Source organism: Mixophyes fleayi, chromosome 1 (genome assembly GCF_038048845.1).
Source record: "Mixophyes fleayi isolate aMixFle1 chromosome 1, aMixFle1.hap1, whole genome shotgun sequence".
In the NCBI taxonomy this organism is placed as follows: domain Eukaryota; kingdom Metazoa; phylum Chordata; class Amphibia; order Anura; family Limnodynastidae; genus Mixophyes; species Mixophyes fleayi.
This window is the reverse complement of record NC_134402.1, coordinates 437,983,800-438,055,888: the sequence shown is the minus strand read 5'-3', so window position 1 is coordinate 438,055,888 and position 72,089 is coordinate 437,983,800. Positions and strand designations below refer to the sequence as shown.

Below are 72,089 nucleotides of genomic sequence, written 5' to 3'. Positions count from 1 at the left end.
ACAGAAAAATGAGGGGGGGGGGCAGAAAGAGAGGGCTGCAGAAAAATGAGGGGGCAGAAACAGAGGGCTACAGAAAAATGAGGGGGCAGAAAGAGAGGGCTACAGAAAAATGAGGGGGTAGAAAGAGAGGACTACAGAAAAATCAGGGGGGCAAAAAGAGAGGGCTACAGAAAAATGAGGGGGCAGAAAGAGAGCGCTACAGAAAAATGAGGGGGCAGAAAGACAGGGCTACAGAAAAATGAGGGGGCAGAATGAGAGGGCTACAGAAAAATGAGGGGGTAGAAAGAGAGGACTACAGAAAAATTAGGGGGTAGAAAGAGAGGCCTACAGAAAAATGAGGGGGCAGAAAGAGAGGCCTATAGAAAAATGAGGGGGCAGAAAGAGAGGGCTACAGAAAAATGAGGGGGCAGAAAGAGAGGGCTACAGAAAAATGAGGGGGCAGAAAGAGAGGGCTACAGAAAAATGAGGGCAGAAAGACAGGGCTACATAAAAATGAGGGGGGCAGAAAGAGAGAGCTATAGAAAAATGAGGGGGCAGAAAGAGAGGGCTACAGAAAAATGAGGGGGCAGAAAGAGAGGCCTACAGAAAAATGAGGGGGCAGAAAGAGAGAGCTATAGAAAAATGAGGGGGGCAGAAAGAGAGGCCTACAGAAAAATGAGGGGGCAGAAAGAGAGGCCTACAGAAAAATGAGGGGGCAGAAAGAGAGGCCTACAGAAAAATGAGGGGGCAGAAAGAGAGGCCTACAGAAAATTGAGGGGGCAGAAAGAGATGAGTTCCGGCACCTTTTGTTTTTACAAAAAATCGCACTGTCCACGACCCTGGTCATTCTGGAGACAGTCACCCCTTCCTCAGCTCCTCTCTAATGGTTAATTCTCCTGCTGCTCCCAGAGAATTTTAGATGATAATTTGTAGAAGATAGACTGTTCTGTGACCGCCTGCTGACCTGGCAGTACCCTGGAATCTCATTTTTGCAATAGGAAGTGAATTCTCACCTAACTTCTCCTATTGTAAGTAGCAGATTTCTGACCCCCAGAGTAGATGCCATTAGGTTATTAAAGGGTTTTTCCTATTTAAATAGTCGCATCGGCACAAAAATAGTCACATGACAAAACAGCATTTGCGCTTTGGGACAAAGTTTTTCAGTTTCATAAATAAGCCTTATTGAGTTTTATATCCACCTACTGAATGCCCTATAAGAATGGAATATAACTACGTATATATAACACCATAAGCAATATAAAGATTAAATAAAAAGCAATGTAATAATAATAAATATCAAATAGTAATAAAAACTTAAAAGGTCATTCTTCTATTCTCTACTTTTTTACACTAAAACCATTTCACCAACACTGTCAATACTTTATCTCCAGATCATCCAAATATCATCTGGTGCTGTCGTCCTCTATGGGGATTTGTGTATGTCAGACATACTTAAATAAAATAACTCTGATATTACACTGACCTTTTAGCTTCTTTTTTTAATAGCAAAAAATCCCATACAGTTTTTAAAGCAATAATTATATTTTAGTACTAAAATCTTCTCAAACATACCTGAAATTTTATTAAATGTAAACTCAATATTGGAAACATTATAACCTTTCTGTCTGTCAACAGAAGATTTCTCCTCATCATTTTATGTGTAATATTAGATACACTATTATTTCTCAATTATGTTCTTCTGTCGTTTACGTCGGAGAAGAGGGTTCTGTTTACTTCTCTGTGTAGATTTCATGTCCATCAATGTTTAAAGATTTGATAAATGGTCCCTGAAGAAACACTGAGCGGGATGGAAGTGCTACAATGTATCATGTAGTTCTCTGATTACTAAATCTGCAAAATCTTCTATATTAAGAATTGGGGAAAGGGTCATTGTGTGACAAAAATGGGCTACTAAGTGGCACAAAAGTCTTTGTTTAATATTTGTTGAGGGTAGCACAGCGGTGAGATGTTAGGCCATAGGACTCCATAGAGCAGGGCAACTTCCAGGGACATCTCAATAGTTAAGTGGCAGGGGCAGGTCTTAGGACGCGATTCACGCATCATCGATTCACGCATCAAATAATGCAATCCGAGCACCGTCCCCACACGCCCACCTCCACCCGAATCTCCCGGAGGCCAACTTGCCAAGTGTCACAGGCCAGGCGATCAGGCCATATACCCGATCCCCGGCATACTTACCCGCTCCTGTCGTCCGCTTAGTCCGGGCTGGGCGCCGCCACTGTTCTGTCAATTCCTGGCTACACACTACAACGCATCTCCTCTGTTTCTCTGTAAACTGCTGAACTCTATACCTGCCGCCTTTCCAGTGGTAATCAGTTGTCCGCAAAGCTGACACTCTACAGCGCGTCTCCTCTGTTACTGCATAACCTGCTGGCTACACGCTACAACGTAACACCTCTGTTCCTGTGTAAACTGCTAACTGCTGAACTCCATACCTGCCACCATTCCAGTGGTAATCAGTCGTTCGCAGAGCTGACACTCTATAGCGCTTCTCATCTGTTCCTGCGTAACATGCTGGCTACACGCTACAACACATCTCCTCTGTTCCTGTGTAAACTGCTGACTGCTGAACTCTATACCTGCCACCATTCCAGTGGTAATCAGTCGTTCGCAGAGCTGACACTCTACAGCACTTCTCCTCTATTCCTGTGTAACCTGCTGAATGCTGAACTCTATACTTGCTGCCATTCCAGGGGTAATCAGTTATTCGCAGAGCTGACACTCTCCTCTTGTTTGCTGACCCATTTGGCTTGCTTCCCTAATATTCTGCCTAGTTTGTTCTAATCGGGCCTGCGACCTGCAAGGAGGTGCAGCTAAGGCCAAACCGCTTTGCGGCTGGTCCCTGGTGAATACCCCCTCCTTGTTAGACTCCGCACCTTACTGGGAACTGTATCTAGACTCCGGCTGGGTTCCGTTCATTTACCATTCCTGCTGCAGATTCGTGACCGAGGACTGTGACACCAAGCTTGGCAAGTATGTGTTAGGCTAGGTACACACTGGAGGTTTTTCAGCCATTCATTGGGCCAATCAGCCAATAACGACAATATGGTCAGAAATCGCGTTACTGTGCATACTTGCGCGATGAACGGCAGTCGTTCCAAAGTGCCGATCATCGTTTCATTTGGTTGGTCGGCATGTTTGATAATCTTGTTCCAATCGCCTTCCAATCCAGCAGGGTGTAAGCACTCACCGTTATCTTTGCAGACAACGTCCTTATTCTGCGCGTTATATTCTTCTTAAAAATCCAATATTAAATCTCATTAACAATAACATTTTCCTATAGTTCATCTATACAGTTCTGTTCTTGGACTATGATTAGTAGCACTTGAATTCATTAAAAGTGTTATAAATATGCAACGAGTTTAATAAACTCTGTTAACTCACATTGGTAAAACAGACACAGGTATATAAAGCCATGGCGACCTTCCATTTTATTTAAAAACAACATCACCATTCAGGAAATACAGATCAACAAACTTTAAGGATATTGAACTTTGGATTTTATTAATATCTCTGTGAATTACTATCTCTGTTTACGATCGGATTCCGTCTCCTGCTTCCACACCATATTGAGATAGTGTCAAGTCTTGTCCTCTAAAACATTTTCTATATTTCAGATGTATATATATAAGGACTATAATTGGCAACACTTTCATTCATTGAAAGTGATGTAAGGACATTGAACTGGATTACATGGTATTCTGCGCTTGTTGTATCCAGTGCTCTCTTTGTAAACAATTAGGTGCCGGAACTCACATCACGTAGTCAATCACTGTACACACACCCACACACGTCAGTTGTGTAACGAAACATAACGCTTGCCGTCTGCAGTAATTACTCAGCGCGCGACCACACGACCAATCACAAGCTGAGCAGTGCCATAAGCCAAGCAGTGCCACCACAACCAGCGCGGACGAAGTACGCATGCACCGGACTGGACACACAAGCAGTACGCATGCACCGTTTTAATGATTTTGCCGCCGAGCTGCTATGCTCGACAGGGCGATTCAAATCCATGTGGACAAACATCAAGGGCCTGATTCATTAAGGAACTTAAACTAAGAAGTTTCTTATTTAAGTCTCCTGGATAAAACCATGTTACAATGCAAGGGGTGAAAACTAGTTTTCTGTTTTGCACATAAGTTAAATACTGTCTGTTTTTTCATGTAGCACACAAATATCAACTTTAAATTTCAGTGTACAAATAAGCTATCAAGTATTTGTGTGCTACATGAAAAAACAGACTTAAATAAGAAATTTCTTAATTTAAGTTCCTTAATGAATCAGGCCCCAAATGTTCAAAAGTTACTTTTAAAACTTGGAAAATCCGTTGAAAAAAAGGTGCCAGAACTCTGTTCCGATGAGTTCTATGACAAAAAAAAGCACTGGTTGCATCTGTATTTTATTGACATTCGTTGTATTCTGCTTATGGTGTATAATAAAGAAGTTGTTTTGGGACTCTTTGGCTGGAAAATAATATCCCCCTTATGTGCTACAGTGTCTTAAATAACTATTGACTTGCTCTATATTGTATTAAAGTATCAGATACTTTAAATTCTATATTTCAAAGTTCGTACAGCTCATATGTTTGGATATAGATGGGCCAGGGGCTAATCAACAAAGAGGACTGAAGCCAGAGCAGATCTCTGGTGAGAACGGACATCTCTCCAGAACGAGAAGCTGCAATGGTTGCATATGAACAGAGAGGCACGGGGTACACACTGAGATATTAGGAATACAGACAATACGGCATTAACCCCGCAAGATACTCTTGCTCAGAATTTGGAACCGCGACTAGTGATCGGCAAAGCACTGTCAAAGGCAACATCCCCGTCACCAGTCCTGCCAGCCACACAGCCGAAGTTTGAATAACCTCCTAGATAAGGAGATCTACTAGACTGGTGTATACAAAATACATATTATAAAATGTCCATTGGAATTATTAGATGGAATTATTAGACTATGGCAATCCAGGCAGTAAAGTGAACAGCAGAATTACACAACAATGTTTTTATTTTACTGTTTTATAACTGGACTACAATATTAATATGATTTTACTTTTACAGGCGGTATTACGCTATTGAACACTCAACATATTTGGTGGCTCTCTTAGGACCATGCAGGGGAGCAATCCTATCGACATATATTTTGTCATTGTAAGTTTCATACTGGTGCACCAGATCACTACAAAATTCCAATGACATCCTGGAAGTTTAAATAATTTCTTACTCAATTTTACCCTGTATTAGGGACAATACACTGGACTGGACTAATTATGAGGAAACAAAGTTATATATATATATATATTATCTATATATAATAGTGCAGCACTATAGAAATAAAGACTAAAAACAAACACATAGAAAGTAATGGAATGGTTTTGGCTGATAAGTATGCAGCTATTGTAAAGATCTGACAAAATGCTCTGTAGTCTGCTATGGATACTGCCGTGAACCTAGAGAACTTAGTTATTTATAAGGGTTAACCCATCACATAATTGTGGGGAATAAGGCCTAAATCATAACTGCAGTGTAAATATGGCATATCAAATGAATCCATTGATAAGTTGAGCTACTAAAGTGTAAAATGTGAAGCCAGAGTCTGTTGTGTGTGTATTCGGTGGCTCTGCACATCCCAGTGTTAGAAGATAGCAGTGTCACCTGTAGCTGCTTCAACCCTGCGGGGAGATATATCCTGGCCTGGGATGGAGATTTGACACCTGAATAGAGTTTTAGGAACCGCTCAGCATGGTGTCCGGCTCAAATGGACCATGTGCTGACTTGGCTATATTTTATATAGACAAGAATAATTCAGTTCTAAAATATGCCACTTAGAATCAATAAAAGTAGTGATCAACCACATATTCCTCAATTGCATGATGAAGGGCAGCTCATATGTCAAATTAAGAATTCTGACACACAGAGAAGTTGAGGAAATAAGTATAAGCTCAAACCAACATTGTGTACCTAGGCTTGTTTGGTATCAATAGATGGGCAAATTCATAGGGGATCTATTAATAATAAAACATGCAAATGGTAATTGAAAAAAGTGTCACAGGGCACAACACCCTGGGAGGGGGAAAGGTGTAAAGGTGTCTTTAAAAAGCTGAGACCAGTTACAACAAACTGTCAGTCTTTTGGGAAAATCAATCCACATTGATAAGTTGTCCATCTTCCAAGCCACTTTCCCATGGCACACATTATACAACTCATGTAAATTATACTCTGAATGTAATCTATTTCATTTTTAAACTGATTTGCTAGTGTATGTTATGTCAATTGTTTATTTTTGTTTATATCTGTATGCCCTGTACCTTTGTATATTAAATCTATAAATTTAGTAAGTGGCGTCCTTGATACTTTAACGAATCCATTAGAATATAGCTTGACCAAGTTAACCCTTTGAATGGCGGTGTGTGATTTGTTAATACATTTGACTAACGAGCCTAGCGTGTGCTTTCATTTACATTTGTGTAACAGTCTGGAGGTGTGAAGAGTAAACCCTTTGATTGCTGAGGTGGGCCCTGCTAACCTGTGGGTAGCCAGAAGCCTTGTGTGCCAGTGTGGGACAGTATATTGGGGTCTGATTGCCCGTATTCAATAGGTGTTGGCAAACCTGAAATGTGTGTGGGGGAGGGAGTTGGGGTGAGAGCACTGTTGTGCGGCGATTCAATAGGTCTTATTAAAGTAATTCTATCATTTTCAAATAAGCATTGCCCAAGCGATTGTGTTGTGTTTCCAAGGCACAAAGTAATTTATTTTAGCAGAAGTAATAATTTAGCAGTTCAATACATAATTATACATACATACCACTGCGCTCGCTTGTGCTAGCTGCGCTCCCACTGGTACCAGCGCACAGTATTTCACTCCAGAATACTGTGGTCAGAGAAATGACTAAGGCCAGTGCCAGTTAGAGCTGTATTATATAGACTCAGTTTTACAGTGAAAACAATGCAGATGGTGTGACTTGCTTCTATTGGTCCAGGTATCAGGAAGGTCCAGAGTGCTGCAGGTCATAGGCCAGTTCAAAACAAAATATCCAAAGGTGGGGGTCATCTCTCCAGGGGTTGTGCTCTGACTTTCCCGCCAAGAATCCAGTTACAACAAGCCTATTAGCATTTTATAGTCAGTATTTCTTTAAACATTTATTCCCTAACATCGCTAACTAGAGTATGCAATGTGCGAACTCTTCGGTGAAGCACCCGGACAACTGCTGATGAATACGGGATTAAAATGATACCAGTTATGACACATTTCCTGTAACCTGAAGCTTAAATAACACTAAAGTGTACATATAATCACAATATATAAACTAATAATAAACTAAATACTATCTGCTCACAAATCACTGTGGAATGGAATCAATATAAATATGAAATATATAAATAACTAAATGTTGTAGTGCGAGTGTGTGTATTTTACCGCGTGACCGCGTCATGCCACGCGTAGCGTGGCATACCGATTGCGATCGCACGGTAAAACAATATTAACCAATATACTTTTGTTCATCCAATTATACGACTTCGACAGTCTATAACCTTATAAAACTAAAAATAGTACATACACTTGCGCTTCCGTTTATGTCTATAGGTATTCACAATCAGAACATCCTATTCATAATGGGATTGTATCTTCTGCATGAAACCGGATGTCACCCTCATATGAAATATGTACATATGTGGAAAAACACAAAAATGAACCACATAGCGTAATATGCATAAACATAAATAAAATGCTTCAAGTCCACCACCACTATAATAGTGTAAAGATAATGTATAGTTTTCTTCAGAGCACCACACCCGTGATTCCTCTTTCTCAAATCCCCTTTCGGGTGTATGCTTACATGTCTAAACTCCCACATGCGCCTTTCAAAATAAATTCTGCTCTCCCTCCTCGTTTAGGAACATCAGGAAATACCTCCAAATACCGGTGAGACACAAGATATGTGGAGAGAAGTAAACGGAACCAACTTCGTGCATTACCTCAATGTATGCATTCAATAACAATAAAATGATAGATAAAAACAAACAATAAAAAATAAAAACATGCACAGAAAGCTCCAATGAAATGACAATATAAAAGCCCCATACCGGATGTCCATATATAAACAGCCTGTAAAGAATCCCAATTTATAGATGGTATCGCTGCAACTTAGGATCCATAACAGGAGAAAATACACTGCTGGTCACTCGGTCTCCGGGAAAATCGTCAATGCGTTTCAACCCTGTTGACTGCGGGTCTTTTTCAAGGAAAAAGACCCGCAGTCAACAGGATGTTTCACCTCCAAACACTGGAGGGGAACTAGGAAGGGATATCTTAGTGCTTTACAGCCCACTGAGTGAGCACTTCCCCATTGTGAAATGACCACGCCCCTATCGTGCCGTGGCAACGCCCCCTGTTCTCGTGCAGGGAACTCACATGTTTGGAGGTATGATATTTAAAGGTGATTTTCAGGGTTAACAAAACATAGTCCAAAGTAAACTTCTGAAGGTCCCCTCCCCATGAAAAACACTTGCCTTCATTGAGGGCCCCAATTCAGCAGAAAACAAAAAAAAACATTACAGTCTTGTAGAAGGGTTATAACACCACATTTTTCTACATCCATCAGTCTTCTCATCAGATGGGACTGTAACTTTCTCATAAACATCGACTTTGTTGGAAGATAAATCCAACAGGTGGTGCATCTACTGAGAAAGATTGATATACCAGTTGAAGCCTGTAAAAGGCTCATCCTTAAGATGTGCCTCTTTCCCCTGTATTTTTAAATATAGGACCTTCCTAGGGGTATATTTACTAAACTGTGGGTTTGAAAAAGTGGAGATGTTGCCTATAGCAACCAATCAGATTCTAGCTTTCATTTTGTAGAATGCACTAAATAAATTATAACTAGGGGCCTGATTCATTAGAAGTCTTAAATGAAGAGGATCCTTATTTCAGTCTCCTGGACAAAACCATGGTACAATGCAAGGGGTGCAAGTGAGTGTTTTGTTTTGCACATAAGTTAAATACTGACTGTTTTTAATGCATCACACAAATACTTGATAGCTTATTTGTACGCTGAAATTTAAAGTTGATATTTGTGTGCTACATGAAAAAACAGTCAGTATTTAACTTATGTGCAAAACAGAATACTAATTTGCACCCCTTGCATTGTAACATGGTTTTGTCCAGGAGACTGAAATAAGAATCCTCTTCATTTAAGATCCTTAATGAATTAGGCCCCAGAATCTGATTGGTTGCTATAGGCAGCATCTCCACTTTTTCAAACCCGCAGATTAGTAAATTTACCCCTGGACTCTATTAATACTGTTGATATATTTGAATGTTTCTATCCTATGACCTCAGCCCCTTCTCTCCTCTATGCTGGTGTTCAGCTCTTGTGTCTTTGCTGATAAGTTTAGCTATGCAGCCCAGGCACCATTTAGTGGCCCTTATCTGATTGTTTTCTATTCCATTAATGTAACCGATGTGTGGTCTTTCCTGCTTCTGGAATAAAGTAGATTTATAATCCTTTACAATACCATGAAGCCTCTTCTTCTGTTGTATGCTCAGCACACTTTTATACATGGGAACAGGTGGGATTTAAAGAGCTCTCTGGGTATTTCAGCTTCAGTAATAGGACTGAATAGGTTTCCTTGATTCAGCCTCAGTTTAGCTACTCACTTCAATGCACAGTGAAAAAGCAATTCTCAAAGAATTTATAAAGTCCTTACAAGAAAGGTTCTATACCATCTCAGACCAGGAACACTCCAGTGGAGACGATCTTGCCATATAACTTGAATTATAAACTAATTTGAATACTTTGCATTATCTTCACTTCACCGGTTTCATGTGAATCTTACATGCTTTTTGTCTGCATATTTCATGCTCAATTTCTACGCTTCCCTGCTTAGTAAGAAACTATTAAGTTGGCAAAGTTACTGCAGCAAATTTGGACTTAAAATGATTATTGATTATTATGATAAATTGATTTCAGAACAAATAACAAATAGATAAAATGACTGCTCTACCTTAACCATAATGCAGTCCACGTGGTAATGGAAAATACATCTAAATTGATATTCTCAAAGTATATCTCAATTATTCAGTGAGTATACACTGATAAACATTAATTCAAATAATCAACACGTTTTTCAATCTACATGTAGTTACTTTACATTTAGTAAGTTTGCTGAAATTAAAAAAAAAAAACTTGTTTAATGTAAATTCCTGATTGATTGACATTGTTATAAATGTGTAATAAATTTATATGCCAGATATAGCAGCCAGCAGCAGAAAGTGTTTAAGACTTAGCCAAATAAATAAAGATATATATAAACACAATCAGCTAATTGGAAGTAACTGTCAGACATTCAGAGTGCAGAATCCAGCTCACGCATCCTGTTGCAGAGGCGAAAATTCCAATAAGATACATACAAGTCATTCACCTTTTCTGACTAATTCTCTGCTATATTTTGACTGGGACTGTAGGTAAGGGTCCGTGGCATGCACATACCCATGGGCAATTGCCAGTGTAGATTCCTAACACTTGTTGAACAAATGTATATGACTACAGGAGACACAGACATTATACTAAAGAACACTAATATAATCAGATGCATTAATAATTGTAATTATTTTTATAAAAGCAATATAGCTTTATAGTTATCATGGCATTTCTTATTGGAAGTATAGATTGCTATTAAAGGTATAGGAATCCTCTGGCCTCATAGTGATATTTATCAAAACGCGACCAGGGGACTTGTCAGAAGCTGCCCCAGAGTATGATGTGAGGGTCATGTCATTGATTCACGTCCTACCCTGGGATGACCTCTTCGGTCACAAGTCCGCAGCCTCATTGTGATAAACATTGAAATGCAGCCTGAAGTTTCCAATCCCTTTAATGCTTATTTGTTGTTATATGTGGACCCGCTGCTCCTGTACACCATTTCTGACTTGAGTCAGCTAAAGTGCTGGGGGAGCAGGTACTGAGCATTGATCCTGGTGCAAAACCTATGGGGATATGTCTGCAGCATTGGTAGGAGTCCACCTAACACATAGTATTGATGGCCTTAGAAGTTAATGTGGATCTGGCCTCAATGTGCATAGATTTCCCGTTTCATATCATCATCATCAGTTATTTATATAGCACCACTAATTCCGCAGCGCTGTACAAAGAACTCATTCACATCAGTCCCTGCCCCATTGGAGCTTACAGTCTAAAGTCCCTAACATATACACACATACACACACACACACACACACACAGACCGAGAGACAATTTGATAGCAGCCAATTAACCTACTAGTATGTTTTTGGAGTGTGGGGGGGGAAACCGGAGCACCTGGAGGAAACCCACGCAAACACGGGGAGAACATACAAACTCCACACGGATAAGGCCATGTTCGGGAATCAAACTCATGACCCCAGTGCTGTGAGGCAGAAGTGCTAACCACTAAGCCACCGTGCTGCCTATGCAGGAGGTACATAGTCGTGTGCCGATCCAGTACATTAGCTAAAGGCTTCTGACACTTGGACATCTCCCCACAACTAATAACACCTACAAAACACATTATAACCACCTTATCTAAGATCTTTCCATGAGCTCTCCAAAATCTGTCCCCTTTGACTCTTGATGGTCTCCTGTTGCCTCTTGAACGCACTTGATTTAGCCTCCTTTAACTTTCCACATTGCATAGAAGGGTCAGCACTTGAACTTAAAGCTTTGTTACGTTGGGCTGGTGCATGTTAGCCCCTCGTCCTTAGACATGGGCAGGTATTAGGCTGTTTATCTTGCGATTGGCTTTGTGAACACTTTAATCTATGTAGTAGTAGTAGTGGCAGTGGTGAGTTGCACAACATTGTAAAATGCGTCAGGCAGGCATACGTTGCTGCTTGCTCCTACTCCCTTGCAGGGATGCTCCTGCATTGGGAAAGCAGATATTTTGCATGATCACCTTGCAGCTACGTCTCAGTTGTGGGATTGTGGGATATAAGCATGTTTTTTTTTTTAACTTTTATGCCAAAGAATTAAAAGCAGGAAGAAAGGAGATGATTCCCCTTGATTTAGGAAAATTGGTAAAAGATGGAAAGTAGGACAGTGTTTATTTTAATAAAAGATTTTATCATGGTATCATCATCATCATCATTGTTTATTTATATCATCACCATTTATTTATATAGCGCCACTAATTCCGCAGCGCTGTACAGAGAACTCATTCACATCAGTCCCTGCCCCATTGGAGCTTACAGTCTAAATTCCCTAACACATACATAGACAGACTAGGGTCAATTTGATAGCAGCCAATTAACCTATCAGTATGTTTTTGGAGTGTGGTAGGAAACCGGAGCACCGGGAGGAAACCCACACAAACACGGGGAGAACATACAAACTCCTCACAGATAAGGTCATGGCCGGGAATTGAACTCATGACCCCAGTGCTGTAAGGCAGAGGTGCTAACCACTTAGCCACCGTATGAGAATTTTTGTTTAACGGTATTTTGTTGCTGGTGAACTACAGGTCCTAGTGGACACTAGACATCAGGGCATGCTGGTACATGTAGTTGATGATGATTAATGGTGCCTCCAGTATGTTGCCACATCAATATATGCTTAAAGTGTACCTCCGTGCAACAAAAAATTACCTAAAATGCCTTAAACACTTTTAAAAAAAGTTTGAAAACCTGAGTAAAAATGCTTTAACTATGTTTAGATTTCCCCATGGAGTTGCAGAATCAAATCTGTTTCAAAATTTGCCTATGATATCCTGAACAAATCCCATTTTTTGTGGTTGGGGATTTTGTATTTTCTTGCACAGTCGCCATCCCAGCCAGCAGGAGACATCATCATCATCATCATCATCACCATTTATTTATATAGCGCCACTAATTCCACAGTACTCATTCATCATCATCATCATCAGGTATTTATATAGCGCCACTGATTCCGCAGCGCTGTACAGAGAACTCATTCACATCTGTCCCTGCCCCATTGGAGCTTACAGTCTAAATTCCCTAATATAGACACACACTCACATACAGACTCATACAGACAGGCAGAGAGGGAGACAGACATGTAGAGACTAGGGTCAATTTTGCTAGCAGCCAATTAACCTACTAGTATGTTTTTGGAGTGTGGGAGGAAACCGGAGCACCTGGAGGAAACCCACGCAAACACGGGGTGAACATACAAACTCCACACAGATAAGGACATGGTTGGGAATTGAACTCATGACCCCAGTGCTGTGAGGCAGAAGTGCTACCACTATGCCACCGTGCTGCCCGTACTCATTCACATCAGTCCCTGCCCCATCGGGGCTTACAGTCTAAATTTCCTAACATACACACTCAGACAGAGACAGAGAGACTAGGGTCAATTTGATAGCAGCCAATTAACCTACCCGTATGTTTTTGGAGTGTGGGAGGAAAACGGAGCACCCGGAGGAAACCCACGCAAACACAGGGATAACATACAAACTCCACACAGGTAAGATCATGGTTGGGAACTGAACTCATGACCCCAGTGCTGTAAGGCAGAAGTGTTAACCACTTCGCCAACCGTGCTGCCCATAATGGTAAGGGTCCACTCTAACCAACAGAAATCAGACTGCGGCAAAGCATGGTGGACTCCCAGTGACAAAACCTGGCAATTACTGATATATAGATAGAAATTAATTTATTATTAATTACTGGAGGAACAAAATTAACATATCACTATAACTTACATAATTTATAACGTAAGTAAAATTTATTCATTAATAAATAAGGATTTCAATCTTTTAAAAATAATATTAGGAATTTTGGGTAATGCAGTGATCATAAAATGACATCATAATTTTCAGCTCAAAAACCACAAGGCTCTAAGTCCTGCATAAGTGTGATGGGAGAATTTGTCCTCGATCAGCAACTGACCTATGTACTGCTGATATGGGGTAGAAAACTTTATTAGTTAGCTACTTATAGTTGATGCCTAAATACACCAATCTGTACACACGTGTATATTATTTAACAGATCGACTAAGCTTTAATCTTGTTTAATATAATGCTAGACAGAGACACTCTACACCACTGTACAGTAATAAACATGTTAGCATATCTCCCACCATTCCTTATTTTTGTACGCTTTAGGCCACACCTCTTGATCTGCATAGCCACACCCTTCCACCACCCATCTCGAGAGGGTCCGATGGGACATTGTGGTGAACTGAATCGGCCCATTGGATTTTAGCCATCAGTACATTTACTGATAATCAGTACTAAGGTAGGGAAAGCGAAAGATAGAGGTAGGTCAAAAAATTGCCATCTTCCGCACATTACTACTCTGCATTTTGAATAACCAAACCAGTGTCTTTGAGAAGCTGTAGCAGGACCAGGCTGGGCTTGGGGGCATCTACCCCCTGGGCCGGTCCCATATTGGGCTCCCTTGTGTTGGGTCACTGGTCCACCTGCATTTTTTTTTTAATTTAAAATGTTCCTAATAGGCTACTGAGTCGAGTCTTGCCCCTCCGGGCTAAAATTTGCCAACCATCCCCTGAGCTGTAGGCTTCTAAACCCCTGTCTTACCTTCTCAAACCCTCCTTCTCTTCCAGATGCTGCCTGTGACTATTTCACTTTCTCAGAAATTCTGGTATAACATAACAACGCGTCAGTAAAAATATTGACAGTCAGTACGTTTTTATAGAACGCCCACAAAGGTTGGCAACCCTGTCCGCAATGCAAATGCTTTACTTGCTCCTTAAGCCACTCTGTTCAGTAAACCTAATCTTATATGCATCCGTACATTTCCCAATTATGCAAATCAATCAGTGATAATAATCACGGCATAAGTGCAATAAATCTAATTAATATTTCGCAGCAGCTCGTAAAAATTAGTCATGGGACTTTAGCATTGAATTAACAGCAATGTCTTAGCTATAAATTAATGCCAAGTGATTTCACTAATCTGTGTTTTCATGATGTAACTGCTGACATGGCTTACGTTTGTTTTCTACTTTTAAAGGCTTGGGCTGCAATAATTAATGATTTAATTATTACTGATTGCTATTCTACATTATTTCTTTTCCTATACTATATTTTATTGTGCACTTTATTTATTTCAGGAATAATTAAAATATTGTGGAATCAGACTGTTTATCATGTTGGAAGTAATTTAGTGGCTATGAGTTGACATGTTAGTATTTCCAGTTTAGACCTTTAAAGACTTTATTAAAGACATATTTATTTACAATCGGACTTTTACCCTGTTAATTATCATATGTCTTCACAGTGATGACAGATGAATTACCGTATATACTCGAGTATAAGTCGACCCGAATATAAGCCGAGTTACCTAATTTTGCCACAAAAAACTGGGAAAACTTATTGACTCGAGTATAAGCCTAGGGTGGGAAATGCAGCAGCTACTGGTAAATTCTGACAGTCCTCAAATAGAAAACTTGTATAGTATAAACTGATTAATAATAAGACAGTCCTAGCACGGAATCCTGAGTTTCCAATTCTCTGAGTAATGAGTAGTAAATGCTACTAGTATGTTTGATGACTCGAGTCCTCCTCGTTTAACCGATTGAGTCCTTATCACCCACGAGCTAAGTTATTGTGATCTGTGTATATTTCAGTATCAGAGGTTATAACCAAACTCGGTATTAACAAAAGGTTACAATACAGTTACATCAATAAGTAAATACCGTAGGTTCCCTCCATGAATAGTGGGCAAGTGTTGTTACTCCGCATAGACTGGCCGGTAATAGAATCTGTGCCGCCGTTACAGCTCAATTGTCAGATAGCGCTGCGAGTCACTCTCCACAATTTCCTTCCATAAACTGGTCAGATGTTGAAAGACATTGATATCCTCCACAATGATCCCTGAGGAAGTCGCCAGGGCAAAACTCGTTGGATTGTATTCATTACGCAAACTCACAGACTGTGGACTTTTAGCTTCACAACCGCTTGATCAGCGGCACCACGTCACACGCTTGCGCATGCGCACTTCCACCACTGGAGAATCAGGACGTCCGCCCGGCATCAGGACGCTTGAGCGTTTCCAAGGTAACAAGCCGTACACAGCGCTGCGGCTCGGTGTGAGTCGTCCTGCAATAGTCTAGACCGCCGTTGCTTCTCAGTTCTCAGGTGAGACTGCAAGTCACTCTCCACAGATTCCTTCCGTACGCTGGTCTGGTCTTTCATTGTGGTCCTGGAGCATGACTCGAGTATAAGCCGAGGGGGGGCTTTTCCAGCACAAAAAATATGCTGAAAAACTCGGCTTATACTCGAGTATATACAGTAACGTGGAAATTTACTACTGACGTTATATAGGGACAGTGCACCTGGTAGGAGGCTGTCCCTGCGATGACTTCTCTCTAAATTTAACTTAGGGTTCTCACCCGGAGTCTTTTACTGACCCTAGGTCGCGCAGGTTATTTACGTATGTTAATGCAGGGGAGAGCAGGAAGGCTGCGGAGAGAAGTTTGAAGATCCATCACCTGCTAGGCTCTCCCCATAGGATTGGATGGCTAACGCCATATTCAGATGGCGGTAGTTTGCCTAATGCAGGAGATATCTCTGATATACGGAAATATTCTCCCTCTCTGGTTCCCACTTCTCTCACTATGTCAGTCACTGTGCTGAAGTGGTGGATCCAGGGGCGATCGGGGCGATCGCCCCCCCTAGCAGACACTTGCTGCCGCTAGCTGCACAGTATGTGCAGGTCCGTCCAGCCGTGACAGGCAGGGACAGTGTGCTTCCCGGCTGCTCTGACTAAAATCAGAGCAGCCGGGCAGCACACTGTCCCTGCCTGTCACGGCTGGATGGACCTGCACATACTGTGCAGCCGTCGGCAGCCTAAGATGTTAGAAAGGGGCGGGGCCTACATCCCCCCCCCCCCCGTAAATCGCCTAGGGTACAGCATTTTTCTAGATCCGCCCCTGCTGTGCTGACTACTGCAGTGAGTGGATGGTGTTTAGAGCAACAGATAATGGGGGGGGGGGGGGGGGGGGGGGGTTCAGCAGTGTACAAGTGCAGATCGATCCAAGGAGGGTGGAGTGCCCCTTTATAAAAACAGTACATTGGTATGTTAAGTTCTCCTTCGCTCCCTACCTAAAAGCATTACTATTTTAATTCCTTTAAATTTACTTAAATGGATAATATCTAAATGTATATTCTCCATAACTGTACATGGTATTGACTCACTCACCTAATAAGCCAACTAACATAAATGTATAATTTACGATCTCTTGGAGAAAGTTTGGATTTCATTTTTATTTTTAATATATTAGGGTTACTATAACTTAGATGCACATTGGTATAACCACATGTACAATAAGAAGAAAGAAAGGTATAGCCAAGTTAACTAGTATAATGTTGAAAGCGTGCATAAATAAATACAATAACAAAAGCAGTAGAACGATAAATCAAAAATAAAAATAGAATAAAAGAATTTAAAAATAAAATAAAATAGGCCTCCTCAACTGTTATCAAAATATCTGACTGGCTCTCATGGCCACCAATCGCCAACTGGATCAAGAAACCAACACATATATATATATATATATATATATATATATATATATATATATATTTATATATATATATATATATATATATATATATATATATATTTTATATATATATATATATATATATATATATATATATATATATATACATATATATGGTATTGCTAAGAAATCGATACAGTATATACAATGAATTTACCCCTGATCTACTTTTGCAGGGAGAATTGTCTGTAGGGTTAACTCAGAGGATTCAGTTGATAAAATCTCTAGTTCTACCAAGATTAATGTGCTCTCCATTTTAATCACCTGCATATATGTGGGAACAATATGTATATGGATTTTAGCAGAGCAGACCTTGCAGCACTAAATCCATTTGGTGTGACAGTGATGGATTTTGCGTGGATCCTATATCTGCGTCAAAGTATATTGGCACCCTTACAGTTTTTTGTTTCTAATAATGCATCATATCTTCCAGAAAACTGTTGAAATTAAAAAAAATATCTTGGTATCCGCATATGTATTTCTTTGATTTTCAGTGGATTAAAACAAAATTAAAAAAATGCAGAAAAAATGTAGCTTATGCCACCAATAACACCTAAAGTGGGACGGACAAAATGATTGGCACCTTTTAAAAGTAGTTAATAATAATTATTTCAAGCAGTTGCCTGCAATATAAAAATCACTCATTAAACGATTTTGAATAGAGAAAAGAGAGAGAGAGTCAGGGGATTGTCTGAGGAGGTCAGGCAGAAGATAGCCAAGCATAGACAATCTCAAGGCTACCAATCAATCTCCAGAGACCTCGATGTTCCTGTTTCCATGGTACGTAATGTTATTAGGAAGATTAAAGCCCAAGGAACTGTACCCAAACTCCTTGGAAAGAGAAAACTTTATAGAAGATTGCAGCACAGGATTATTTGAATGGTACAGAAAGCACCTGGATCACCTGCCAAACAGATTCAAGCCGACCTTTAGACACAAGGAACGACAGTTTCAACTCGCACGATCCTCCGCCAACGCAATGATTGGGGGTTATAAGGTAGGTAGCTCAATTGGATTTTTCCAAACCACACCTGAGCAAGCCAAATTGCTTCTGGGAGAGATTTTTTGGTAAAGCACATCACCCATATGTTTACAGAAAGCAAAATAAAAGAACACCATCCCTACAGTCAAACATGGAGAGGGTTCCGTGATTTTTTTGGGGGTTGCTGTGTTGATCGTGTGTCTGGTGTCATGAAATCTGGAGATTATATGGCAATTTTGGAGCTCAATGTTGAACCCAGTGTTAGAAAGCTGGGTCTCCATTAAGGACAATGACCTCAAACACACTTCAAAAAGCACCCAGGAATGGTTCAAGTCAAGATACTGGACTGTGGCCATCAACAAATCCAAATCTACACCCCATGGAAACCTGTGGAGAGATCTGACAACAGCAGTTGGGAGAAGGAACCCTCAGATCTAGGAGAACTGGGGCAGGTTGCACAAGACGAGTGGACCAAACTGCCATTACAGAGCTGCAGGAAGCTCATTCATGGCCATAGGAAGGGTTTGAGTGCAGTTATTTTTGACCAAATGCTGGGATTCCAATTTATAAGTCTATAATTTTGTCAATGTCATTTCTTTTCGTTTTCTGATTTAGAAGGATATACAGTATTACATTCAGAATTAAAAACAAAGCTTCTGTAATATTAACAGCATACTTGCCAACTCTCCCGGAATGCCCGGGAGACTCCAGAATTCCAGGTAGGTCTTCCGGACTCCTAGGAGAGCTGACAATTCTCCTGCATCTGCCCACTTCCTAGTGAAGTGGGCAGATTTGAAGCCTCTGTGATGCGATTCTCCGGGAATCGCATCCGCCCTCGTGCTAAAATGACGCGTTTGCATCATTACATCACAGGGGGCGCGGCCAAAATGACACAAATCGCGGAGCCCCGCCCCTCACGCCTTCCTGTACACTGAGACTACCAGAGGCCGATCGTTAAAGGTTAGCAACTATGATTAACAGAGAAAAATTATGGATACCAAATACTGTTGTTAACATCACCTCAAGTTGAGAGGAAATGGTGAGTTACTTGAAAAAATAGTTTTAGTCACATCTTTATTTCATTTAATTTGTGTTGTGTATTTCTGGCTCTGCTCTTAAAGTAACCAGTGGCAGAATTATGTAAAACTGCCATTTGTCCAATTTACCTGTAATTTCTAATACAAAGGAAGACAGGAAAAAAAAATATATATATATAATCCAATATGCAAGCAAAAATTAGCTATACATGTACTGAATATACACAACAACAAAGAATCACTTGGGCAGACTGAAAAATGAACAACTTATTTTCTGACCCACACAAAACGTTAAACCTGTTCTGTTTATTGGGTACAAAACACTTCTGAGTATACTGGTATGGGATCCGTTAACTAGAATAATTTGGGGTTTGGAAATAAAAGTTTTTCTCTGTAATCTGGGACAGGTTAATGGTTAAAAAAAGAAATAAAAAAATAATAAAATAAAATATATATATATATATATATATATATATACACACACTATCTATCTATCTATATCTATGTATATATATATATACACACTATCTATCTATCTATATCTATATATATATATATATATATATATATATATATATATATACACACTATCTATCTATTTATATCTATATATATATATATATATATATATATATATATATATATATATTTATATAAAGAGGTGAAAAAGAAAGCAATTTTTAATCACTTTGTAGTGCAACCGAATTTGATAGCGCTCTGCGTGAACTACTAACTGCGTGAATTACTGGGGTCCATTGACCTTAATGGGATGAGAGATTATTTGCTCATCCTTTTACTGTTTTTAGGCGATTCAGAGCAATTTGAACCATTTAATGAGATTTTACAGATAAATCTGAGGTGATTAAGTAGCATAAAGCAGCATAGTGCTTTATATTCAGTTAATCTCATGAACTGAATTAAATTTTATGTGTAGTTTAGGCCTAATATTCTCAAACACCATATCTCCCAACAATTAAAAAATCACAATGGGCATGGCCACAACTCCAGGGACATGTCTACTGTTCCTGAAGCGCTAGGCTGCCCCCAACTCCCCTCCCTCCAAAAACAACCTTGAATTGCCGTGTAAATCAGTGTCACCAGAACCTGGCGGTCTTGGCACAGAGCGAGGACATACCACCCAGCATCCCAAAAGTAGGGACAAAGGTGCCGACTGCAGTCCACTCGAATCAAAACTGTCCTGACGAAATCTGGACAGTTGTATGGTAATATTTTTACTGCTACACTGGATTTTACACTAAAACCAAATTAGTGCAGCTCAAGTTTGACGCGTAACAGTAGTTGTGCACCACTTGTAGGCTCTGTAACATTTTTGGATCTGCCACTAATAGAGAAAGGCGAAGGCCTCATTCTCTCTTTGCCACTTCGTGTGTAGAATGGCATGTTAGCATTTTTTTTTTTATTGGCAGTTAACTTTTCCTGAGTTACACTTTGTTTTCGCTTCAACACGGTAAATTTTTTTTTGGTGTGTGTTTTTTTGGCTGATTGCAAAAGACAGTGTAGTTTGACATCGCCTTTCCCAGATGACGTACTGGGAACACTACCATCAGGACTGGTGACAGAACCTGGTTGCTCATTTTGCACATATGTGGACTGCTTTGAATCCATTCTGAGCCCAAAGCACTTGTAGTGCTACAAATTGTTTTTGACACTGCTGCAAAATGGTACTTTTAGCACAGCCAGATAAATTTCAGCAAAAGAATGGGGGACACCCCAAAAGCAAATGGAAGTGCTAAATATATTTATTATTAAAGTGCTGCTAAATAGTACTTTTTTCACAGCCAGATAAATTTCTGCAAAAGAATGGGGGACACCCCAAAAGCAAATGGAAGTGCTAAATATATATTTTTTACAGTGCTCCAAAATAGTACTTTTTTCACAGCCAGATAAATTTCTGCAAAAGAATGGGGGACACTCCAACAGCACTTGGTGTGCCAGAAACTGAACAAAAACCCTCCTCTCTTCTCCTCTAACTGCAGTAACAACTGGTATTAAGCTTTCAATGGTATTGAATACAATCAATCACTGTCCCTGCGGTGATATAGCCAGTGTGACCTAACCCTGCTTTCTCCCTCTGTCAAATGGCGATGGATTACTGTGGAGGCTGGTATTTATGCTTTTCAAATCTCGCGAGATCCGAGCTCAGAAGAACGATTACGTCACGATGACGTTTTTCCTCGATTTCGAAACCGAACGGGCGGTAGAGTACTGAGCCTGCCCGGCTTGGTACTCGGATACCCTAAATTCAGTAAGATTCGGATCTCGGGGAACCGAGCCCGCCCATCTCTAATTACAACACGGACATGCTGTAGGAGGCAGGTCTGGCCAGATAAGTTATACTACTATCCAAATGAATATACATTTAATATTTTCTATCTAGCTAACCCTGAAGTGTTTTATGTTGTCACTTAGCTAACTTTAGAGGTAAACTAATAAACTGATTACGTAGCATGCAGCATGACTTCAATGTATAAGGTCACATGTTCATACCTTCTTCACAAAAGCATTGCCCCAAATCTGTAGATGATGTTCAACAAGGTTAGGACACACGTACAACCAGATACTTTTGTTTAAAATGTGCTGCCCACAACCGCCCTGGAAATGTCCCCAATACTGAGATCACACAGTTTAACTGTACTGTCTGTGTCTGGAACAGCAACAGATGGCACTATCACTGGTGATAGTATGCAACTGTTCCTATTGCAGTAAACTCCAAAGCTAATGGTAGATAACTGCAATAGGAACTGGGGGAACTCTAACACTAATGGTCACTATGGTGATAACGTTATTGCACTTGGCAACAAGTTGGTAGAAAAGTAAAGTGGCTGAACAGGTTTCTGGACTGAAGTTGGCTTTTCACACTAGGACTCACTAGGACTGGAGTCTGCTTTGTACACTAGTTACCAGGAGTGGTGTCTGCTTTGCACAGTAGCTGCAACTTTTGTGGGTTTGCTTTGCACACTAGTCAACAGGATTGTCGGTCTGCTTTCTTCTCTAGCCACCAAGGACTAAGGCTGGGAACACACTACAGAAAATTTTTCCCGAAGCAATATCGTTAACGACTTTACCAAAGACTGAAAATAAAGAGTCCCGATCAGAATGCCTATTCATGTGTACACACGTTTTACAGGATCTACCTTTATATCTGTGCTCTTCATCTGTCATAACCATCAGCTGAAAAGATTGTGACTCTGCACACTCCATAGAGATCTATGGAAACTGCTGGTGCTGAGTGCATACACACTGCAGAATAGGAACGACATTGTTCCATCGCTGAGCGAGATTTTTAGTCCAGTTTGAAAATCGAATCAAACGATATGCAGGGCTTTGGAACGATAATCGTTCACATTGGGGCGTACACATTAATGAGATACCGAACAGTCACTTATCGTGTGATTGGCTCGTTAATCGTCTGAAAACCCTGAGGTATGTACCCAGCATTAGGACTGCGTTCTACACTATCCATTTGGTGTGATTGCAGAAATGGGGTTGGTGATAGCAGTGGGGCAAAAATGTAAATCCAGGCCTGTCCACACAGCTTTTTAAACTTTGACCAGAGTGAAGATTAACGTGACCTAAATTGCTCTGAAGTTCAGCAAAACATTGTAAATAAAAAGATTGTGCACTTAACCTGCTGCACAGATTAGTTTACTATAAACATTTTATTTCAGGTTTATTATTTAGCACTGAAATACAAAGGTTTTGATATCTGGTAATGTTAAATTCTGAATTTAAAATATTATTGTTATTAATATATATTATAAGGCGCTGCAGTGTTCAGCAACGCCAGGCAGTGGAGAAGACAGAGCATACATAAAACAGGGACATACAAGGTAAACAAAATAAATGCAGATGAGAAAACAAAGAAAAGAGTAGGAAGGGTCCTGCTTGTGAGAGAGCTTACAATCTAGTGCATAATAATATGCCTTGTACTGAGAAATGCACTCTGTATATAACATTATTAATATTTGCAAATATTCAAGGAAATTCTGCAAGCACTAACTAAAAATAGATGCCTGTATGTTTACTTATTTATTTAGTTAAAAAGAAAGACTGCCACGAAGTAAAGATGTGCTTTCTATAGAAGACATGGCAGAACAATTTAATAAAAATAGCACTCACTGTTTCCTAGAAAAAAAATCAATGAAGCAATAAATTTTAATTGTTTCATGCTACAGTGGGAGCACATTTACTCCTCCATTCTAAAATATCCCAGTTTTGGGTCTTGTGTATATTGCTTTTTGTGTCCACTGGCTACCAAGACTGTCTTTCGGGTATTTACTGTATAGTTTATTATAGTTACGTACAATAAACTATACACCTGGTTACAAAACCCTGCCATGGTTCACTCACACGACCACAAATACATGATACAGTGCTCGATGAGAGATGGAAAACTAAAACTGCATTTGTAAACAAAAAAATATTTAATATTTACTATATTTAAAGCAGCATTCGCTGTTAATCGGCACATTTTGACTGAACCGCTTATTCCTGTTGGCAAACTGCACCCGAAAAAGGGGTTACCCTGTTTCTGTGCTATTGCACCTGCAAATGTTTATAGCTCACCACTTAAAAATGGATGAATTGTTTCACCCTGCTGTATTAATACCAAACTATTATTGCACATCAATGCAAGCCTTTACGGCCCCTTCAAAGCATCACCTTAAATTAAAATAGTTGATGACGTTGCAAAAAAGACACCAGTCCATCAAGTTCAACCTATGTTGGATCTCCTGCGATCCTGCATTTATATTTGAAATTGATCCAGAGTAAGCAACCGCCAATCTGTTTCAATTGTGAAAATCCCCCCAGACCCAATATTGCAGTCCTATTTTTTACCCTATATCCACTACTATCCTTCATTTTAATTAACGGTCGTATCCCTGGATACACTTTTCTGCAAAAAATTTGTCTAACCCCAATTACTTTTTTATTTACAAAAAGTCCTGTACCCACATAACTTATTTTCTCCTATAACCCCATGTGAATAAGTAGTTTTGCTCCAGCATGATTTAACAAAGCACATTAGAATAAATCTAATTTAACTGTGTTGTAATATTTTATTATAATATCCTAGCAGCCTAAAGGGGGGGCGGGAAACAGTGAACCAAAAAGTAAAGTCATGGGCAGCACAGTGGCCTAGTGGTTAGCACTTCTGCCTCACAGCGCTGGGGTCATGAGTTCGATTCCCGACCATGGCCTTATCTGTGTGGAGTTTGTATGTTCTCCCTGTGTTTGTATGGGTTTCCTCTGGGTGCTCTGGTTTCCTCCCACACTTGAAAAAACATACTGGTAGGTTAATTGGCTGCTATCAAAATTGACCCTAGTCTGTCTGTGTGTGTCTATATTAGGGAATTTAGACTGTAAGCTCCAATGTGGCAGGGACTGATGTGAGCTAGTTCTCTGTACAGCGCTGCAGAATTAGTGGCGTTTTATTGATGATGATGATGTCCCCCATTACATCTCCACTGTGTTATATTCATTTTCAGATGTTTTATTGACACTTTTTACTGTGTTTTAGTTATTTACAGCAACTGGGACATGATGCCAGACAACTAAGGGCTGCCCTATTGTAGTAGTAACACTGCTGCAGGCTCTCTGGCTTAGCTGACTAAGCTTTCTTTATCTAGCCCAAACACGCGCAAGGCATCTCGGGACTGGTAGTTCGCGCCGGACTCTGGGAGAGGTAGGACGCCGCGCTGAGCGCGCCCCTCCGAAGACTACGAGTCCCGTGATGCTTTGCGAGCGGCCTATGAACAAGTACCACATGGACTAGGGGGAGCCGGGGTGGGTATCTTGGTAACAGCAGGGCCGCCTCCCCCTCCTCCTCCTCCTGCCAACCAGCCTCTGTACTGTGGCAGCAGCTGCCACTCCAGCCCCCCCCGGCTCTCACCCCATGAACCCCCATCCCTGGCGGGCACCATAGTCATGGATGTGTTCGGGGACCTACGAAGGATGAACAAGAGGCAGGTGAGTGACAGGCAGGGGGGCCACACAGTGGCCCCCACATGGGTGCCCAGCTGGAACCCCATGCATAGCCACCAGCTTCACACACCAATAACTTTTATAATTCTAATAAGTCACTAGGACATTAATCATCACCTAATTCTTTATTTAGATGCCTAATGTACTGGGTATCCAATGTTATATTTGTTTAGGTTATAATAACATCTGTGATAGACAATTAGGGATCCCCCCCAGCCACCAATTCTGTGCCTCATAATGAATACATGTGCAAGGATGGTAATAAATAATTACAGGGGATAGCTGTCATTTAAGTAGTTTTAATTTGTTTAAAATGCAAAGAACTAGATTGAGAGCTCAACATATTGTTAAAATGTATATATTCTTTACAGCCTTTTATATTTGCATACTTGCAAACATGTCTTCTGAGTGTAGTCTCATTTGTTTATTCATATATGAGTATCAGTCCTATGTATGGAAGCATTGTATACAGTAATCTAAATTGCGCCGCACAGCGTACGCAGCTCCTTTATAATGTTGGAAAAAAACAACGCAGCAACAATAGGAAGGACATGAGGATAGAGATCCCTGACCCAAAGAGCTTACAGTCTAAATGGTAAATATATCTTTAAATGTGGTTGATTTTGTTTTTATTGTCGCATACCACATGTCATATGCATACACCTAAATAAATGTTCACCAAATAATGGTTCAAATTAATGAACACGCTGAAAAGAAGGTTTATCCTGTAGTTTTAATTAATATAGTTATTGTTTTCAAAACTTTTGGTTGCAATATTCAAAATTAGTTATACATGCTGTGCTGCCTAAAAGAGATGGACTCCATGATCATAAGATAACTAAAGATGATTATGTAGCGATTGTCGGCATTGTACATGGGTTTGCAAATTTTACATTCGCTATTACACATTCGATAATCCATCATCGACCATGTTTGTGCCAGACAGCTATGTAAAGTAATGTATTGCCTTACTTCAGACCTTTGTATTGCAGATTAATAGGACGTATTGAGCTACTTTTTCACTTTCCAGCTTACATGACATGGTCTCTCCTGAGTATCCTATATTATACTGAAGTCTGGGCACGTTGAATTTAAATAGCGTTAATCAATGCATGTGTGGAGAGATCTGTATGCCTCATGCAGTTGTAGAAATCCATCATACCTAATCATTTTCCTAATACCGTACAATATGAAAATAATGGTCATTTTAGTTCATTTATTAATTTTAGTACTCCTACATGACTTTTAAAATACATGTACTCTGCAGCAGGCTTATTTTGCTCCTTCTAAAACAGGACTGGCAACAGTGTTTCTAAAACAGTACAGGTGTGATATTATCTATTATAATCTACTCATCTATTATAAAAAACAAATAATTTAATACCTTAGTTTCAAGCATCAATTTTGTCATATCTCACAGTGGCGTAGTGGTTAGCACTTCTGCCTTGCAGCACTGGGGTCATGAGTTCAATTCCCGACCATGGCCTTATCTGTGAGGAGTTTGTATGTTCTCCCTGTGTTTGTGTGGGTTTCCTCCGGGTGCTCTGGTTTCCCCCCACACGCCAAAAACATACTGATAGGTTATTTGGCTGCTAACAAATTGACCCTAGTCTCTGTCTGTCTGTGTCTCTATCTGTGTGTCTGTGTGTGTGTGTTAGGGAATTTAGACTGTAAGCCCCAATGGGGCAGGGACTGATGTGAGTGAGTTCTCTGTACAGCGCTGCGGAATTAGTTGCGCTATATAAATAAATGGTGATGTTGATGATATCTCAACAATTTGATAAAAAAAATCATGAATTTGAATGTGATGGGCCATGCTTAGCTTATATAGAACACCCACATTTTAAACCATCTAAACATTATACGTATGGTAACGAGCAATCGCCTCCACACACACACAAATTTGGATTTGACATACTAAAAATTGTCTTAAATTTAAATTGGACAGTTTTTAAATACACACACATCCAATTGTGCAATGATACATGCTATGCATAATGTTGTAACTTCACAGATCAGTTCTCAAACTACTTTGATGTGTAATTTTAAAGAAGAAGAATATTTGGAGGTACTATATAAAATGCATTAATTAGGATTTAGGTGACCGGTTGTGGATGGAATGCTACATGAGGACCTACCAGCTGGTAATATAACACTAGATTTATCCTTCCCTTTATATAAGATGCCACTAGTTCCCCTGCGAACCTCTATAGATTTATATAATATCATGATAATGGCAGGTGGTCTATGGTCATGTAGTATAAGATATACAGTATATGCCTAGCCAATCTACAGTATGAGGTGGCTACGGAAATGCCACCATTATCATGTCTAACTCAGACTTATAGAATTATTTGCAAGCATTGTACCTAATCATTATTAAAGAGTCCCAGGGTATTTTTAGTTATGTATAAGTAGAGGGTCACTGTTTATTTTTCAAAAAAAAAATAAATATTATTCTGTTTCCAACCATTTGGCTAGTTGAACCCTAGGCCTTTGATAATAAGTGCATCTAGTATTACTAAAATGGGGCCTTCTCTGCCTGTCCAGGGCCTTCCCCAAGCCCACCTCCTGGACATCACAGTTCTGAAGAAGGGGAAGGACCCTCCTGAAACATTGTTTGACAGTTTTAGACCTATTTTTCTGCAATATACAGCTTGCAGTGGGGGCTTTGTATTTCTCTGCAGTATATGTCTGGCAATAATTATTTAGCCCAGGCCAATATCGTCATCATCAACATTTATTTATATGGTGCCAGCATATTCCGTAGCGCTTTGCAAATGGGAATATGTGGCTGGTAATGATGGTTTACTGGATAAGAGAATGGCTGCAGATCATGGCGCGGTCGGGATGAGAGAATGGCTGCAGATCATGGCGCGGTCGGGATGAGAGAATGGCTGCAGATCATGGCGCGGTCGGGATGAGAGAATGGCTGGACACCTTGGCTCGGTCGGGATGAGAGAATGGCTGCAGATCATGGCGCGGTCGGGATGAGAGAATGGCTGCAGATCATGGCGCGGTCGGGATGAGAGAATGGCTGCAGATCATGGCACGGTCGGGATGAGAGAATGGCTGCAGATCATGGCGCGGTCGGGATGAGAGAATGGCTGCAGATCATGGCGCGGTCGGGATGAGAGAATGGCTGCAGATCATGGCGCGGTCGGGATGAGAGAATGGCTGCAGATCATGGCGCGGTCGGGATGAGAGAATGGCTGCAGATCATGGCGCGGTCGGGATGAGAGAATGGCTGCAGATCATGGCGCGGTCGGGATGAGAGAGTGGCTGCACATCTTGGCGCGGTCGGGATGAGAGAATGGCTGGACACCTTGGCTCGGTCGGGATGAGAGAATGGCTGCAGATCATGGCGCGGTCGGGATGAGAGAATGGCTGCAGATCATGGCGCGGTCGGGATGAGAGAATGGCTGCAGATCATGGCGCGGTCGGGATGAGAGAATGGCTGCAGATCATGGCGCGGTCGGGATGAGAGAATGGCTGGACACCTTGGCTCGGTCGGGATGAGACAATGGCTGGACACCTTGGCTCGGTCGGGATGAGACAATGGCTGGACACCTTGGCTCGGTCGGGATGAGACAATGGCTGGACACCTTGGCTCGGTCGGGATGAGACAATGGCTGGACACCTTGGCTCGGTCGGGATGAGACAATGGCTGGACACCTTGGCTCGGTCGGGATGAGACAATGGCTGGACACCTTGGCTCGGTCGGGATGAGACAATGGCTGGACACCTTGGCTCGGTCGGGATGAGACAATGGCTGGACACCTTGGCTCGGTCGGGATGAGACAATGGCTGGACACCTTGGCTCGGTCGGGATGAGACAATGGCTGGACACCTTGGCTCGGTCGGGATGAGACAATGGCTGGACACCTTGGCTCGGTCGGGATGAGACAATGGCTGGACACCTTGGCTCGGTCGGGATGAGACAATGGCTGGACACCTTGGCTCGGTCGGGATGAGACAATGGCTGGACACCTTGGCTCGGTCGGGATGAGACAATGGCTGGACACCTTGGCTCGGTCGGGATGAGACAATGGCTGGACACCTTGGCTCGGTCGGGATGAGACAATGGCTGGACACCTTGGCTCGGTCGGGATGAGACAATGGCTGGACACCTTGGCTCGGTCGGGATGAGACAATGGCTGGACACCTTGGCTCGGTCGGGATGAGACAATGGCTGGACACCTTGGCTCGGTCGGGATGAGACAATGGCTGGACACCTTGGCTCGGTCGGGATGAGACAATGGCTGGACACCTTGGCTCGGTCGGGATGAGACAATGGCTGGACACCTTGGCTCGGTCGGGATGAGACAATGGCTGGACACCTTGGCTCGGTCGGGATGAGACAATGGCTGGACACCTTGGCTCGGTCGGGATAAGACAATGGCTGGACATCTTGGCTCGGTCGGGATAGGAGAATGGCTGCACATCTTGGCTTGGTGGGATGCCTCGGGAGCCATACTCTGAAGTTGATTATACCAGGACTTTTCTGATTTAGAGCTTTAAGCTCAATAAAATGAAAAATAATAAATACAGTTATAAATAATAGATTGTTATTAGAGACATCTGTTTTAATGCGCCTCTTTATACGAAGACCTTGAAGTGGGGGTGCACCTTCATATGTCCCTGGTGGACATGTGCGCATAAAGAAGCATTACGGGTGCTCAGTTCTTGTAATTGACCCTTAACTCTTGTGAAAATTATTTTAGACACCTAGCTGACCTAGAGTGTCTAATATAAAATGTTATTACTGTATTACATAACATGAAGATCTATAGGGCAATAATTACCTAGACATTCAGCACTGCAGACTAGCTCCCCTGTGTGATTTGAATATAAATAATCCACAAATCATTCACATCACACAGTGTGTGTATTTTTACCTATTCTGTGGGCTCGCAAAGCACCAAAGAGCTATTAGTTAATATGAAGCCACTGTGTTGCTGTTTTACCATGGTTCAGTCTGTGCATTGTTCACTGCATGGTATATTCTGTGTTATGCCCTCACACTGCACTTATTTTGCATTGTAAGTCCTGTAAACAGCAGTGTGTGCTGAGACGTCTCTTGTACGCTGTGATTAAGGCCCCATATGACTTGACTGGTACTCAGCAATCTATCAGAGCCTTCTTAGCAGTTTTGGAAATCTCAGCAGGCCAGCAGTCGTTTTCTGATGTATTTAGCCGCATTGCAATGCAGGCAACGTTGGCGTGCTCAGTATTGTTTTCTCTGCTTTTTCCACTCATCTCCCTGTGGTGCCGCTGTAAAGAGCTTTTCACAAATATTCCTACTTGGTTACTGCCAGCTTTATCAAGGAGACTGTGAGCATTTCATAGAGAGGAGTGGTAATCCCGTTTTATACAGAATGCACGTTATTCAGTTACAATATATATAAAGTTTCTATCTCATAGGTCACTGCGAGATGGTGGTTTTTTAAATTGGTTTATCAAGACAAATGTAAGACAATTTGGCTTTGCGAACAAAGGTACTGTAATCCATAGCATACGTTTGTGCCACTGAGTGTTAGGCAACTTGATACACTTCAGTGGCCGCTTCTAACCCTTAAAAGAACCGCTCATTAGCCACAATATTGGTAAGAAGCTAAAACAATACATTCAATCAAAGAAAGAGACTCCTATCAGTAATACCATATAGGCAATCATTGTAACCTAGTGTTACAGATATAACAACCAAATGTGATAAAGCAGGAAGGAACTTGGAGCCGTAGGTGAAGGGTCGGAGGGCCGTATTATAGTGCTTCCTGTTGCTCATCTCTGATTTAAACACATTTTAATTTCCCTTTTTCTTAACTCCACATTAACAAATGGTTAAAGTCATTTTTTTTTAAAACCACTACAGGCAAAATGATAAAAGTGATCTTCTTGTTATGGCAACCAGTGCGGCATAAACTTGTAAAACTTAGTAGAAGAGGTCTTAACCTATAGCAGCCGCCTTTCCCGTAGAGACTGGTTATGCTCACAGGTACTCGGATGCCCTCAGGACTTACACTCAGTGTAGTACAAGTCACACAGCAGCACTCAGGTACAGGAGGTAATACACGGAGTAGGGACAGGCCAGAGGTCTGCGGACTGGACAGAGATGATAACGTCTGACTGGCCTGGCAGAGCACAGGTGGAGACGTCTGGTACAAGCTGGGTTAGGGCCACAGGCAAAGGTTCAGAGTCCGGGTACAGGCAGAAGGTCAGGGTCACAGGCAAAGGTTCAGAGTCCAGGTACAGGCAGAAGGTCAGGGTCACAGGCAAAGGTTCAGAGTCCAGGTACAGGCAGAAGGTCAGGGTCACAGGCAAAGGTTCAGAATCCAGGTATAGGCAGAAAGTCATGGTCACAGGCAAAGGTTCAGAGTCCAGGTACAGACAGAGGTCATACACAGGAAAGCAATCCAAGGTTAAACACCAATACAGCCTAGATGCAGGTAGCAAACTGGAACAGAACGCTATAACCGGCAGTGAGGCTCAGTCCTCACTGCCTTAAATAGTACTAACAGCTAATCGGGGCAAGGCCCTGAAAGTATCCCCAGGGCCTGCCTAAATAATTAATAGCAGTGGGGCCAATGAAGAGTGTCCAGCTGCATAATCAAATCAGGCTGCAGCATAAACAATTAATCAGCCATGGATGGCTGGGCACAGAACTGAACTGCGAGTGCGCGCCCGGCTGATTGACAGTCGGCCGGGTGCGGCGGCAGAGAGATCCAGGCGTCCCGGCTTTTGCATAGGCAACCGGGACGAGGGAGCCGGAAGTGATTTCCCGGTCGTCATAGAAGACGCCAGTGGTGAGAAAGTCGCTGCTTACACTTCTATATGGGATAAATTTGTTACCTCCAGATTTAACACCAGCATTTGTAAATACAGGATTAAATAGATCAGTCTTTCCAATGTTACATCCATATAATTAATGCTAGAATCTTTTAAGTCTGTTGTTACTATCTCCAAATTCACAAAAGTATACTGTAGCATTTGTGAAATCTGTCACATTTAACACCATATTAAACACATATTTTTTCTGACTCTGACCAATAATGTGAAACATCTGTCATGGTACTTTAATATGTAGAGCAAAAAGTAACAGCAAAGCCGCAATACCACAATACTACTGCAGTAGATGTGCATTTGACAAGACAGTTTTTTCTACACCAGTTTAGTAGGAGACTCGCATGACTACTGCACTGTCGGAGGACCCTGCTCCTTCCTCTGTCAGTCTCTGGCCTCCCGTTTGCCTACATTACCCTTCTCACCCTCCTCGCATCATAACACTGCCCCTGTGGCATCGCTGCTCTCACTCCATAATCCAAAAAGTGTGCAGATCACTTTCCCCTGACAAGACCAGCACACTAACCTCCTGAAATACTCTGTGCTTATGTGAGTATTCTGGTGATTCGATTGGCTACATTTTGTCCACGTCAATACTGGACTCCCCCAGCGAAGCAGAATATAGATATTGACCATAACCAGTAGTCAGTGTCATATTGACATCTTATGCTGAAGTAGTACAAGGATGGGACAGGTCGTCAGCCTAATGCTGGTCGTCAGCTCAGAAGTTTGGTTATTTCAGGTTTAATGATCTGATTGGTGGGTGATCGGATTGATGGACACACAAAGAACGACTGCATTTTATCTGAATGTTACCTTCTAATATATTGGGACAACATCCATGCACACACCCTACACTGACCTGTAAGTTTGGTCTTTGCATTGATGTAGGGAAGCAGCATTTGTTCACAGTTTGCCCATAATATACAGAATTGGTATTACAGGAATACAGAATGTATTTCCTCTTCTCTGCCCAGTTTTATCCTTACTGGCAGGCGTTATCTTCCCCATTGAATTGCTTTGCAGTGCTCATCACAGTGACTGCAGTAGGAAACACTTGGGGGATCATTTTAGCATGTTTGATACACTCTCCAATCTGCAGCAATTATGTTCTTCTTCTTTCTGGTTTTTGAATCTTTCTGGATAGCAGTTTCCTGGAAAACAGATCAAATACCTGCGTATAAAAACAAACTCCACTGAGAGCTTAAGACTTTATATAAGTCACTTTGTATCCCTTTACCAGTATTGGTTAGCACAATTCAGCATGCAAAATGTGTGCTGGAAGTATCTATGTCCAGTGCAAAATGTATTGATAAATAAAGATTTCATATACAAATATTTCTGCGACAGATTTGACCAGGACACACGCTCACGTAATGTTGTATGCTATGCTGTGATATTATGTAGTATGTGTTTCTCTGTGAACTAGCAGCAGAGGGGGCAGGGTTACAAACCGGGGCCGACTCAATTATCCACGCAGTGCTGTAATAGCCCTGCATGCTGTATTTGTACTCGCATTAATGGTAATTACGGACATTAAAATTTAGGGGTTTTATACCCACCAATTCGATAAAGTGTGTGGTAAAAGCGAAGATCATTACCAAAGCATCACGTGGTAATACCACATTATGCTCCTGTGGCACCTTGCTGCTATCATGGGTTAGATGATATTACCAGGCACAAGAAGCAGGAACATTGCAGTAAACTGAGAGTCGCAGATGGGCTGGAGTGAAGCCTGTTTCCTGGGAAACTCCCTGGCCTATGAAGATGTGATCCGTGAGGCTTTTCCAACCACACGTTACATTCCACGCATCATCTGTGAGAAGTATAAGTGAAATCCTGCGTTATAGATATCTCACACATGGCTCATTGAATCCAACCCACTCTATATTTCATCGTTCAGGTTGAGAACATCCAACTGGTAAATGTACCTATTATGTCGTCTCCGGCAGGATCTTGCTCTATATCTGTGAGTCTTTGTTGCGTGATACTTAAGCTGTGTTTCTGTTGTTTGGTGTCTCCACAGTTGTACTATCAAGTTCTGAACTTTGCTATGATAGTATCCTCTGCGCTCATGATATGGAAAGGCCTGATCGTGGTCACGGGGAGCGAGAGTCCCATTGTTGTCGTATTAAGGTACGTAGAGAGCTACTTGCCTCTGGCTTTACTGTTAAAATGACCATGTACAGCTAATAAATGGCGGGGGTTGTAGAGTAGGGTACTCCATGTAAGTACTGTCGTTGTCAACATTCTAACCCCTTAATAGACATCAAAGCTGGACAGACCCATCCAGCAGGATAAAACCAACTTTATAAAGCTGTCTGAGACCCAGAGTGAGGCCTCAAGACCCAAATAGGGGAAAGAGGCAAGAATCCTAAAATTAAAATCAAATCTCCAAAAATTTGTAGTCCCAGATATTAGAGAATCCAGGAAATAATGATCCATATCCATATTAGTCCATAACAATATTAAATTGTTATGGACCAGCCCTGGCCAACCTGTGGCTCTCCAGGTGTTGTAATACTACAAGTCCCAGCAAAGTCCCTGGCAAAGCATGCTGGGGCTTGTAGTTTCATAACATCTGGACAGCCACAAGTTGGCCAGGCCTGTTAAAGACAATTGTCACACTGAAATAAACGCATATATTAAACTGTTTAACATCGTTGTCCCAGGTCCTATTGTTTGTAAAAATTTAATCTGGATTGGCTTGCATTGTTTTGCAGACTTAATACACTCACCACCTTGCCTCAATCATAGTACAGTCTCCAGTATAAAAACAAGGTCACCTATAAACACACCTATTCATTAGTGATGAGCATTTGTCTTTTAAAATTCTGTCATAATATTTCCTGAACTCTGACTTGGAAGCGCAGTGTCAGCGCTATGACCTTGTTAATGTGTTGCACATACGTGTCCTTTCAAGGTTTATCTGCACAGCACCACGTGTTGTCCTTAGCCATATGTAAACATGTACAAGATCCCAGCGAACAGATTGATAACCTCTGTCTGTATTATGACCCTACGCAGTGGCAGCATGGAGCCGGCATTCCATCGAGGAGACTTACTGTTCCTAACTAACTTCCAGGAAGACCCCATCCGTGCGGGAGAGATTGTGGTATTTAAAGTGGAAGGCAGAGATATCCCGATAGTTCACCGAGTCATCAAAGTGCATGAAAAGTAACGTATAAATAGATCTATTTCTTTATTACTCCTGAGAGTGTTTATGTGACCTTCTTCGGAGTATTATTATTTAAATCTGTCAGTAGTGATGGCATGAATATGCTTGTACAATAGCCATTGTTTTCCTACAGAAGAAGCCACCTTGAAGTGTATTAAAGAGGAAATGTACTATGTATTATATTGTGAAGATTTTCTTTTCATTTTTGCTGCCCAAGGAGAAGACAACAGACCTGCTGTGTTTATATCCAACACACAGAACTGAGCTTATCTGTTGTTCTATCCAAAAATATACAAATTTGCCCGGCCAATAGAATAATAAGGTCATTTAGGAAGCTCACCCGATGCCTAACCCAAAGTGCCTTAGTTGTGCACTGGTGCTCCTCAATGATCCGCTCATTTTCATGGTGCAAATCTACTCTCTGCTGTCGAGAGCCGTCTCCACAGAATAGAAGTGCGTTCGTTTCATGAGAGTGAGGGGCTCATTGTGATTTTATTTATTATACAAGGCAACTTTGTGGTTATGAAACATTTGAATAAAGCGTTAAATTGCTCGGAGTGCGCCTGCAAATGCGCAGTTCTGCAACATGAAGGCACAATGCCGGTCTCGTTACAACTATAGAACGACACCCGATTTCCGCAAGCTTTGAGCTGGAGCAAAACTGACGTCACACAGAACGGCCTCCATACTGAAATATGGATTCTGCACTGCTCAGGAAACCGTAACGCACCTGTGTCCCTACTCTATACTTTACTAGGAAGGCCCTCACTCTGCCCCACTCCCTTCCCTCTACCTAAACAAGCAGCGACTCCTCTGCAAACTTAAGCACACCGGAGGAAATCTAAGCACACTAGCACAAATTGAGGTACACAGCCCATCCATAGATTCCATTTTGGGCTCCTTACATCGCCTCCTCTGAAGGCAGAGATCCACTTTAAATATTGTGTACATCAGCGATAGTCAGCCTGTGACTTTGAACCCATTGTAGATCCTTGCTGCAGTTCCATCTATCACCATGCCTGATTCTTCACATTTCATTCTCAGGGAAAATGGAGATATTAAGTTCCTGACTAAGGGAGATAACAATGAAGTTGATGATCGAGGTCTATATAAGGAAGGCCAAAACTGGCTGGAAAAGAAGGATGTTGTGGGACGAGCGAGAGGGTGAGCTGTCATGTTTTATCTGATATGTTGTATATGTGATATGTTGTATCTGGCAGCTACTTGTAAATGTAGATGGTTTCTTATGCAGTTGTTACTGAGATGGTCAATGTATGTTTTTTTTATTTTCATGATCTTGAATGTGCATCCTAATTCTTCTGCGTTTAGAAGTCGCACAGTGACGATATATTCATCATCATCATCATTTATTTATATAGTGCCACTATTTCCGCAGTGCTGTACAGAGAACTCATTCACATCAGCCCCTGCCCCATTGGAGCTTACAGTCTAAATTCGCTAATATAGACACACACAGACATGGACAGACAGACTAGGGTCAATTTTGATAGCAGCCAATTAACCTACCAATATGTTTTTGGAGTGTGGGAGGAAACCCACGCAAACACAGGAAGAACATACAAACTCCACACAGATAAGGCCATGGTCGGGAATCAAACTCATGACCCCAGTGCTGCGAGGCAGAAGTGCTAACCACTAGGCCACTCATTTAGCGTTAATCCAGCTAATGAGTGCAAATTTGTTCCTGGACAAAACATATTGCGATGCAAAAGCGATTTTCTTTTTGCACAGAGTAAATACCGCCTGCTTTACCATGTAGCGCACAAATACTACAAATGCTTCACTTTACTGCTGCAACTTAGAGTTGAACTAGAGCTCGCTCCCTTCCTAACTCTAAATCTCTCCCCACATTTTAAACATCCCCTTGCAGCGTAACATGGTTTTGCCAAGGTGAAAATTGCACCATTTAGCTGGATTTACTCTTAACTCTTAATGAAGCCCATTATGTGGTATTACACTATTCTACCAATATTCTTAACTGGCCGGCAAATCCGTGTATATGTGCAGTCGCTTGTTATTGAGAATTTACTTTCTGAGTTATGAATCTTTAAACATCACCGCTTCACCCCTTATCAGGGCTTACTATCTTTGAAGCGTTTCCTCCCCCAATCTTTCAGTTTCAGATAGAACAGAAAGTAATTTTAAGTTAAAACTGGAAGTGATTAAAGTTAAGACCAGATTCAGTCCTATTTAAGTTGTTTGCTGCATTTGGGAATTTGGCTACTAAATAGTGTTTCTAAAAGCACTCTAATCTTACAATCTTATTAGTGATTAGCGCAGACACATGTTTGTGTCAGTTTTAGTGTTGTCTCACTCTGTAAGCGAAGATCGTTGTGCCAGTATTTGCCTGGGAATTTGCATTTTACCATTGAATGATACATTACAGGAGATTGAGTTAAATTATAATTTACAGGAATATGATATTTGTTAAACCCTATTATTGTTTATGACTGTGGTATATAATTGATATAGCACAAAAGTAATGATAATATATGTATAAACTCCTATAAATAATATACGTTTGGATGTTATCACTTCAGTGTTGTTTAGGAAACTTGTATATTATAAGAAACAATCTCTCCCTACTGTAGCTATTATGCATATACAATCCGTAGAGCTTTTATATGATCACGCCAATCCTCAGTAACTCCTTTTATGCTAATAATTTACATTAGGGGGTACATTATCCAATATATGATGTTTACAATGGTGTTCATCCACCAAGTGATCCAAAGAATGAGTTATATCTCCACATCTTGATGTCGTCCCTTGTGGCAGCTTCCACTGGCTGAGTGCCGCATTAGCACCGACTACGCTGCCATCTCAAAGTGTATTTTATCTGCCCTGTTAACAAGGCACCCGATAGTATTGTGTTTAATATGTATATAGGGTGCTTTGTCATTTCTGTTTGGTGTTTTCTTTTATTATTCAACTATTTAGTAAACAGCCAATCAGATGTTGGCTTTGTAGCATTTAATCGGTTGGTGCGAGTTACAGCTGATTGGCGCTACTTGCACCATGTTATTAAATACACATTAATGGCTTGTCAGAGGAGTGTTTTTGTTAGATTTTGCCCATGACGCCTTCAGGGTGGACACGACACACAAGCAAACCACGTTGAAAATCGTGTAGACATTGGGAGCATTAATTCCAGTGCCTGCAGACCTCTGCTGTTCAGATAGGTGCCAGTGACCTGCTGTGACCAGCAGGCTTGACCCTAGTTCCTGCATAGTTGTCAGTGTGGTTTGCTTACGTGGTACTTGGCTTAACAACTCCTAAGGCATCAACAGTGAGTATTGTCATTTTTAAAGGTTAGGCTCACTTTAAGAGACTCGTAGAGTAAACCATTTAATAGTTATATGACTGTATAAATCCGTTATGTCGTTGATCTTCTCTTTTAAACCTTATTTTTGCTGTGTTCGGCCCCACGCATCCTTTCAGTGATAAAGATCTCTGCAGCCCATTTTAACGTTCATTGAGCCATCCATAAAGGAGATTGTGCTTTTATGTTATGCAGCCTTGTGTGCAGCCATTATGTAAGCTGAAAAATCCGTCTGAACAGAACTACAATAAAACATATTTGCAGCTTTAGTGGGTCCTTGGGCTCAGCCAGCGTCTAGCAGAACAATTGCACAATGCCGACTCTTCATTCGTTCAGCAAGTAGTTATTTTTTTCTTTGCTCTGTAAGTGGCCACTTGTTTCTTTTATAAAGATGTGTTACCTGTTCTGTACGCTCATAGATTGCTCTCAATTCATTTACTTATTCGTATGATAAATATCACCACCCCATAACATTGGTAATGCAGTCGTACAACCCAATTGCATTTATATATTTTGACAACGGGGAAAAAAAAGATTTTAAATAAAACGGTTTTAAAGCAAAATCTTAAATCCCGTTCATACCCATAAAGCTGTAACATTAGAGGTGTGAGATTTACAATGGATCAGAGCCCAGGCTCATTCAGTGTTATTTTCACATATTTCACCAGGTTGCTTTAGCGACGTACTGACTGCTGGCAGAAATATGGCACGTGGGCTTTACTATCTCTTACGCCTATGACCACGTCTCCTGCTCATTCTCGGTGTTAAAATCTAAAGATATGTTTTGTGTTTGCAATTTTGAACAGAAACAGGATTTGGTATATAAATAAACAGGTGCAGTGAATTTAGGATCAGTGTGTCTGTAGCCATCCAGTGGTATACTTGCAGACTCGTGGTGAATGCTTATGTACAATTGAGCATATGTTTTTTCTGCATAACATATTCATTTCCATACGGTAAATGTGCACCAAATACACATATGCATGTGTCTGTACGTAGACTTTGGCGCACCTTACAATTATGGTTGCTTACATCTGCAGAGGGGAAACGGGAGGGGAGGGGCGAGCTATCGAGGCCCAAGTTCAGGAAGCACATAATAACATATTTGTAACTAATAGATCTGGACGCAAATGCATCTCTTGCGGGTGCTGGAGAGCTGGTGCAACAATTTGCAATGATGATGATGACTATCTGCAGCACTAGCCGCTTCTGATTGGCTGATAGTATATTGATACCTCCAGCTGATAGTACTTAAGTCATTAGCGTCACTGCTACATTATATGACGTTGCGTCGGTCTACTCTCATTTACTTGACATTTCCACCTGAACTACTGCAGAAAAGAAGATCCTTACTGGATTTATAAAGGGGGGGGAAATATATATATATATATATATATATATATATATATATATATATATATAAGTTAACCCGTGCATGATACTCATGCATTCTAGTCAAATCAAGCTACTTAAGGTGTTAAAAAGGTTCTTGTCATCTTCATCGCCACACACACACACACACACACACGCCACTAGGCTTTTATATATTAGATAATGCTAAGAATTTAGTAGGTCCGTGTAGTATATAACTCCGCCCAGCAGGTGGCGCTGCAGCTTGAGCACTCTGTCACACGGTAGTTTTTTCCACACACACTAACACACGCCGCTAGGCTTTTATATATTAGATGGGAAGTCTATGGTGCAGCAACATTGCAAGTTTGAATGGTTTTTCTGACGTGGCTTTCTTTAGTCTGTTATGCTGGTCTATGGAGATACTGGTTCTTCATGCTGTATTTAGAAACCAGGTTATAAACATCGAATTCTTCTCACATTAATACACCAACACTGTGCAGTTGTTATAGTGCAACACTCAGCAGAATTAACGTCTCTGCTGTAGACTGGTAGACTCAGACAGGGTTAAACAAGCACTTCCAGTTGTTTGTTGCAATGGCCATTTGGAAAGATTATACAGATCACATTCCTTTGATAGAGACGGCAGTGAAACAGCAGCCTGGCATGGAATGACTGTATAAATCACGGCTGAGCAGACAAGTGTGGAGCTTTGGAAATAGAGAATCCAGAGCGAAATACTTAGCAAACTTTATGAAGAGCCTTAAAGAAAACACAGCGAGCTCTTTTGTTTCTCCAAGGAACCTTCTAAAACTTTTTGCATGTAACACCTGAGGCTGTGAAGCTAAGTAGCAATATGATCTAAAGTAGAAAAACACTATTGCAGACATTTGTCTAACATGTACTGCTAGAATTACTGGGCGATCCTATGGGAGATGCCCAAACTCTGTTATCCTGATTTCGGTGGAATTTTTTACCTTGCCTTAAATTCCCTTCGATCATGTAATTGATGGAGAATTACAGATATTGCTCACATTTTAGGCTCTTTTTATGGGGGAGATTTGAAGTGGGCAATTAAAACTCTCACAAAAGCAAAAATTAACAGAGTCAAGTGCAAACTGAATATGTCTGAAAGATGAGCTAGACATTTGATGCAATACTTATTTTGCCCTGGAATAGGGCAAAATAGGTGCCACTGGTTGGCTGAAATACTGAATTACCCAAACTCTGTTTGGGTACGTACTCATGGGCGGTTGTCCATCTGTCCATTGTAAGTTGCCCTGCACTGGTTTCATTAGTCTCTGAACGCAGCTTAAGTTGACCTCAAGTACATGAAGAACGCTTCTCTATGCAGACTACATTTCACCCAACACGGGACAGACTGAAAGCGTTTAGCTAAAGTGCAATGAATATAGAGAAAGCACTCCTGGCAGATGTAAATGTATCACCGCCCTTGGGTACATAACATATTTTAGTAGTTTAAAGAACATTATGTCTTTATAAGGAAAGCAAAGTTCATCTTATCTGAGAAATGTATTTAGAAGCTTTTAAAACCGAGAAGACATTGTGTTTTTGAAGTGCCACTTGGCCTATATAACAAGTAGCCACAGTATAAAACAGGATATTAATAATATTATTATTTATTTAGTAGTAACAACTAGATGAGTTAATACATATAAATAGCACAGATGAGTGTGAGTGATGCTATGGGGACTCGCACGGAGTGCAGTAAAAGATATGACAGGACGTATGAGGGAGTCAGATAGTAGACAGACGTGGGATAATAGGTAGAGAGGACCCTGCCTGTGAGAGCTCACATTCTAGAGGGAGGGGTGGTGAGAGACAGTAGGGCCAACTGGGAAAAAATGGAGATGGCAGGCGAGGAAGAGGAGGTGATGGATAGAATAGTTAGGAGGTGGTAAGATAGGTGAGTTTGAAAAGGTGAGTTTTGAGTGAGCGTTTGAAGGACTGAAGGTTGGGGGAGAGTCGAGTGAAACGGAGTAGGGAGTTCCAAAGTTTAGGGGCAGCACGGCAGAAGTCTTGGAGGTGAGCACGGGAGGAGGTAATGAAAGGTGAGTTGAGGTGCAGGTCAGAGGCGGAGCGGAGTGGCCGGGTAGGTATGTACCTCGAGGCAAGGTCAGAGATACAAGGGGGAGAAGCATTGGTAAGGGCTTTTTAAGTGAGGGTAAAGAATTTGAACTGAATTCTGAAATGAATAGGGAGCCAATAAAGGGTTTACGAGTAAAATACGGAGATGTAGGTGAATTTTGTCCTCATGTAACAGTGTTTCCTGGTAGAATGTTGAATGTTGTCCTCATGTAGCAGTGTTTCCTGGTAGAATGTTGAATGTTGTCCTCATGTAACAGTGTTTCCTGGTAGAATGTTGTCCTCATGTAGCAGTGTTTCCTGGTAGAATGTTGTCCTCATGTAGCAGTGTTTCCTGGTAGAATGTTGTCCTCATGTAGCAGTGTTTCCTGGTAGAATGTTGAATGTTGTCCTCATGTAGCAGTGTTTCCTGGTAGAATGTTGAATGTTGTCCTCATGTAGCAGTGTTTCCTGGTAGAATGTTTCCCTCCTCTTCCCCAATTGTTCACGTTTTTTATAATTTTTTGCTCTGCTATACAAAACGGTGTATGCACTTGTAACAAATGCACATTGGCTGGCACAGCCTCTATCTGTTCATTAAGTGAATAAGCCCCCTCTAATAGCACATTAAAAAAGACAGTCATAAATCATTAAGCAAACTATAAATTAAATTACAAATAGCACCTCAGATCAGTAGAATTATGACCTTCTGTAACAGTGGTACTGGGTAGTATGTTCTACTTTTTAACTGTGTTTTAACTCCGGAATAATGAATTAAGCTATAATAATTCTAGTTCACTTGTAACTAAACCCTTAGAACTATACACACTTGCTAATGCAGCCACACTTTGATATGTATCGTAGTTTGGGTTACACGTATATTTGAAATACTTTTCTTACCAACTGTAAATTGTGCACCTACGCAAGATGAGTACAGTTTTTGACGATTGCCTCATCTATATGCTACATTTGAGGTTGCGGATGTAACTCAAAATACAAACGTGGAAACGTAAGTGTGCAGACACATATTTGCATATACATAAACATACTTCCAATTCTAACTCGCCCCCATTGCGGGAGGACACAGTTGAATAAATATAGCCCCCAGTAAATGATTACACCACATCAAGTTAGCAGGGTAGTTTATCCAGCAAGTGACTATATCCCAGAGATAGATTAATGCGCAAACATGCAAATAAATAATTTTTGTGCTGAATACTGTTTGATGAACTTATACTGAACTTTTGAACTTTTGAAATTTAAAATACTCAGATTTATCTAGGCTCTACTAACAAAGGTGATATTATCCATAGCAACAAATCAGATTATTTCTTAACCTCAGTGTATTGTTTTATGGATATATTTGGCCAATGCAACTTTACATAGCTCTTGTGGTGCCAAATAAAACTGTTTTTAACATTAAGTTACTGGGCTAGTTATATAGACAAGCACACTTCCTTTCTTCTATATAGTGGCTGATGGTAGGTGTATGTCCAGTATGTGGGTATTCTATATAGTGGCTGATGGTAGGTGTATCTCCAGTATGTGGTTATTCTATATAGTGGCTGATGGTAGGTGTATGTCCAGTATGTGGTTATTCTATATAGTGGCTGATGGTAGGTGTATGTCCAATATGTGGGTATTCTATATAGTGGCTGATGGTAGGTGTATGTCCAGTATGTGGGTATTCTATATAGTGGCTGATGGTAGGTGTATGTCCAGTATGTGGGTATTCTATATAGTGGCTGATGGTAGGTGTATGTCCAGTATGTGGGTATTCTATATAGTGGCTGATGGTAGGTGTATGTCCAATATGTGGTTATTCTATATAGTGGCTGATGGTAGGTGTATGTCCAGTATGTGGGTATTCTATATAGTGGCTGATGGTAGGTGTATGTCCAGTATGTGGTTATTCTATATAGTGGCTGATGGTAGGTGTATGTCCAGTATGTGGGTATTCTATATAGTGGCTGATGGTAGGTGTATGTCCAGTATGTGGGTATTCTATATAGTGGCTGATGGTGGGTGTATGTCCAGTATGTGGTTATTCTATATAGTGGCTGATGGTGGGTGTATGTGCAGTATGTGGGTATTCTATATAGTGGCTGATGGTAGGTGTATGTCCAATATGTGGGTATTCTATATAGTGGCTGATGGTAGGTGTATGTCCAGTATGTGGTTATTCTATATAGTGGCTGATGGTAGGTGTATGTCCAGTATGTGGGTATTCTATATAGTGGCTGATGGTAGGTGTATGTCCAGTATGTGGGTATTCTATATAGTGGCTGATGGTGGGTGTATGTCCAGTATGTGGTTATTCTATATAGTGGCTGATGGTAGGTGTATGTCCAGTATGTGGTTATTCTATATAGTGGCTGATGGTAGGTGTATGTCCAGTATGTGGGTATTCTATATAGTGGCTGATGGTAGGTGTATGTCCAGTATGTGGTTATTCTATATAGTGGCTGATGGTAGGTGTATGTCCAGTATGTGGGTATTCTATATAGTGGCTGATGGTAGGTGTATGTCCAGTATGTGGTTATTCTATATAGTGGCTGATGGTAGGTGTATGTCCAGTATGTGGGTATTCTATATAGTGGCTGATGGTAGGTGTATGTCCAGTATGTGGTTATTCTATATAGTGGCTGATGGTAGGTGTATGTCCAGTATGTGGTTATTCTATATAGTGGCTGATGGTAGGTGTATGTCCAGTATGTGGGTATTCTATATAGTGGCTGATGGTAGGTGTATGTCCAGTATGTGGTTATTCTATATAGTGGCTGATGGTAGGTGTATGTCCAGTATGTGGGTATTCTATATAGTGGCTGATGGTAGGTGTATGTCCAGTATGTGGTTATTCTATATAGTGGCTGATGGTAGGTGTATGTCCAGTATGTGGTTATTCTATATAGTGGCTGATGGTAGGTGTATGTCCAGTATGTGGTTATTCTATATAGTGGCTGATGGTAGGTGTATGTCCAGTATGTGGGTATTCTATATAGTGGCTGATGGTAGGTGTATGTCCAGTATGTGGGTATTCTATATAGTGGCTGATGGTAGGTGTATGTCCAATATGTGGGTATTCTATATAGTGGCTGATGGTAGGTGTATGTCCAGTATGTGGTTATTCTATATAGTGGCTGATGGTAGGTGTATGTCCAGTATGTGGGTATTCTATATAGTGGCTGATGGTAGGTGTATGTCCAGTATGTGGTTATTCTATATAGTGGCTGATGGTAGGTGTATGTCCAGTATGTGGTTATTCTATATAGTGGCTGATGGTAGGTGTATGTCCAGTATGTGGGTATTCTATATAGTGGCTGATGGTAGGTGTATGTCCAATATGTGGTTATTCTATATAGTGGCTGATGGTAGGTGTATGTCCAGTATGTGGGTATTCTATATAGTGGCTGATGGTAGGTGTATGTCCAATATGTGGTTATTCTATATAGTTTGAGTCTGATATTTAGCTGTTTTCTTCCTTTCAGATTTTTGCCGTATGTTGGAATGGTAACTATAGTGATGAACGATTACCCCAAATTTAAGGTAAGCAAATGCCATACACATATAGTATTACGTTTTCTTAAAGGACCTGCTCACTTTTAGAAAAGACTTACCTATGATACCTACCACCTGCATGTAGGAACTGTTGGAGTCACTCAATCCACCTGAATCAGACCGTAATGTGTGTTGAGGGCACCCCCTAATTTCCCCATGTGGTGGGTAGGTAAGATAAGTATTATAGAGTGTTCAAAGTGTTGGGGGGGAAGAGCACTTAGATGGGGTTTGAATATACTGTACACTTTTAGATATGTGACTATAATTGTGTCATTAGACAAAACTGCTTCATTGAGTGAGGATCCTCTTAATTTAATGGGCAGGATACTTATCCTACTATCCAACATTCTTACTAGAATAATGTTTGTAACCCTCTCTGATTCCATATTGTTACTGCAGGTATTTTAAGTGTAACTATATTTATGGCACTTGATAAAGCTGGAATGGTTACCCTGGGTATATCGTATCAAAGATATTTTTTAATAGAAATTTGGATGTAGAACATAGTTTGTCCTGGGATCCACCTTAAATATTCGGCACATGCCTTTTGCTGGTAGATCACAAGCGAGGTTAGATTATTACCAATTTTCCAGTTTCTGGCATAAAAAGTAGTCCTGACTTCATCTGGTAACTGTTGTGAGTATTACATAGTTCTCCTGTCCATAGAGAAACCCAAGAGATATCAGGGAGGGTTAACAGTAGTTTGTCAACAGATTTGATCAGTGTCCCAGATCTGCAAGTTCTTCATTTTGAGAGATCATTATTTTATTTGTGTATACATATTGTGCTTCTTTTTATTTGGATGTGTGACATTAATAGTTATTCTCTCTCATTTACAGTATGCGGTCTTGGCGGTTATGGGCGCTTTTGTACTTTTAAAACGTGAATCTTAATCTGAGAAGACCCTGTCAGGACAAATAAAACAACCACTAAATCTAATATATTCCATGGTTTTTATTTCTATAACAGAGCAAACATGCTACTTTCACTGACCTGTACAAATACATGTCCTTAAGTCAACAGTTTTGTTATATATTTATTTTACCTGTATGGATATTCTTTTCATCAAGCCATATGTCAAATTTTAATGACGCAATGCTTTTTTCTAAAAATGTGAGCCAATAAAATACACATATATTGAGTGCCTGTGATTATTTTACTGACATGAACTGCTCACAAACAGGATGTACGTATATAAAGGCGAGAGTAACCAAGGACTGTTTCTTGGATCCGTCCAAATGTCTTTTATAGAGCAGTCCATTCATATCTCTATAGAGCAATCCAGCTATAGCTCATCCATAGAGCAATGCGTCCATAGCTCATCCATAGAGCAATGCGTCCATAGCTCATCCATAGAGCAATGCGTCCATAGCTCATCCATAGAGCAATGCGTCCATAGCTCATCCATAGAGCAATGCGTCCATAGCTCTTGCATAGAGCAATCCATCTATAGCTCATCCATAGAGCAGTCCATTCATATCTCTATAGAGCAATCCAGCTATAGCTCATCCATAGAGCAATGCGTCCATAGCTTATCCATAGAGCAATGCGTCCATAGCTCTTCCATAGAGCAATGCGTCCATAGCTCTTCCATAGAGCAATGCGTCCATAGCTCTTCCATAGAGCAATGCGTCCATAGCTCTTCCATAGAGCAATGCGTCCATAGCTCTTCCATAGAGCAATGCGTCCGTAGCTCTTCCATAGAGCAATGCGTCCGTAGCTCATCCATAGAGCAATGCGTCCGTAGCTCATCCATAGAGCAATGCGTCCATAGCTTATCCATAGTGCAATGCGTCCATAGCTCTTCCATAGAGCAATGCGTCCATAGCTCTTCCATAGAGCAATGCGTCCATAGCTCTTCCATAGAGCAATCCATCTATAGCTCATCCATAGAGCAGTCCATCTATAGCTCATCCATAGAGCAGTCCATCTGTAGCTCATCCATAGAGCAGAGCAATCCATCTGTAGCTCATCCATAGAGCAGAGCAATCCATCTGTAGCTCATCCATAGAGCAATGCGTCCATAGCTTATCCATAGAGCAATGCGTCCATAGCTCATCCATAGAGCAATGCCTCCATAGCTCATCCATAGAGCAATGCCTCCATAGCTCATCCATAGAGCAATGCGTCCATAGCTCTTCCATAGAGCAATGCGTCCATAGCTCTTCCATAGAGCAATGCGTCCATAGCTCTTCCATAGAGCAATCCATCTATAGCTCATCCATAGAGCAGTCCATTTATATCTCTATAGAGCAATCCAGCTATAGCTCATCCATAGAGCAATCCATCTGTAGCTCATCCATAGAGCAGAGCAATCCATCTGTAGCTCATCCATAGAGCAGAGCAATCCATCTGTAGCTCATCCATAGAGCAGAGCAATCCATCTGTAGCTCATCCATAGAGCAGAGCAATCCATCTGTAGCTCATCCATAGAGCAATGTGTCCATAGCTCATCCATAGAGCAATGCCTCCATAGCTTATCCATAGAGCAGTGCGTCCATAGCTCTTCCATAGAGCAATGCGTCCATAGCTCTTCCATAGAGCAATCCATCTATAGCTCATCCATAGAGCAGTCCATTTATATCTCTATAGAGCAATCCAGCTATAGCTCATCCATAGAGCAATCCATCTGTAGCTCATCCATAGAGCAGAGCAATCCATCTGTAGCTCATCCATAGAGCAGAGCAATCCATCTGTAGCTCATCCATAGAGCAGAGCAATCCATCTGTAGCTCATCCATAGAGCAATGCGTCCATAGCTTATCCATAGAGCAATGCGTCCATAGCTCATCCATAGAGCAATACGTCCATAGCTCTTCCATAGAGCAATGCGTCCATAGCTCTTCCATAGAGCAATGCATCCGTAGCTCATCCATAGAGCAATGCGTCCATAGCTCATCCATAGAGCAATGCGTCCATAGCTTATCCATAGAGCAATGCGTCCATAGCTTATCCATAGAGCAATGCGTCCATAGCTTATCCATAGAGCAATGCGTCCATAGCTCTTCCATAGAGCAATGCGTCCATAGCTCTTCCATAGAGCAATCCATCTATAGCTCATCCATAGAGCAGTCCATTTATATCTCTATAGAGCAATCCATCTGTAGCTCATCCATAGAGCAGAGCAATCCATCTGTAGCTCATCCATAGAGCAGAGCAATCCATCTGTAGCTCATCCATAGAGCAATCCATCTTTAGCTCATCCATAGAGCAATCCATCTGTAGCTCATCCATAGAGCAATGCGTCCATAGCTCTTCCATAGAGCAATCCATCTATAGATCTAACATAGACCAATGCATCCATAGCTCTTCCACATAGCAGTCTGTCCATAGCTCATCCATAGAGCAATCCATCTATAGATCTAAAATAGAGCAATCCATCTATAGATCTAACATAGACAAATGCGTCCATAGCTCTTCCACATAGCAATCTGTTCATACCTCATCTATAGAGCAATGCGTCCATAGTTCTTCCATGGAGCAGCCAGCCCGTTCATAGATCTTCCACGTAACATTTTGTTTATAGCTTTTCCACGTAGCATTCTGTTCATATTCCTTCCATACAGCAATCTGTCCATAGTTCTTCCATAAATTAACCCATCCATAGCTATTCCATGGAACAGTCGGTTCATACTCTTCTACATAGCAATGCGTCCATACCTCATCCATAGAGCAATCCATTCATAGCTCTTCCATAGAGCAGTCTGTGCTTAGCTCTTCCATAGAGCAATCCGTCCATATCTCATTCATAGAGCAATCCGTTAGTAGCTCTTCTCCATAGCAATCTGTCCATACCTCATCCATAGAGCAATCCGTTAGTAGCTCTTCCATAGAGCTCAGTTGAAGAACAATGGACCAAGTCAGTCTTCCAGCAGCACAAGCCAGATCTCCGGTGCAGGTAACAGGGACTTGTCATTATATGTGAGTCATGTTTTTTTAAGCAGAAATTTTCCAAATGTTGACAAACCCTTTAATCATTTTGCCCCTCAATTGGTTAAATTTTGCCTTGATATACTGACTCTCTTCATATCCTATGCAGAATTGCTTACTCAACCTGTGAATGCTCTAATAATTTTGACATGAATAACAAAAGTCCTTTTTAATTTAAGCAGCTTGTGATAAATTATTCAATGCCTGTCTTTAAAGGACCAGTAAATACCCATTTATTTATTTTTATAAGAACCATGAAGGTAAAATTCAGTGTTCAGTGTTACTCTTACTTGGTTTAACCGCATTCATCACCGTGTCCTATTGTTTAAAAAGTTGAGAATACAGACATCTAAATTACTATGACATCACTGGCCCTGCCTTTCACCAATCCATACAGTGCAGGGTACAGGCTTAAACATGACATACCTCCTGCTTGTTTAAATATATAATTATTATGTATTTGCTTAATTTACCAGATTGTAAAAAAGCAAAAGAATGAAAGAACGTGGTGTGTGCACCCTTCCAGTTGATTCATAAATATTTTTTTATTTTTTTTTTAAAGCCTTAAATTTTGATTAACTCGCTAGGACTTAGATTAGGGTGAAGACTGTTCCAGATTTGAATACGTACTCAGACCCTTCTAACCTCTAAGGATATTGTGCCTACTCTCAACAACCGTGGGCTCCTCCAAGCAACCGGCTGAAAACATGAAAATAGAGATAATTGACTGGTACAAAGCAAATAAAAAAATGCTTCCAGCTTGGAGTTTCCAGAAACAGCAGTAAGAAATTAAGTTTAGGGTAAAACTGTTGAAGTTAAGAAAAATCTGGAAGTCCCAAAAAAATATCAGGGGAAGCATTGAATGAAAAGAACACCTAGCCAACCATTAAGCATGGGGATGGATCTGTTATGCTTTGGGGTTGTGTGGCAGCCAGTGGCACAGGAAATATTGTCCATGTGGAAGACAGAATGAGTTCAGGTACTTATCAACAAATCTTAAGAGCCAATGAGTTCTCGTCAAGTTAAGAGATTGAAGCTGAAAAGAGTTTGAGGTATAAATAATTTTTTTAAATATCCAATGTTAACCATGAAGTACATACAGAAACAAAAGACTAAGGTTTTGGAATGGCCTTCACAGTCACCAGATTTAAATATTATTTAAAATTATCGGATATTTCAAGCATGCAGTGTAACAAATATTTGGCTTGGAAGCTGTTACTCTTGCAGAAGGAGGTGATGCTAAGAAACTGCAGACTTATTCCATATTTAAGTTTGTACCCTGCTGAGGTGCAGTGAAAACATGGGGTAAACACACTTTTTGCATACAACTGTATAAACACTATTATTCAGCTCCGTAATACACACCATTTGTCTGTAATCAGTTAACCTGTATTACCATGTAATATATATATATATATATATAAATACAGTGCATCCAGAAAGTATTCACAGCGCTTCACTTTTTCCACATTTTGTTATGTTACAACCTAATTTTAAAATGGAATAAATTCCTTTTTGTCCCTCAAAATTCTACACACAATACCCCATAATGACAACATGAAAAAAGTTGTTTTTGAGATTTTTGCATATTTATTAAAAATAAAAACCTAAGAAATCACATGTACATAAGTATTAGCAGCCTTTGCCGTGAAGCTTGGATTGAACTCCGGTGCATCCTGTTTCCACTGATCATCCTTGAGATGTTCCTACAGCTTAATTGGAGTCCACCTGTGGTAAATTCAGTTGATTGGACATGATTTGCAAAGGCACACACCCGTCTATATAAGATCCCGTGCGCCATCCTGCAAAGCAGGGAATCGACAAATTAATATAGCAACAGCGCTAAATGGTACGCGTTGGATGGAAATATATATAAAAATATATGTAAGCAATCATAAAAATATAATTTATTCAAAAATACATATCAATAAAACACTTCATAATCTCATATAAATCACAGGCTAACACTGACATCCTCAACCTCACCAAATGACATAAGCATATCATAGTGCTCAAATTCCCTAAAAAAAAACATCTAGGAGAGGGAAAAACTTCTGTATTGTCCACATAACTTTAGTCTAGTGACTGGGGGAGCTGCAGGGGAGCAGGAGCAGGTTTGTACCACTTCTTGTGAGGGGGAAGTACAAACAGCGAATAGCCTTTTATAGAGTTGCTAAGAGAAAGTAGGTCCCTAGGTATAATGACACAAAGCTTAAGGATGAAGAAATGAGACATCGGTTTGAAAAGGAAATAGAAAACGGCCACCAGGAGAATAGAGGGAAATGGAAGATGACGTAAGAGGTAATACAGAAAGCAGCTGAGTTCGGAGAGGTGGCAGAGAGACGGGGATGGTTTGATGATTAATGCAGGATAACTATACTAGGGCTAGTTCATGACCAGTAGTGATGACAGTCTCGTATGCATGCTATATATTGCGTTTACAATCAGGAGCAACTGTAAAAAATTATTTTATGCTTAGTAGACACTAACAACATTCTAATAAAGGTATTTTTTCTTTGTTTTGTTTAACTGTTTTATCATTAATGCCTTTATTATTAGCAGGTAACATTAATTCAATCATTTTTTTATTATTTTTTTTTAAATTTAAGCTTTATTGAGTTTTAAACACATATACAGGTTATACATGTACAATCAACAAAATGGCGTGGTACGTTATTGACACTGAAAAAATGAATTAATTCAATAATTTTTTTATTTTCCTGTGTGTTCTTTTGCAAATGTGTAATCCACAGAGGTATTGGATGTATCCTGCAGTGTCTTATGTAGACGAGTACATCAGACCCGAATTCAACAGCACACGTATCTTGAGATCCGCGCTTCCCTGAATTAGTAAGTACGCAAAGCCAAAATATGTGCGTATTATACTGAACGTGGGTCCTGCTCAGAATACGTGCTTTGATGAATCAGGCCCATAGAGGGCAGAAGAAAGAATAGGTAATGCGAGAAGTTTTCGATTGAAGAGCAGAATAGTAGACATGAGATGAGGAATTTCCATATAAGAATTAAAGATATGAAGATGGGCTTCAACCACGAACCACATTCTGCAAGGATAAAGATGGGAACCTTGTTGGTGGAAAAGAGCAGATACTTAATAGATGGTCCGAATCTTTTAAAAAATTATTGAACAGGGGGCAATGAATGTGGATGTGGCTATCTTGGATGAGCAGGAACAAACACACTAGAGGAAGTTAAAATTGCGGTTAGACGACTTAAAAATAACACAGAGCCTGCAGAACATAGATAAAGTTACAGTAGGAATGATTACGTACAGAGCAGCTTGCGTCACATATCCACCAACTTATCTGACTAGCTAAGATAAGAGGAGAACGGATTTTGGGAGATTATCAAAGTGTCTTTCGGGTTACTAGGGCTACCACAGATCAGGTTTTCACTGTCAAGTACATTATGGAATAATGTTGAATTTCACCAACTGTTCATCGACTTTAATCAAGCCTATGACAACGTTAAGAAGGAGAAATTATACTGTGCTGTGAAAGAGCTTGGGTACCAGCGAAGCTGATAAGATTAGTCCAAGTGACCCTCCATAAGACGATAGGTGAAAGTACAGGGAGGATTATCAAAGGAATTTGAAGTTAAACCAAAGATTGAGGCAGGGTGATGGTTTGTCAATGTTATTGTTTAATATTACCTTGTAAAAATTTAAGAGAAAAGTAGGTCAAAGCAACTCCGGTAGAACATTATTTAACAGGATAATATAAAAGCTTTATTATGCTCTTGACATTGTTATGCTATCTTACTAACTGCTTGAGGAAGGACCGAAAACAGGATGGAAACGAAAGTGAATCGGTCCAAAAACCCATGATATGCTTACAGCTAGGAGAAGACAGGCTTTCAGTATGATGGATCAGTTATTACAGAGGATAATAACATGAGATAAGCAGATCAAGAATTGCACCAGGTTACAGGAGCTACCTAACTCTGCAGAAAGTCTTTAAGACTCGTAGCCTTAGTAGAAACTTAATACTGACCGTCTACCATATTATGGTGAGGCCAGTAGTGATCTATGGTTCAGAAGCCTGGACAATAAACCACCTATGATGAACTCACAAGCAGATGGGAGAGGAAGGAATTTTTGGCCCTAAACATGAAGGAGACGAGATGAACTGAGCGTTCTTTATAACAAACCAGAAGTAGTGTCCGAAATAAAAGCAAATAGGCTCAAATGGTTAGGGGATGTGATAAGACTGCTGGAAAACAGGATAGCGAAGAACGAGAACCCGAGGACAGCGTCAGAAAAGCAGGAACAGGATTAAATGGTTGGATGATGATTAAAGGATTATGGGAGTTAGAAGATGGTGATCCGAGCATGAAACAGAGAGGATTGGGCGGAATACCAGGGTTCTTCAGGAGGTGTAGCGCCGAGGAGGAGGACTTGGAGCACAGTCATGGCCAAAAGTTTTGAGAATGACAGAAATATTACTTTTCACAAAGCCTGCTGCCTCAGTTTTATGATGGCAATTTGCATATACTCCAGAATTTGATGACAATGAACTTTGCCCCAAAAATATCATTTCCACTGCATTTCAGCCCTGTCACAAAAGGACCAGCTGACATCAGGTTAGTGATTCTCTCATTAACAGAGGTGAGAGGATTGACGAGGACAAGGCTGAAGATGACTCTGTCATGCTGATTGAGGTAGAATAACAGACTGGAAGCTTTAAAAGGAGGGTGGTGCATGTAATCATTGTTCTTCCTCTGTTAACCATAGTTACCTGCAAGGAAACACGTGCAGTCATATTGCTGCTAGTAAGATTGCTCCTAAATCAACCATTTATCGGATCATCAAGAACTGCAAGGAGAGAGATTCAATAATTGTGAAGAAGGCTTCAGGGCGCCCAAAAACGTAATTTTACTTCAGTATACCATAGCAACATCTGACAAAAAGGTCTAAAAACACTGAAGTCAGCAAACTTTGTAAAAACCAATACTTGTGTCATTCTCGAGACTTTTGGCCATGACTGTAGAAGCTGACCATAGCAAATATCACTTGTAAATACCTTGTGAATGATGTTTGCTTATGGCAAGCTTCTACTACCAGTCACTGGGTTGAATTTATGTGGACAATACATAAGTTTTCCCTTCTCCTAATTGACTTTTTTGGGCCATTTGAGCAATATGATGTGCTTATGATGATAACAGTATTGCCAACTGTATTGTTTATTATGTTATTTGATTACGCTCAAGTTGACAGTGATTTTATATGTGCTCATGATAAGTGTTTTTATTGATGTGTTTGTTTTAATAAATTGTATTTCTATGAATATATCCACAGTAAGTCATGTGAATGCACCCCCTAATTAAAATCTCATTTCTGTACTTCAGACCAAAACTCACACACTCAGTTGACATCGAAACATTGGCATGGCCAACTCATTTTACATGTATGTAAACATATAAACTGGTAAATATCTGTTGGGTTATATAGGGAGTTTCATAATCATATCATCATCATCATAATGGGCAGTTTTGTATTCAACTGAAGTCTCTGACGTGACTGAGACAAATTTGTTCACAAATATGGACGCATGATGGTAGAAACATCTCAAATTTTTTCCGGAGTAAGCAAAGCTGCTCTGAAGAAGGAACGGACAAGATAGTATAGTCACAATACCTATTATAAAATTAACAATATTACAGTGGTGTGAAAAAGTTTTTTGCCCCCTTCCTGATTTCTTCTATTTTAACATATTACTCACACTAAATAATTTCAGATCTTCAAACAAAATTGAATATAACACAAAGACAACCTGAATAAGCACTAAATACAGTTTTAAATGGTCATTTCATGGAAGGAAAACAGTTATCCATCACCTATATCACCCATGTAAAAAATTAACTGCCCCTATAAACTTAATAAATGGTTGGGCCACCTTTAGCAGCAAACACTGAATCCAAATACTTCCGATAACTGGGGATAAGTATTTCACATCGCTGCGGAGGAGTTTTGGGCCACTCTTCTTTGCAGAATTGCTTTTATTCAGCCACACTGGATGGTTTTCGAGCATGAATTGCCCGTTTAAGGTCCTGTCACAGCATCTCAATTGGATTCAAGTCAGGAATTTGACTAGGCCACTCCAAAACCTTAATTTTGCTTCTTTTGAGCCATTCAGAGGTGGACTTGCTATTGTGCTTTGGATCATTGTCTTGTTGCATAACTCAATTGCACTTGAGCTTCAGATCACGGACTGATGACCAGACATTCTTCCTCAGAATTTTTTGGTAGAGACCAGAATTCATTATTCCGTCAATAATGGTTGGTGGCCATATCCTGAAGCAGTAAAGCAATCACACACCATCACACTGCCACAACCATGTTTGACTGTTGGTATGATGTTCTTATTGTGAAATGCTGTGTTAGCTTGACGCCAGATGTAACGGGACCTATGTCTTCCAAAAAGTTCAAATTTTTGATTCGTCAGTCCACAGAACATTAGCCCTTGGCTTTGGAGTTATCAATTTGTTTTCTGGCAAATTTGAGATGAGCCTTTATGTTCCTATTGTTAGCAGTGGTTTTCATCTTGCAACTTTCCATTTTTGCCATGTCTCTTTTTTTATGGTGGAATCATGAACTTTGACATTAACTAAGGCAATCGAGGCCTGCGGTTACTTTAGATGTGCGTCTGTGACTTCCTGGATCAATCGTTGATGCACTCTTGGAGGAAGTTTAGTTGGTTGGCCACTACTGGGAAGATTCACCACTGTTCCAAGTTTATATGACCCAATATAGGGACTCTAATTGTTTAGAGTTTGGATCACCCTATTAGAAGAAGTGCCTTGATGTGGCGGCAGGGCTGCCAGGAGGAATTCAGGGCCCCTTTACAACAACTTCATGGGGCCCCCTCTTATAGTTGAAAATGTAAAAAAAAATTGTGCCGCCACAAAATTACTACTGGGTGTGTTCATACAATTGGGGGTGTGGCTATGCATCACTGCCCTTTCCCAGGCCACCCTCCTACAGAAAAAACACCTACATTGTTGTTTACAACATTGAACGTTCACCAAAAATTGGGATTGGCCTACTAGAATCACAACATTTCACAGACTCTGCTGCTCTCTCCTACCTGTTCTTGTCACTTTCACCACCTGTGGCTGCTGGTTTCTTTACTTGCGGATCCTGGAACGTTGGGGGCCCTATTTGGAAAAAAAATGACTACATTTAGAAAATTACAGCCAGCACCAGCGTTAAATCAATACCACCTATGATTAATAATTAGGCCTTCCTCCAGCTCCAACATTAAAATAATAGTATTCACATTTAATAATTAAACCTATTTCCCTCCCTGCAAACAGCCCCAACAATAAATTACACAGGTCTGCAAAAAAAAATTTTGGGACAGCTTTTTTGGTTAAGTTGACTGATTCTTACGTTTTTTGGTGCGCTGAATCCAAAAATGACAGCTGTTTTGTCCTGGGACGTCAGGTTTTCGAACAAACGGGTGGTCATCATTTAAAAAAATCTCTTAACACAAATATTTTATTTACATGAAAAATATTAACTCATTTGCACAGGTGACAACAAAATTAACAGCACACCCAAGTAGATTGCTTGTGAAATCGTCTTTTTTTTAAACTCTAAACTTCTTCTTGAGCTTTTCCTCTTGTAGGTGGCTTCCGGAAGATCCCTGTACAACATCCAGCAGTAGTCAGCCATCATCGTAACACTCCATTTCCCTTGATACCTTCTTTCCATTTCTTTTATATCTTGATGGAAACGTTCTCCCTGCTTTTCACTCACTGCTCCCAAATTTTCAGGAAAATAGTCAAGGTGTGAGTTGAGAAAATGGACTTTTAAGCTCATGGAGCAACCAAGCTTGTGGAACGCTTTCAACATTGTTTCCACCATTTCCTTGTAATTTGGGTCCTTTTGGTTTCCCAAAAAGTTTTTTATGACCACAGTAAAGGCAACCCACGCTTCTTTTTGAGTTGGAGTCATTGAACTGATGAAGTCTTTGTCGGATATGAGTTTTATAATATCCGGGCCAACAAAAAACCCCTCTTTCATTTTTGCCTCCGTTAAACCTGGTACTTGAAGCATTCGCTATCTTTGGGAAGTGCACAATACTTTTAAATCCCCACATACCAACCAGTTTTGGTTTTGATAACCCACTTTCTTGAGTACCAACTCCAAGTTCTCATAAGTCTCCTTCAAGTACACCGAATGAGCAACAGGAATGGACGCATAATGGCCACCATTGTGAAGTAAAACTGCTTTTAAGCTTCTTTTAGAAGAGTCAATGAAAAGCCTCCATTCAGAAGAATCATACTGAATGTGGAACTGAGCCATCAACCCCTCAAAATTAGAGCAAAACACCAAATTGCCTTCATGAAAAAAGTAAGACAGAAAGTCTTTTTCCCGATGTCTGTACCATGCAAAAGATGTACCTTCCATCAACAAATTTTTGCTTTTAAGTTTAGAACCAAGTAATTCAGCAGATTGCTTAGGTAGATCTAGGTCTCTCACCAAATTATTGAGTTCCTCTTGCGAGAAAAGTTTTGGTTCGTTAACTTCAACATCTGAAGAACTTGATCCATCTTCAGGCTGAGGTACAGTTCCATTCTCGTCAGGCCAATTGACTTCATCCAGGTTTGAAGGAGGGTCGGTCACAGGGACGTCTGGAACATGGGGAATGGGACGAATAGCAGAAGGAAGATTGGGATACGTGATGGTGCACTTCCACTTTGAATTGTACCCCTTCACATTACAGGAACAGAAATAACAATCATCACTATGATTTTTTTGCTCGCGCCACATCATAGGAATTCCAAATCAAAAAGCTTTTATCTTGCCTTTTGACCAATTACGAAGATCTTCGACGCACCGCTTACATACTTTATGAGGAGCCCAAACTTTATCTTGGTCACCAAGTTTTAATTTAAAATAAACAAAATTACCTTTCTTATCAAGATCCGTAATATTCAACTGCTGCTTTTTCACCATGAACTCTCCACATATGAAACAGAAACTGTCAGGTGAATTTACACACTTTCTTGGAGGCATGGCACTAATTTTGAACCACACAGACAATAGCAGGATGATGATTGAAATGAAATACAAGATTGTGGAGGAATCAGAGAACAAGTTAATGCATGAAAGAACATGTCCGGGCAGGCCCTAGCAAGCACACTCAACAATGCAGTGATCACCATCAGGACCAATAAACATGTATTTTCATGTTTTTGGGAGCACTGGCAGTGAAAATAAATTTGTTTTTCCATGTTCAGTTTTTTTTCCCCCAAGTATGATGAATTTGAAATTTAGCGATTTCCAGCTACCTGTTTGACCAAGGCACATTTCCATTGTGAAATAACCTGATGTCCCAGGAAAAACAGTGGTCATTTTCGAATTCAGCGCACCAAAAAACATAAGAATCAGATAAAATTATGAAAACAGCTTTTTGGTTGCAGACCTGAGGTTATTAGTATTTACATTTCAGAAATATACCTATTTCCCGCAACCATCACTGCCATTAAATAATTCATAGACACATTTAATAAAGAGACCACATTCTCCCCAAACTCATCCCCACATTCAGTAGCCCAATATTAAATTAATAGTCCCCACTATTGTGCCTCTCTCCCCTCTTTTTCCTCATTCTGTGCCTCTCCACCTTTTTCCTCATTCTGTGCCTCTCTCCCCCCTTTTTCCTCATGCTGTGCCTCTCTCCTCCCCCTTTTCCTCATGTTGTGCCTCTCCCCCTTTTTCCTCATACTGTGCCTCTCTCCCCCCCTTTTTCCTCATTCTGTGCCTTTCCCCCTTTTTCCTCATTCTGTGCCTCTCCCCCCTTTTTCCTCATGCTGTGCCTCTCTCCCCCCTTTTTCCTCATGTTGTGCCTCTCCCCCCTTTTTTCCTCCTGCTGTGCCTCTCTCCCTCCTTTTTCCTCATGCTGTGCCCCTCTACCCCATTTTTCCTCATGCTGTGCCTCTTTCCCACCTTTTTCCTCATGCTGTGCCTCTCTCCCCCCCCTTTTTCCTTATACTGTGCCTCTCTCCCCCCCCTTTTTTCTCATTCTGTGCCTCTCCCCATTTTTCCTCATTCTGTGCCTCTCCCCCGTTTTTCCCTCATGCTGTGCCTCTCTCCCCCCTTTTTCCTCATTCTGTGCCTCTCTCCCCCTTTTCCTCATGCTGTGCCTCTCCCCCCTTTTCCTCATACTGTGCCTCTCTCCCCCCTGTGCTTTTCTGCTGTCCTCCCTTTTTTTTCTTACCTTTCTATTAGCTTCTTTCTTTTCTTCTCTTCTCTTCTGTCTTCTGTCTTCTTTCTTGGTCCTCTCTGCACTGCTCCTCACTGAATGTCGGGCGGGAGCAGAGAGGAAGGAGGAGGGATGCCAGAGCCGCGACCACGTGAGTATGTGTATGTTTTGTTCTTATTACTACCCTGCCCCCCCCCCCCCCCGTTCCCCCCACAAAAAAAATAAATTAAGTTTAAAAAGAAAAAAGCGAAAAAAACCGTGGGCAGTGAGGCCAAGGGCCGGACCCTTGGCATGCCCGGGTAATTAGTACCCGCCCCCCCCTCTTGGCGACTCTGTGTGGTGGGGGGCTTATCATACATTTGCAAATGTGTGTAACTCAGAATTCTGCATTCTCTGCACAAGTAGAGTAACAGCTCTTTTACTGATTCACAGCAATGTGCTGGGGGATTTTTCTTTGATCTTCTGCTCATCCAGTAATACTTCAAGGACTTCTATCATGAAAATTATTGTGTTAATGTTGCAGGCATTAAATATAGGATATTGCCCTGTTATCGATATTACAAAAATAAAACATCAAACTACTGTTTTGTTTCTGCTTCGTTTATTTTGAATCGCTGCTTGCAAGCCCACCATGTTTCTACAAGAATCTTGCACAGCAGTTTGGTCTCACTTTAAGATATGTCTCTCCATTCACTCACTCTGGGCTGAGATCACCTAAAGTGTCAATTATTAGTGATAATAGTAAGTATGTAAAAATGATTGGCCACTTAAAAGCAAATGCAGTGTCAGCAATAAAACAATTACAATTGAGACTTTTTGTGCAAAACTTATATCCGTACCAAGTAGCGGTATAATCACATCCTTGCTGAAGCAGACAGAAAGTAAAATTAATTCTTTATTATTTTGTACTGGATCGGGAGCCATGGAGGTTAACAAAATTGATGGATTTGTTACTTATTTCATTTTTTTTATCAACCGTGTAGCCGCAAGCAATTCTTCGCTGTACATTTAAACAAATCGGCAAATGAATGTGTCTTACAATTTGTTTTCCTGCTGAAAAGACTAATGTACCTGACCTTCCTTTCCCGTATTCCCGGCGAGAAAGATGTCAACAATTCAATATGCTGTATTTTAATTAACAAAAAAATATTTGTGCGTAGCCATGGTCACTCTGTGGTCTGATGTTTAATGGTGGTTTGTAGCACAATCTTTCATTGGTGTCATTCGGTTGTTGAAATGTTTCTGCCTCTTCCTGTTTTCTGACCTTGCAGTAAATATGCAGCTTTCATCCCTCTACCCAATACATCTCTCTCCTCTTCTTTGTCTTGAAATGATCGTGTAGATACTTGAGGCAGGTGTCAAAAACAACAGTACACATCGGCAATTTGTTACACAGTAGCTAACTAGGTTGGTCTGTTAATTATTTAACAATGTCATTTAAGATATCAATGAAAGTTAATGTATGAATCTACACTCGACAGGTGCAAGTATCATAACTGCATAGGATTATCTTGTATAAAATATGTTGGTTGTGTATAGTCAAGACTATGATTTTTCGGAAACAGTTTCCTGTTCAGGACTTTGTAAGGGGGTCTCTTACCCATTGGTGCAAATAATGATGCTCTTGATAGTATTTTTAACACTAGTAATACCATGTAAAACGTATGTGGATGGAACCTATTGGTTTCAATAATCAGATACCCACTTACACGTGCAGTCTGGAGTGGTGACGCATTCGCTATAGACCAAGTTAATTTATGGTTTTCTCTGTAAGTGAATGTAAATTGCCATTTAAATAATGTAAGTGATCTCCATGGACTATAACAAGTTACCACCACTCGTACCCCTAGTTTACCAGCACAAGGTATTTCAGAGGATGATCTTGTGAGAGGCAGTGACCTGCCAATTAGCAGGATCACAGACTGAGAGTTACATAGTGGAAATAGCAGGGTCCTCCAACAGCACAGAAGAGTGACGTGTGGCTCCTGTCACTCTGATGAAGGCAGATTGTGGTGTCAATGCACTTCTATGTCAATCAAAGTTCATATATATATATATATATATATATATAAACTTATTTATAGCATTCGTTGTTTAAAAACAACTTTTTAACCTTTTAGCAAATAATCATCTATATGTATATTTCCCACATTTCATTTTGCAAGTGGATTTGTGCATCTTCTTGCAAATAGCTTTTCTGACTAAGCCTGCTCAGATAAGCCTAAGCATGTTGGCCGTTCAACATTTATAACCTCCTGTAACTATGAGCTGTTCATATCCAGGACCATGCAGATAACTATGGAACATCCGCAGTAACTGAAGATAGACAGTTTCACCATCCGCACTGTGAGGGTGGTTATGCTGTAAAATTACATACTGCAAGCAATAGTAATTAATTAATTTAAAAATTGATTGGATCCCTTTCTTGCAAGAAATGGTCTCTGTACCAATGATTATTAGAGGACATTATAGGGTGATTAATACATACAATTTATGACAGGTTCTAGATGAAGGATCTGTATCATTTTTTCAGTCTTACTATTTAGTTGGATGTCTTTGTCAGAACAACAATATCTCCCTGTGATCAGTGTAACAATCATTGTTACTAGTTATAACTGAATTGTCTAATGAATCAGACAGTTTTGGATTCAGAGCTTTATATCATGTCCCTCTTATTGTAGGTCAGGCAGAATATATAGCACGCTGAACTAACCACTTCTTCATATTTCCAGTACGGAAATGTTGTAAAATGTGGTTGATAAATGAAATGCAGTTTCCTTTTATGTTAGGAGCATACGGAGCAAGATACTGTACTAAAGAGAACTTGGTAAAGCAAACAAGCTAGGCCATGATAAAGTGGCTGTTAAATTATAACTTCACCCAAAACATAAAGGGTCAACGCCACTCAAAAATAATGTTGTCTAATTTAAATTATACTGTGAGCTACTACATGCTGAAATAACTCCTACTTGAAATCTAACTTCTGCATGAAATTATATTTTGAAACCTCAGAAACACACTGGAGGCCAGTTGCAAAGCTCAAAATGACTAATCCACAGTGCAAAAGCAGCTTTGAACCTACCAATTTGCACAAGTGCTCCTATATAAAGCCTATGTTTTTACTGAGCAAGATGACGGCATTTACAGAAGGACTACAGTTTGCATAAACTTTTTAAAGGGACCCATCTTGTGTCTACATGTTGTACTCTGGCTGAGGTAAGCATTTCTAGGAGCTCTCTGAGCAATGTAATAATAAAAGAAATCAACACGCATACAATTACCATATGTAATAAAGAGTGTACCTAAGAGTGTACCTCTGTGTGTACCTAGGAGTGTACCTAGGAGTATACCTAGGAGTGTACCTATGTGTGTACCTAGGAGTGTACCTATGTGTGTACCTAGGAGTGTACCAGGCAGACAAAGGCAATTTTTTCACTTTTATAAAATGACTTTTTGTGAGTGGAAGGGAAGACAGATCACATGGGTGACATGGTAACACAGTAGTTACCATTGCCCCCTCACCTTGCTGGAGTAATAGATTTAATTCCGATCATGGACCTATCTGTGTGGAGTTTGTATGCTCACCCTGTGTCCATGTGGATTTCCTCCAGGTGCTCCGGTTTCCTCCCACACTACAAAAACTTACTGCTAGGTTAACTGGCTTCTGATAACGGGGATCTATATGTGTGTGGTAGGCAGAGGCTGGCTGGGATAGGCGGCAGGGGGCCATGTTTGCTTTTTTTGCTGTGGGGAACTGTCTGACAATGGTTCTGACAGATGACTTCAGTAGATACAGGGTTTGCAGGGAGATTGATGGGTTCTGTCCCTATTCTACTAACTAATGTACTAAGATGTTTGTTGATGCTCTATCATAAATAAAATCTATAGACGCTGATGCTCTGTAGGTCATTGGATATAACATTAAGGAAGAACTCCAACCTTATGTTTCTTATTTTCAAATGACCTTTACCTTCTTCCAGCAAATGTCTGCTGAGCCATCCAATCAGAATTATGGATGTTCTTTAAAGAATTACTGTATTAATTGAACGATGAAGAACTGTGTGAGTCCTGGACTTAGGAACCCAGTAGTTTAGCCAGTTGGGGGATTTAATCAATCCATTGTACCAAAACTGTAACCATCAATTTGGTTTGCTACAGTTTATAGCAACTTATTTCATATTATCCAACACTACATACCTCCCGACTTTCCCGATTTTGGCGTAACATCCTGAGTCGCAGCCCTCAAAAGGGGTGCGGCTTAATCAAAGGGGGTGTGGTTTACAGAACCCTGTCCATTTCTGGGCGGAGTTTGGGTGGAATGTGGGCGGAGCTTTTTTGCCCCCAATTTTGTGATTCTAAATGTTGGGAGGTACGCCATAATAAGTATAATAAGCAGATATTTCCTTTCCTTTTTTGCTTGCGTTAGGGGTAATACAATAATTGATACAGTAAGAGGGCTGCGCTCAACCCCAAAAACAGACAAGAGCAGAATCCCTTCCTGTGAATAGCAAAATATACATACACACAATGTATTGCGCTCAATTACCCAAAATGCAAATATACATTGATCAAATATTAGTGGGTGATAAGTGTAAGTACATATAGACCAGTATTAATAATGAATATTCATCAGAATGCAGTTAAGACTAATGTGGTCAAAAAAATACTCATAAATAAGTGACTGGTGCTGAGAGGCCACTAGACAGTGAGACAATCCAATTAGAATAATTGAGATGTATTAGACCAGTCTAAATAATGATGACCCAGGATTTAATCAACAGATGGTCATACACTGAGGTGGATAAAATAGAAACAATGCAACATCAAGTTGCCAAAAGAAAAAAATATTTAAAAACAATAGTACATTGAATAAAATCATAAAAAGTCATTCAAAAAGTCCAAAGGGGTTCCAGGGTGAACCCTTGCACAGAGAATCCCAAAGTAAATGAAATTTAAAACTTGCTATCCAAATGCCACAATAGGAATGTTAAATGAATGAAAAAAACCTCTGGTGAGCTCTGAGCAAAAAAAACGGTACTCACGAACTTCCGGGCCACAGGATATATATAGCAGGGTACCTGGCCAGAGATATAGAGATCCGGGGACCGTGGTCCAGATGTAATCCAGACGGTGAAATACCGGTGAGGCTCACAGGGTGTGTGAATGGTGAGACGGACAGCGGGGAGATCCTGTTGTGCCAGTGGATGTGGGTGTGCCCAACGCGTTTCATAGCACCAACACTTCCTCCATTACAAACTTTAGTCCGAGGGATAACATTATATCTCAGGCCAGGTACCCTGCTATATATATCCTGCGGCCCGGAAGTTCGTGAGTACCGTTTTTTTTGCTCAGAGCTCACCAGAGGTTTTTTTCATTCATTTAACATTCCTATTGTGGCATTTGGATAGCAAGTTTTCAATTTTATTTACTTTGGGATTCTCTGTGCAAGGGTTCACCCTGGAACCCCCTTGGACTTTATGAATGACTTTTTATGATTTTATTCAATGTACTATTGTTTTTAAACAATTTTTTCTTTTGGCAACTTGATGTTGCATTGTTTCTATTTTATCCACCTCAGTGTATGACCATCTGTTGATTAAACCCTGGGTCATCATTATTTAGACTGGTCTAATACATCTCAATTATTCTGATTGGATTGTCTCACTGTCTAGTGGCCTCTCAGCACCAGTCACTTATTTATGAGTCATTTTTTGACCACATTAGTCTTAACTGCATTCTGATGAATATTCATTTATAATACTGGTCTATATGTACTTACACTTATTACCCACTAATATTTGATCAATGTATATTTGCATTTTGGGTAATTGAGCGCAATACATTGTGTGTATGTATATTTTGCGATAGTGGTGTCTGATCTTGGTGGAGGGGTCAGGCCTGGGGTCTTTTGAGATTCTACACCCGAAGAGATGACTATGGAAATGGATGTGCACTTGTGAGTGAGCCTGTAAAAGTATGTACAAATGTGAACACACTGGGTTGTTTTAATAAAAGACTCTATAAGGCTCATTTACAAATATGCAAATGTGCAAGTATACATACTGTGAGGATACCACCCTTATCTGGGATGGCAGTTACCCTCTGTGGGATTCAACTCACTCGGGTAGACCAGAATATATCCAGAATAAGACTTTATTACGACAGCACAACACCACAAGACATTCACAAGATACAGGGTAAATGGTAGCATGTATCCTCCAGCAACCTCTTACAGTCAGCACTCCAAAGTAATCATCTCAGTCTCTTTCAGAGTCTTATCCTCCCGTAATATTACCACTACCGATTAGCAAAACAGTTATGGTGTCTCCCAGCCTGGATTACTGGCTCACCCCGACCCTGTCCTGGTAGGGTTTCCTCCAGCGGCACCACGATGCCTGGCCCAGAGTTCTTTTTGCTGATGTCTTGTACTTCATGATCCTCCAAGATAGAATAGCTCCCTTGACATTCTGCTGTCCCTCTATTCTTCCCGGTATACACAGGAAGTAGGGTCAAATGTCTCAAACCACCTCCCCCTTACAGCAGGAACACTTTAGCTGCTAGACATACTGTCCCTGTTATCTTGATTATACAATAGAATGGCTTAACTCAATTAGCTGTTTTGGCTGGATACACTAAACATGGGGTTACAATATTACACCAGGGAATGACATTGCACGCTTACATGAAACAATAAGACTTTTGACACAGTGTATAAGCAGTGTTACGCCATCTGACTCTGTTATACATTTTGATACAATCACATGTATATTGATACATTTCCCAATGCTATTTCACCCAATATATTACTGTGGAGGCACATTGCATATCATTTAGAAGTTCTAACCTCATTACCTCTCAGGTTACCTGTTGACCTAGCTAATTAACATGGGCTGCCAACTAGTTTACTCAGACATTGTTTTGATTACAAACCAAATCTAAGTTGCACCTCATAACAATGGACATTTGAGACACATAGTAATTACCTTAGCTAACACTAGCAAAATGACTGCTGCTGTCCTGTTATTTTCACACAATATGGCAATATTCTTTATATTTATACTACATACAATATTGCAGGTAATAGCAAGGGCAGAATGTACCTAATAACATGAAATAATAATACACATAATACACAGATGTACTGGTGTATATATTTAGACTGGGCCAAGGAAACCGTGAGAAACGGGTGATGAATGCAAAGTTCTCAGTCCAGTAGCACCCTGTTCCTTCACACATACTATCTTGTGATCTCACGTATTTTTAGGGGTAAGAACATGGATTTCCTGGCCGCGATGGCAGCATCTGCAGGGATGCAGAAGTTAGCGCCTGTCACGGGCACTAGGAGTCTTTACCCAGGGATCACCAGGTGATAGGCTTACCAGAGCAGTATAGGTGGTAATATGGTACTCTGGTAGCAGGGTGATCACGGAACAGGAAATAGCAGATGATGAGATGCTCAGGAAAGTCTATGACTAGCAGCACTGGCAATATGGAGGTAGTAATACACGAGGAACTGTATGGACAAAGGACACGTGAAGGTAGTCAGTGGTCTGCGGTAGCAAGTTGTACCACTGCTATAGTGAGGAGGAATGTCCAACAGAAACGAGGAGGTGATGAGAGTCAGCGGTCTGCGGATAGCAAGTTGTACCGCTGTCTGAGTGAAGGAATGGAATCCAAGTGGAGATATCCGGGGAGTCAGTGGTCTGCGTTAGCAAGTTGTACCACTGCTATGTGAGAGGATACTGGAACAGGTGAAACTGTAAACAGGAGTCAGTGGTCTGCCACTAGCAAGTTGTACTACTGAATATATATGTGAGGAGGTGCACGGGGAGAGACTGCAACACAATATATACACGGGCACCTTGACTTTGATCCACAGTAATATGCACAATATAAATGTATAAATGACTGAACAATACTGCCAATATAGAAAGTCTCTTGAAGTAGTCCAGCATAAGATAACACAGTCAATGATGGCAATAGACTCAGCGGATAGCACACTCCAGAGGAGAACCAACACAGTCCAGCAAGGTATGCAATACACAGCACAGTCAATGAGAAGTATGCATACCGTGGTTCAGGAGGCAGTCAGACAGGAGTGCAGAGATACCTGAACGGCAGGAGGCCGGCAGGATGCGAAGTCCCTGGATGGGTGAAGCGGTGGTCTAGTAGGTGCAGCGCACGGGAAGGTAGACCAGCAGGGAACACAGGAAAGCGTGGAGAGCGGATCAGCAGTAGATGGATGAGTAGTGCTGAGGAGTAGCAGCAGCGGGTCTCTGCGGGAACACGGAGGTAGCCAATAGCAACCAGCAGGTGCAGTAACGATGGGACACGGGAGAGCAGAGTTGAACAGGCACTGTTGATCACGGAGAATAGCGGGTAGCAATAGTGGAGGCAGACTCAAGGAAACACGGGAGCGTTGACAAGGACTGAAGACTGAAGCGCACAGAGGCAGCGGATAGGAATCAGCCAAACAGTCACGATGAAACACAGACGGGTTGCAGGTTGAAGACTGTAGTGCACGGAGGCAGCGGATAGGAATCAGCTAGCAGTCACGATGATGAAACACAGACGAGTTGCAGGTTGAAGACTGTAGTGCACGGAGGCAGCGGATAGGAATCAGCTAGCAGTCACGATGATGAAACACAGACGAGTTGCAGGTTGAAGCCTGTAGTGCACGGAGGCAGCGGATAGGAATCAGCTGGCAGTCACAATCATGAACAGGTGAGTGGATGTGGTTGAAGCCTGTAATGCACGGAGGCAGCGGATAGGCATCAGCTAACAGTCCCAATGATACATGGTAGAGTTGAAGTGATAAGAAGACTGTAGTGCACGGAGGCAGCGGATAGGAATCAGCTCACAGTCACGATGATACAGTAGATGGTAGAAGTGGTATGGGAACCACAGTAGCAGAAGTGGTTTGGAAACCACAGAGGTAGAAGTGGTTTGGAAACCACAGGAATCAGCAGGGCTGAATAAACAAGGAAACACAGGAACACCTTCAGAGACTCATGGGGAATGAGACTCCAAGATCAGGCAATGTGGTGTTGACCACAGGTGCTTAATATAGGGAGGTTGCCTGATCTGCCAATTAAGTTAAAGGAACATACACTGAAGGTTTGGAAAGGGCTGCGCATGCGCAGTCCCTCAGGATAGAGGACGTCCACGGTTCCTAATAGTCCGGGAAGAAGCACTCACAGTCCGGTGAGTGACAGTACCCCCCCTTTTAAAGGTGGGCACAGAACGCCTGGAACCGGGCTTGTCCGGATTTTTGGAATAAAACTTCTTCAGAAGGGCAGGAGCATTAAGATCTTCAGCTTTGATCCATGAACGCTCTTCAGGACCAAAGCCCTTCCAATGAACGAGGAAACGGAGGACTCCTCGCGAAATTTTTGCATCCAATACCTCAGTAATCTCGAAATCCTCCTCCTGATGAACTTGAACTGGCTGCGGTGCTGAGGGAGGAGTCGAGAAACGATTGATAATAAGAGGTTTGAGTAAGGACACATGGAAGGCATTGGAAATCCGAAGATTCTTAGGAAGAAGAAGTTTAACACATACTGGATTGATAACTTGAATGATCCTATATGGACCAATAAAACGAGGGGCGAATTTCATAGATGGAACCTTCAAACGAATATTTTTGGTAGATAACCAGACACGATCTCCAATTTTTAGTGGTGGAATAGCCCGCCTCTTCTTATCTGCGAAAGACTTATATTTGTTAGATGTCTTCTTTAAACAGGTTTTGACCTGAGACCAGATATTTTTGAAGGTCTGACAAGCAGTCTCCACAGCAGGAACTTGGGTGGGCGGGAGGGCAGGAAATTCCGGAAAAGACGGATGGTGACCGTAGACCACAAAGAATGGAGTTTTGGATGATGACTCATGGTACATGTTGTTATGGGCGAATTCAGCCCAAGGGAGCAATTCTACCCAGTTGTCTTGGTTGGCTGAAGAGAACATCCTAATAAAAGTCTCAAGATCTTGATTGACTCGTTCCGTTTGTCCGTTAGATTGCGGATGGTAAGACGATGAGAGTGCTAATCGTATGCCCAAGGTTTTACAAAGGGCCCGCCAGAATCTGGAAACGAATTGTACTCCTCTATCTGACACAATCTCAGACGGACATCCATGGATGCGGAAGATTTCTTTAATGAAATGTTCAGCCAGAGTAGACGAGGAAGGTAAACCGGACAGAGGGACGAAATGAGCCATCTTCGAAAATCTGTCTACCACTACCCAAATAGTATTGTGATTCTTACTTGGTGGCAAATCAGTAACGAAATCCATACTAATATGGGTCCAAGGCTTGGACGGAATGGGTAGTGGTCGCAGCAACCCTGCTGGAGTTCTGCGGGAGGATTTGAACTGAGAACATAAATCACAGGAAGCAATAAACTCTTTGACGTCTCTCCTCATTGAAGGCCACCAGTAACTACGAGAGAGAATCTCAAAGGTCTTATGTTCACCGGCGTGTCCAGAAAAACGAGAGGCATGGAACCACGAAAGGATTTTCCTCCTCAGAGTAGGAGGCACGAGGGTCTTCCCAAATGGTAGCATTTTGGTGGATGAAGCAGCCAGAGAAATACATTTGGGGTCTAGAATAGCATGGTTGGGAACCTCTTCTACATCAGAGGACGTCACAAAAGCTCGAGATAGAGCGTCAGCTTTCTTGTTCTTAGCAGCTGGTTTGAAGGTTATAATTAATTCAAAACGGGAAAAGAAAAGAGACCATCTTGCTTGACGAGGGTTCAAGCATTGAGCAGATTGCAAATATGACAAGTTCTTATGATCCGTGAAGATCGTCACCGGATGGCGAGCTCCTTCCAACAAGTATCTCCATTCCTCTAATGCAGCTTTGATGGCCAGCAACTCCTTGTCCCCGATAGTATAGTTTTTCTCTGCGGGCAGAAGACCCCGAGAGTAGAAGGCACAAGGATGTAATTTTTGTTGCTCCGAGCGTTGGGAGAGAATAGCTCCTAAGCCCACATTAGAGGCATCTACTTCTAGGAAGAAGGGGAGTGTCACATCAGGTTGTCGCAGAATGGGAGCAGACGAGAAGGACTCTTTGAGGATTTGAAAGGCTTGGAGAGCCTCAGATGACCATTGCTTAGTATTAGCCCCTTTCCGAGTTAAGGCCACAATGGGAGATGCAATGGATGAGAAGTCTTGAATGAAGCGTCTATAGTAATTGGCAAAACCTAAAAAACGCTGGATGGCACGAAGAGTAGTTGGCTGAGGCCAATGTAGTACAGCATTTACTTTGTCTGGATCCATCTTCAGGCCAACTCCGGAAACTATATACCCCAAGAATGGAATCTGGGGTAACTCGAATGAACATTTTTCCAATTTACAGAACAATGAGTTTTTCCGTAGTCTGGAGAGGACCTCTGCCACATGTTGGTGATGAGAAGGCAGGTCCTGTGAGAAGATCAATATGTCGTCCAGATAGACAACGACACATACATATAATAAGTCCCGAAAGATCTCATTGATGAAACCCTGGAAAACCGCGGGGGCATTACACAGCCCGAAGGGCATTACTAAATATTCGTAATGCCCATCTCTGGTGTTAAACGCGGTCTTCCATTCGTCACCGGAACGGATTCTAATTAAATTGTAGGCACCACGAAGATCCAACTTAGTAAATATCCGAGCTCCCTTGATGCGATCAAATAGCTCAGTGATCAGCGGAATGGGATACCGATTCTTGATAGTAATGGCGTTGAGTCCACGAAAATCTATACAAGGGCGTAATGATCCATCCTTCTTTTTGACGAAGAAGAACCCAGCTCCAGCGGGAGAGGTGGAAGGTCGAATGAACCCACGCTGGAGATTCTCCTGTATGTACTCAGATGTGGCTTGAGTTTCAGGTAACGAGAGAGGATAGACCCGACCCCTGGGAGGAGTCTTGCCAGGTAGAAGGTCGATCGGACAATCCCAAGAACGATGAGGAGGAAGACGTTCAGACTGAGCTTTATCAAACACATCGGCAAATGAAGCATACTGAGGAGGGAGT

The 72,089-nt window shown here is 41.0% G+C and overlaps 1 protein-coding gene across 1 annotated transcript; it reads left to right on the top strand.

The window, feature by feature from the left end:
• Window positions 1–25,332: 25,332 nt before the first annotated feature.
• SEC11C (SEC11 homolog C, signal peptidase complex subunit) lies at window positions 25,333–47,050 on the top strand. The gene is made up of 6 exons (XM_075184805.1): window positions 25,333–25,540; window positions 34,422–34,531; window positions 35,423–35,572; window positions 36,618–36,737; window positions 45,840–45,897; window positions 46,749–47,050. The coding sequence occupies exons 1-6, from the start codon at window positions 25,499–25,501 to the stop codon at window positions 46,800–46,802; spliced, it is 534 nt and encodes a 177-aa protein (XP_075040906.1). The 5' UTR covers window positions 25,333–25,498; the 3' UTR covers window positions 46,803–47,050.
• The last annotated feature ends 25,039 nt before the right edge of the window (window positions 47,051–72,089 follow it).

What these genes read in the sequence shown, in the direction of transcription:
- SEC11C (XM_075184805.1), top strand. Translation starts at nt 25,499, where the DNA reads ATGGATGTGTTCGGGGACCTACGAAGGATGAACAAGAGGCAG. An exon ending in CCCATTGTTGTCGTATTAAG is followed by an intron (nt 34,532 to 35,422) that starts GTACGTAGAGAG and finishes GACCCTACGCAG; the next exon opens with TGGCAGCATGGAGCCGGCAT. An exon ending in ACGATTACCCCAAATTTAAG is followed by an intron (nt 45,898 to 46,748) that starts GTAAGCAAATGC and finishes TCTCATTTACAG; the next exon opens with TATGCGGTCTTGGCGGTTAT.